This window comes from Taudactylus pleione, unplaced genomic scaffold, assembly GCF_031769625.1.
Source record: "Taudactylus pleione unplaced genomic scaffold, aTauple2 ptg001658l, whole genome shotgun sequence".
Classification (NCBI taxonomy): domain Eukaryota; kingdom Metazoa; phylum Chordata; class Amphibia; order Anura; family Myobatrachidae; genus Taudactylus; species Taudactylus pleione.
Genome location: NW_028286055.1, coordinates 83,908 through 155,996, shown reverse-complemented (window position 1 = coordinate 155,996; position 72,089 = coordinate 83,908). Strand labels below are relative to the sequence as shown.

The window sequence follows — 72,089 nt, the reverse complement described above, 5'->3', positions numbered from 1 at the left end:
GAGACCCAGAGAGGGGAACACAGAGAGAGTGATTAGATAAGTAGGATGAGACACAGGGTAGGACAGTGACCTGAGGACCTGGGGTTGTAGTGTCTGTATGAGGAGAGAGAGGTCACAGTGTCACATACAGCAGAGACCCAGAGAGGGGAACACAGAGAGTGATTAGATAAGTAGGATGAGACACAGGATAGGACAGTGACCTGAGGACTTGGAGATGTAGTGTCTGTATGAGGAGAGAGCGGTCACAGTATCACATACAGCAGAGAACCAGAAAGGGGAACACAGAGAGTGATTAGATAAGTAGGATGAGACACAGGATAGGACAGTGACCTGAGGACCTGGGGATGTAGTGTCTGTATGAGGAGAGAGCACTCACAGTGTCACATACAGCAGAGACCCAGAGAGTTGAACACTGAGGGAGTGATTAGATAAGTAGGATGAGACACAGGATAGGACAGTGACCTGAGGACCTGGGGATGTAGTGTATGTATGAGGAGAGAGCAGTCACAGTGTCACATGCAGCAGAGAGACCGAGAGAGGAGAACACAGAGTGATTAGATAAGTAGGATGAGACACAGGATAGGACAGTGACCTGAGGACCTGGGGATGTAGTGTTTGTATGAGGAGAGAGCAGTCACAGTGTCACATACAGCAGAGACCCAGAGAGGGGAACACAGAGAGAGTGATTAGATAAGTAGGATGAGACACAGGATAGGACAGTGACCTGAGGACCTGGGGATGTAGTGTCTGTATGAGGAGAGAGCAGTCACAGTGTCACATACAGCAGAGACCCAGAGAGGGGAACACTGAGAGTGATTAGATAAGTAGGATGAGACACAGGATAGGACAGTAACCTGAGGACCTGGGGATGTAGTGTCTGTATGAGGAGAGAGCAGTCACAGTGTCACATACAGCAGAGACCCAGAGAGGGGAAAACTGAGAGTGATTAGATAAGTAGGATGAGACACAGGATAGGACAGTAACCTGAGGACTTGGGGATGTAGTGTCTGTATGAGGAGAAAGCAGTCACAGTGTCACATACAGCAGAGACCCAGAGAGGGGAACACAGAGAGTGATTAGATAAGTAGGATGAGACCCAGGATAGGACAGTGACCTGAGGACCTGGGGATGTAGTGTCTGTATGAGGAGAGAGCAGTCACAGTGTCACATACAGCAGAGAGACCCAGAGAGGGGAACACAGAGAGAGTGATTAGATAAGTAGGATGAGACACAGGATAGGACAGTGACCTGAGGACCTGGGAATGTAGTGTCTGTATGAGGAGAGAGCAGTCACAGTGTCACATACAGCAGAGACCCAGAGAGGGGAACACTGAGAGAGTGATTAGATAAGTACAATGAGACACAGGATAGGACAGTGACCTGAGGACCTGGGGATGTAGTGTCTGTATGAGGAGAGAGCAGTCACAGTGTCACATACAGCAGAGACCCAGAGAGGGGAACACAGAGAGTGATTAGATAAGTAGGATGAGACCCAGGATCTGACAGTGACCTGAGGACCTGGGGATGTAATGTCTGTATGAGGAGAGAGCGGTCACAGTGTCACATACAGCAGAGACCCAGAGAGGGGAACACAGAGAGTGATTAGATAAGTAGGATGAGACACAGGATAGGACAGTGACCTGAGGACCTGGGGATGTAGTGTCTGTATGAGGAGAGAGAGGTCACAGTGTCACATACAGCAGAGACCCAGAGAGGGGAACACTGAGAGAGTGATTAGATAAGTAGGATGAGACACAGGATAGGACAGTGACCTGAGGACCTGGGGATGTAGTGTCTGTATGAGGAGAGAGCAGTCACAGTGTCACATACAGCAGAGACCCAGAGAGGGGAACACTGAGAGTGATTAGATAAGTAGGATGAGACACAGGATAGGACAGTGACCTGAGGACCTGGGGATGTAGTGTCTGTATGAGGAGAGAGCGATCACAGTGTCACATACAGCAGAGACCCAGAGAGGGGTACACTGAGAGTGATTAGATAAGTAGGATGAGACACAGGATAGGACAGTGACCTGAGGACCTGGGGATGTAGTGTCTGTATAAGGAGAGAGCAGTCACAGTGTCACTTACAGCAGAGAGACCCAGAGACGGGAACACTGAGAGAGTGATTAGATAATTAGGATGAGACACAGGATAGGACAGTGACCTGAGGACCTGGGGATGTAGTGTCTGTATGAGGAGAGAGCAGTCACAGTGTCACATACAGCAGAGAGACCCAGAGAGGGGAACACAGAGAGAGTGATTAGATAAGTAGGATGAGACACAGGATAGGACAGTGACCTGAGGACCTGGGGATGTAGTGTCTGTATGAGGAGAGAGCAGTCACAATGTCACATACAGCAGAGAGACACAGAGAGGGGAACACAGAGAGTGATTAGATAAGTAGGATGAGACACAGGATAGGACAGTGACATGAGGACCTGGGGATGTAGTGTCTGTATGAGAGAGATGTCACAGTGTCACATACAGCAGAGAGACCCAGAGAGGGGAACACTGAGAGTGATTAGATAAGTAGGATGAGACACAGGATAGGACAGTGACCTGAGGATGTAGTGTCTGTATGAGGAGAGAGCAGTCACAGTGTCACATACAGCAGAGACACAGAGAGGGGAACACAGAGTGATTAGATAAGTAGGATGATACACAGGATAGGAGAGTGACCTGAGGACCTGGGGGTATAGTGTCTATATGAGGAGAGAGCGGTCACAGTGTCACATACAGCAGAGACCCAGAGAGGGGAACACTGAGAGAGTGATTAGATAAGTAGGATGAGACACAGGATAGGACAGTGACCTGAGGACCTGGGGATGTAGTGTATGAATGAGGAGAGAGCGGTCACAGTGTCACATACAGCAGAGAGACCCAGAGAGGGGAACACTGAGAGTGATTAGATAAGTAGGATGAGACACAGGATAGGACAGTGACCTGAGGACCTGGGGATGTAGTGTCTGTATGAGGAGAGAGCAGTCACAGTGTCATATACAGAAGAGACCCAGAGAGGGGAGCACTGAGAGAGTGATTAGATAAGTAGGATGAGACACAGGATAGGACAGTGACCTGAGGACCTGGGGATGTAGTGTCTATATGAGGAGAGAGCGGTCACAGTGTCACATACAGCAGAGACCCAGAGAGGGGAACACTGAGAGTGATTAGATAAGTAGGATGAGACACAGGATAGGACAGTGACCTGAGGACCTGGGGATGTAGTGTCTATATGAGGAGAGAGCGGTCACAGTGTCACATACAGCAGAGACCCAGAGAGGGGAACACTGAGAGTGATTAGATAAGTAGGATGAGACACAGGATAGGACAGTGACCTGAGGACCTGGGGATGTAGTGTCTGTATGAGGAGAGAGCAGTCACGGTGTCACATACAGCAGAGACCCAGAGAGGGGAACACTGAGAGAGAGATTAGATAAGTAGGATGAGACACAGGATCGGAGAGTGACCTGAGGACCTGGGGATGTAGTGTCTGTATGAGGAGAGAGAGGTCACAGTGTCACATACAGCAGAGACCCAGAGAGGGGAACACAGAGAGTGATTAGATAAGTAGGATGAGACCCAGGATAGGACAGTGACCTGAGGACCTGGGGATATAGTGTCTGTATGAGGAGAGAGAGGTCACAGTGTCACATACAGCAGAGAGACCCAGAGAGGGGAACACTGAGAGAGTGATTAGATAAGTAGGATGAGACCCAGGATAGGACAGTGACCTGAGGACCTGGGGATGTAGTGTCTGTATGAAGAGAGAGCAGTCACAGTGTCACATACAGCAGAGACCCAGAGAGGGGAACACAGAGTGATTAGATAAGTAGGATGAGACACAGGATAGGACAGTGACCTGAGGACCTGGGGATGTAGTGTCTGTATGAGGAGAGAGAGGTCACAGTGTCACATACAGCAGAGACCCAGAGAGGGGAACACAGAGAGTGATTAGATAAGTAGGATGAGACACAGGAGAGGACAGTGACCTGAGGACCTGGGGATGTAGTGTCTGTATGAGGAGAGAGAGGTCACAGTGTCACATACAGCAGAGACCCAGAGAGGGGAACACAGAGAGTGATTAGATAAGTAGGATGAGACACAGGAGAGGACAGTGACCTGAGGACCTGGGGATGTAGTGAAATATGAGGAGAGAGCGGTCACAGTGTCACATACAGCAGACACCCAGAGAGGGGAACACTGAGAGTGATTAGATAAGTAGGATGAGACACAGGATAGGACAGTGACCTGAGGACCTGGGGATGTAGTGTCTGTATGAGGAGAGAGCAGTCACAGTGTCACATACAGAAGAGACCCAGAGAGGGGAACACCTAGAGAGTGATTAGATAAGTAGGATGAGACACAGGATAGGACAGTGACCTGAGGACCTGGGGATGTAATGTCTGTATGAGGAGAGAGCAGTCATAGTGTCACATACAGCAGAGACCCAGAGAGGGGAACACTGAGAGTGATTAGATAAGTAGGATGAGACACAGGATAGGACAGTGACCTGAGGACCTGGGGATGTAGTGTCTGTATGAGGAGAGAGAGGTCACAGTGTCACATACAGCAGAGACCCAGAGAGGGGAACACAGAGAGTGATTAGATAAGTAGGATGAGACCCAGGATAGAACAGTGACCTGAGGACCTGGGGATGTAGTGTCTGTATGAGAGAGAGGTCACAGTGTCACATACAGCTGAGAGACCCAGAGAGGGGAACACTGAGAGAGTGATTAGATAAGTAGGATGAGACCCAGGATAGGACAGTGACCTGAGGACCTGGGGATGTAGTGTCTGTATGAAGAGAGAGCAGTCACAGTGTCACATACAGCAGAGACCCAGAGAGGGGAACACAGAGAGAGTGATTAGATAAGTAGGATGAGACACAGGGTAGGACAGTGACCTGAGGACCTGGGGTTGTAGTGTCTGTATGAGGAGAGAGAGGTCACAGTGTCACATACAGCAGAGACCCAGAGAGGGGAACACAGAGAGTGATTAGATAAGTAGGATGAGACACAGGATAGGACAGTGACCTGAGGACTTGGAGATGTAGTGTCTGTATGAGGAGAGAGCGGTCACAGTATCACATACAGCAGAGAACCAGAGAGGGGAACACAGAGAGTGATTAGATAAGTAGGATGAGACACAGGATAGGACAGTGACCTGAGGACCTGGGGATGTAGTGTCTGTATGAGGAGAGAGCACTCACAGTGTCACATACAGCAGAGACCCAGAGAGTTGAACACTGAGGGAGTGATTAGATAAGTAGGATGAGACACAGGATAGGACAGTGACCTGAGGACCTGGGGATGTAGTGTATGTATGAGGAGAGAGCAGTCACAGTGTCACATGCAGCAGAGAGACAGAGAGAGGAGAACACAGAGTGATTAGATAAGTAGGATGAGACACAGGATAGGACAGTGACCTGAGGACCTGGGGATGTAGTGTTTGTATGAGGAGAGAGCAGTCACAGTGTCACATACAGCAGAGACCCAGAGAGGGGAACACAGAGAGAGTGATTAGATAAGTAGGATGAGACACAGGATAGGACAGTGACCTGAGGACCTGGGGATGTAGTGTCTGTATGAGGAGAGAGCAGTCACAATGTCACATACAGCAGAGAGACCCAGAGAGGGGAACACAGAGAGAGTGCTTAGATAAGTAGGATGAGACACAGGATAGGACAGTGACCTGAGGACCTGGGGATGTAGTGTCTGTATGAGAAGAGAGCAGTCACAGTGTCACATACAGCAGAGACCCAGAGAGGGGAACACTGAGAGTGATTAGATAAGTAGGATGAGACACAGGATAGGACAGTAACCTGACGACCTGGGGATGTAGTGTCTGTATGAGGAGAGAGCAGTCACAGTGTCACATACAGCAGAGACCCAGAGAGGGGAAAACTGAGAGTGATTAGATAAGTAGGATGAGACACAGGATAGGACAGTAACCTGAGGACTTGGGGATGTAGTGTCTGTATGAGGAGAAAGCAGTCACAGTGTCACATACAGCAGAGACCCAGAGAGGGGAACACAGAGAGTGATTAGATAAGTAGGATGAGACCCAGGATAGGACAGTGACCTGAGGACCTGGGGATGTAGTGTCTGTATGAGGAGAGAGCAGTCACAGTGTCACATACAGCAGAGAGACCCAGAGAGGGGAACACAGAGAGAGTGATTAGATAAGTTGGATGAGACACAGGATAGGACAGTGACCTGAGGACCTGGGAATGTAGTGTCTGTATGAGGAGAGAGCAGTCACAGTGTCACATACAGCAGAGACCCAGAGAGGGGAACACTGAGAGAGTGATTAGATAAGTACAATGAGACACAGGATAGGACAGTGACCTGAGGACCTGGGGATGTAGTGTCTGTATGAGGAGACAGCACTCACAGTGTCACATACAGCAGAGACCCAGAGAGTTGAACACTGAGGGAGTGATTAGATAAGTAGGATGAGACACAGGATAGGACAGTGACCTGAGGACCTGGGGATGTAGTGTATGTATGAGGAGAGAGCAGTCACAGTGTCACATGCAGCAGAGAGACCGAGAGAGGAGAACACAGAGTGATTAGATAAGTAGGATGAGACACAGGATAGGACAGTAACCTGAGGACTTGGGGATGTAGTGTCTGTATGAGGAGAAAGCAGTCACAGTGTCACATACAGCAGAGACCCAGAGAGGGGAACACAGAGAGTGATTAGATAAGTAGGATGAGACCCAGGATAGGACAGTGACCTGAGGACCTGGGGATGTAGTGTCTGTATGAGGAGAGAGCAGTCACAGTGTCACATACAGCAGAGACCCAGAGAGGGGAACACTGAGAGAGTGATTAGATAAGTACAATGAGACACAGGATAGGACAGTGACCTGAGGACCTGGGGATGTAGTGTCTGTATGAGGAGAGAGCACTCACAGTGTCACATACAGCAGAGACCCAGAGAGTTGAACACTGAGGGAGTGATTAGATAAGTAGGATGAGACACAGGATAGGACAGTGACCTGAGGACCTGGGGATGTAGTGTCTGTATGAAGAGAGAGCAGTCACAGTGTCACATACAGCAGAGACCCAGAGAGGGGAACACAGAGAGAGTGATTAGATAAGTAGGATGAGACACAGGATAGGACAGTGACCTGAGGACCTGGGGATGTAGTGTCTGTATGAGGAGAGAGCAGTCACAGTGTCACATACAGCAGAGACCCAGAGAGGGGAACACAGAGAGTGATTAGATAAGTAGGATGAGACCCAGGATAGGACAGTGACCTGAGGACCTGGGGATGTAATGTCTGTATGAGGAGAGAGCGGTCACAGTGTCACATACAGCAGAGACCCAGAGAGGGGAACACAGAGAGTTATTAGATAAGTAGGATGAGACACAGGATAGGACAGTGACCTGAGGACCTGGGGATGTAGTGTCTGTATGAGGAGAGAGAGGTCACAGTGTCACATACAGCAGAGACCCAGAGAGGGGAACACTGAGAGAGTGATTAGATAAGTAGGATGAGACACAGGATAGGACAGTGACCTGAGGACCTGGGGATGTAGTGTCTGTATGAGGAGAGAGCGATCACAGTGTCACATACAGCAGAGACCCAGAGAGGGGTACACTGAGAGTGATTAGATAAGTAGGATGAGACACAGGATAGGACAGTGACCTGAGGACCTGGGGATGTAGTGTCTGTATAAGGAGAGAGCAGTCACAGTGTCACTTACAGCAGAGAGACCCAGAGACGGGAACACTGAGAGAGTGATTAGATAATTAGGATGAGACACAGGATAGGACAGTGACCTGAGGACCTGGGGATGTAGTGTCTGTATAAGGAGAGAGCAGTCACAGTGTCACTTACAGCAGAGAGACCCAGAGACGGGAACACTGAGAGAGTGATTAGATAAGTAGGATGAGACACAGGATAGGACAGTGACATGAGGACCTGGGGATGTAGTGTCTGTATGAGGAGAGAGCAGTCACAATGTCACATACAGCAGAGAGACCCAGAGAAGGGAACACAGAGAGAGTGATTAGATAAGTAGGATGAGACACAGGATAGGACAGTGACATGAGGACCTGGGGATGTAGTGTCTGTATGAGGAGAGAGCAGTCACAGTGTCACATACAGCAGAGACCCAGAGAGGGGAACACAGAGAGTGATTAGATAAGTAGGATGAGACACAGGATAGGACAGTGACCTGTAGACCTGGGGATGTAGTGTCTGTATGAGGAGAGAGCAGTCACAGTGTCACATACAGCAGAGACCCAGAGAGGGGAACACTGAGAGTGATTAGATAAGTAGGATGAGACACAGGATAGGACAGTGACCTGAGGACCTGGGGATGTAGTGTATGTATGAGGAGAGAGCAGTCACAGTGTCACATACAGCAGAGACACAGAGAGGGGAACACTGAGAGAGTGATTAGATAAGTAGGATGAGACACAGGATAGGACAGTGACATGAGGACCTGGGGATGTAGTGTCTGTATGAGGAGAGAGAGGTCACAGTGTCACATACAGCAGAGAGACCCAGAGAGGGGAACACTGAGAGTGATTAGATAAGTAGGATGAGACACAGGATAGGACAGTGACCTGAGGATCTAGTGTCTGTATGAGGAGAGAGCAGTCACAGTGTCACATACAGCAGAGACACAGAGAGGGGAACACTGAGAGTGATTAGATAAGTAGGATGATACACAGGATAGGAGAGTGACCTGAGGACCTGGGGGTGTAGTGTCTATATGAGGAGAGAGCGGTCACAGTGTCACATACAGCAGAGACCCTGAGAGGGGAACAATGAGAGAGTGATTAGATAAGTAGGATGAGACACAGGATAGGACAGTGACCTGAGGACCTGGGGATGTAGTGTATGAATGAGGAGAGAGCGGTCACAGTGTCACATACAGCAGAGAGACCCAGAGAGGGGAACACTGAGAGTGATTAGATAAGTAGGATGAGACACAGGATAGGACAGTGACCTGAGGACCTGGGGATGTAGTGTCTGTATGAGGAGAGAGCAGTCACAGTGTCATATACAGGAGAGACCCAGAGAGGGGAGCACTGAGAGAGAGATTAGATAAGTAGGATGAGACACAGGATAGGAGAGTGACCTGAGGACCTGGGGATGTAGTGTCTATATGAGGAGAGAGCGGTCACAGTGTCACATACAGCAGAGACCCAGAGAGGGGAACACTGAGAGTGATTAGATAAGTAGGATGAGACCCAGGATAGGACAGTGACCTGAGGACCTGGGGATATAGTGTCTGTATGAGGAGAGAGAGGTCACAGTGTCACATACAGCAGAGACCCAGAGAGGGGAACACAGAGAGTGATTAGATAAGTAGGATGAGACCCAGGATAGGACAGTGACCTGAGGACCTGGGGATGTAGTGTCTGTATGAGGAGAGAGCAGTCACAGTGTCACATACAGCAGAGACCCAGAGAGGGGAACACTGAGAGAGTGATTAGATAAGTACAATGAGACACAGGATAGGACAGTGACCTGAGGACCTGGGGATGTAGTGTCTGTATGAGGAGAGTGCACTCACAGTGTCACATACAGCAGAGACCCAGAGAGTTGAACACTGAGGGAGTGATTAGATAAGTAGGATGAGACACAGGATAGGACAGTGACCTGAGGACCTGGGGATGTAGTGTCTGTATGAAGAGAGAGCAGTCACAGTGTCACATACAGCAGAGACCCAGAGAGGGGAACACAGAGAGAGTGATTAGATAAGTAGGATGAGACACAGGATAGGACAGTGACCTGAGGACCTGGGGATGTAGTGTCTGTATGAGGAGAGAGCAGTCACAGTGTCACATACAGCAGAGACCCAGAGAGGGGAACACAGAGAGTGATTAGATAAGTAGGATGAGACCCAGGATAGGACAGTGACCTGAGGACCTGGGGATGTAATGTCTGTATGAGGAGAGAGCGGTCACAGTGTCACATACAGCAGAGACCCAGAGAGGGGAACACAGAGAGTTATTAGATAAGTAGGATGAGACACAGGATAGGACAGTGACCTGAGGACCTGGGGATGTAGTGTCTGTATGAGGAGAGAGAGGTCACAGTGTCACATACAGCAGAGACCCAGAGAGGGGAACACTGAGAGAGTGATTAGATAAGTAGGATGAGACACAGGATAGGACAGTGACCTGAGGACCTGGGGATGTAGTGTCTGTATGAGGAGAGAGCAGTCAGAGTGTCACATACAGCAGAGACCCAGAGAGGGGAACACTGAGAGTGATTAGATAAGTAGGATGAGACACAGGATAGGACAGTGACCTGAGGACCTGGGGATGTAGTGTCTGTATGAGGAGAGAGCGATCACAGTGTCACATACAGCAGAGACCCAGAGAGGGGAACACAGAGAGTGATTAGATAAGTAGGATGAGACACAGGATAGGACAGTGACCTGAGGACCTGGGGATGTAGTGTCTGTATAAGGAGAGAGCAGTCACAGTGTCACTTACAGCAGAGAGACCCAGAGACGGGAACACTGAGAGAGTGATTAGATAATTAGGATGAGACACAGGATAGGACAGTGACCTGAGGACCTGGGGATGTAGTGTCTGTATAAGGAGAGAGCAGTCACAGTGTCACTTACAGCAGAGAGACCCAGAGACGGGAACACTGAGAGAGTGATTAGATAAGTAGGATGAGACACAGGATAGGACAGTGACATGAGGACCTGGGGATGTAGTGTCTGTATGAGGAGAGAGCAGTCACAATGTCACATACAGCAGAGAGACCCAGAGAAGGGAACACAGAGAGAGTGATTAGATAAGTAGGATGAGACACAGGATAGGACAGTGACATGAGGACCTGGGGATGTAGTGTCTGTATGAGGAGAGAGCAGTCACAGTGTCACATACAGCAGAGACCCAGAGAGGGGAACACAGAGAGTGATTAGATAAGTAGGATGAGACACAGGATAGGACAGTGACCTGTGGACCTGGGGATGTAATGTCTGTATGAGGAGAGAGCAGTCACAGTGTCACATACAGCAGAGACCCAGAGAGGGGAACACTGAGAGTGATTAGATAAGTAGGATGAGACACAGGATAGGACAGTGACCTGTAGACCTGGGGATGTAGTGTCTGTATGAGGAGAGAGCAGTCACAGTGTCACATACAGCAGAGACCCAGAGAGGGGAACACTGAGAGTGATTAGATAAGTAGGATGAGACACAGGATAGGACAGTGACCTGAGGACCTGGGGATGTAGTGTATGTATGAGGAGAGAGCAGTCACAGTGTCACATACAGCAGAGACACAGAGAGGGGAACACTGAGAGAGTGATTAGATAAGTAGGATGAGACACAGGATAGGACAGTGACATGAGGACCTGGGGATGTAGTGTCTGTATGAGGAGAGAGAGGTCACAGTGTCACATACAGCAGAGAGACCCAGAGAGGGGAACACTGAGAGTGATTAGATAAGTAGGATGAGACACAGGATAGGACAGTGACCTGAGGATCTAGTGTCTGTATGAGTAGAGAGCAGTCACAGTGTCACATACAGCAGAGACACAGAGAGGGGAACACTGAGAGTGATTAGATAAGTAGGATGATACACAGGATAGGAGAGTGACCTGAGGACCTGGGGGTGTAGTGTCTATATGAGGAGAGAGCGGTCACAGTGTCACATACAGCAGAGACCCAGAGAGGGGAACACTGAGAGAGTGATTAGATAAGTAGGATGAGACACAGGATAGGACAGTGACCTGAGGACCTGGGGATGTAGTGTATGAATGAGGAGAGAGCGGTCACAGTGTCACATACAGCAGAGAGACCCAGAGAGGGGAACACTGAGAGTGATTAGATAAGTAGGATGAGACACAGGATAGGACAGTGACCTGAGGACCTGGGGATGTAGTGTCTGTATGAGGAGAGAGCAGTCACAGTGTCATATACAGAAGAGACCCAGAGAGGGGAGCACTGAGAGAGAGATTAGATAAGTAGGATGAGACACAGGATAGGAGAGTGACCTGAGGACCTGGGGATGTAGTGTCTATATGAGGAGAGAGCGGTCACAGTGTCACATACAGCAGAGACCCAGAGAGGGGAACACTGAGAGTGATTAGATAAGTAGGATGAGACCCAGGATAGGACAGTGACCTGAGGACCTGGGGATATAGTGTCTGTATGAGGAGAGAGAGGTCACAGTGTCACATACAGCAGAGACCCAGAGAGGGGAACACTGAGAGAGTGATTAGATAAGTAGGATGAGACCCAGGATAGGACAGTGACCTGAGGACCTGGGGATGTAGTGTCTGTATGAAGAGAGAGCAGTCACAGTGTCACATACAGCAGAGACCCAGAGAGGGGAACACAGAGAGAGTGATTAGATAAGTAGGATGAGACACAGGATAGGACAGTGACCTGAGGACCTGGGGATGTAGTGTCTGTATGAGGAGAGAGAGGTCACAGTGTCACATACAGCAGAGACCCAGAGAGGGGAACACAGAGAGTGATTAGATAAGTAGGATGAGACACAGGAGAGGACAGTGACCTGAGGACCTGGGGATGTAGTGTCTATATGAGGAGAGAGCAGTCACAGTGTCACATACAGCAGAGACCCAGAGAGGGGAACACTGAGAGTGATTAGATAAGTAGGATGAGACAGAGGATAGGACAGTGACCAGTGGACCTGGGGGTGTAATGTCTATATGAGGAGAGAGCGGTCACAGTGTCACATACAGCAGAGACCCAGAGAGGGGAACACTGAGAGTGATTAGATAAGTAGGATGAGACAAAGGATAGGACAGTGACCTGAGGACCTGTGGATGTAGTGTCTGTATGAGGAGAGAGCGGTCACAGTGTCACATACAGCAGAGACCCAGAGAGGGGAACACTGAGAGTGATTAGATAAGTAGGATGAGACACAGGATAGGACAGTGACCTGAGGACCTGGGGGTGTAGTGTCTATATGAGGAGAGAGCGGTCACAGTGTCACATACAGCAGAGACCCAGAGAGGGGAACACAGAGTGATTAGATAAATAGGATGATACACAGGATAGGACAGTGACCTGAGGACCTGGGGATGTAGTGTCTGTATGAGGAGAGAGAGGTCACAGTGTCACATACAGCAGAGACCCAGAGAGGGGAACACAGAGAGAGTGATAAGATAAGTAGGATGAGACACAGGATAGGAGAGTGACCTGAGGACCTGGGGATGTAGTGTCTGTATGAGGAGAGAGCAGTCACAGTGTTACATACAGCAGAGAGACCCAGAGAGGGGAACACTGAGAGAGTGAATAGATAAGTAGGATGAGACACAGGATAGGACAGTGACCTGAGGACTTGGGGATGTAGTGTCTGTATGAGGAGAGAGCGGTCACAGTATCACATACAGCAGAGAACCAGAGAGGGGAACACAGAGAGTGATTAGATAAGTAGGATGAGACACAGGATAGGACAGTGACCTGAGGACCTGGGGATGTAGTGTCTGTATGAGGAGAGAGCACTCACAGTGTCACATACAGCAGAGACACAGAGAGTTAAACACTGAGGGAGTGATTAGATAAGTAGGATGAGACACAGGATAGGACAGTGACCTGAGGACCTGGGGATGTAGTGTCTGTATGAGGAGAGAGCAGTCACAGTGTCACATACAGCAGAGACCCAGAGAGGGGAACACTGAGAGAGTGATTAGATAAGTAGGATGAGACACAGGATAGGACAGTGACCTGAGGACCTGGGGATGTAGTGTATGTATGAGGAGAGAGCGGTCACAGTGTCACATACAGCAGAGAGACCCAGAGAGGGGAACACAGAGAGTGATTAGATAAGTAGGATGAGACACAGGATAGGACAGTGACCTGAGGATGTAGTGTCTGTATGAGGAGAGAGCAGTCACAGTGTCACATACAGCAGAGACCCAGAGAGGGGAACACAGAGAGAGTGATTAGATAAGTAGGATGAGACACAGGATAGGACAGTAACCTGAGGACCTGGGGATGTAGTGTCTGTATGAGGAGAGAGCGGTCACAGTGTCACATACAGCAGAGACCCAGAGAGGGGAAAACTGAGAGTGATTAGATAAGTAGGATGAGACACAGGATAGGACAGTAACCTGAGGACTTGGGGATGTAGTGTCTGTATGAGGAGAAAGCAGTCACAGTGTCACATACAGCAGAGACCCAGAGAGGGGAACACAGAGAGTGATTAGATAAGTAGGATGAGACCCAGGATAGGACAGTGACCTGAGGACCTGGGGATGTAGTGTCTGTATGAGGAGAGAGCAGTCACAGTGTCACATACAGCAGAGAGACCCAGAGAGGGGAACACAGAGAGAGTGATTAGATAAGTAGGATGAGACACAGGATAGGACAGTGACCTGAGGACCTGGGAATGTAGTGTCTGTATGAGGAGAGAGCAGTCACAGTGTCACATACAGCAGAGACCCAGAGAGGGGAACACTGAGAGAGTGATTAGATAAGTAGGATGAGACACAGGATAGGACAGTGACCTGAGGACCTGGGGATGTAGTGTCTGTATGAGGAGAGAGCAGTCACAGTGTCACATACAGCAGAGACCCAGAGAGGGGAACACAGAGAGTGATTAGATAAGTAGGATGAGACCCAGGATAGGACAGTGACCTGAGGACCTGGGGATGTAATGTCTGTATGAGGAGAGAGCGGTCACAGTGTCACATACAGCAGAGACCCAGAGAGGGGAACACAGAGAGTGATTAGATAAGTAGGATGAGACACAGGATAGGACAGTGACCTGAGGACCTGGGGATGTAGTGTCTGTATGAGGAGAGAGAGGTCACAGTGTCACATACAGCAGAGAGACCCAGAGAGGGGAACACTGAGAGTGATAGATAAGTAGGATGAGACACAGGATAGGACAGTGACCTGAGGACCTGGGGATGTAGTGTCTGTATGAGGAGAGAGCAGTCACAATGTCACATACAGCAGAGAGACCCAGAGAGGGGAACACAGAGAGAGTGATTAGATAAGTAGGATGAGACACAGGATAGGACAGTGACCTGAGGACCTTGGGATGTAGTGTCTGTATGAGGAGAGAGAGGTCACAGTGTTACATACAGCAGAGACCCAGAGAGGGGAACACTGAGAGTGATTAGATAAGTAGGATGAGACACAGGATAGGACAGTGACCTGAGGACCTGGGGATGTAGTGTCTGTATGAGGAGAGAGCAGTCACAGTGTCACATACAGCAGAGACCCAGAGAGGGGAACACAGAGAGTGATTAGATAAGTAGGATGAGACACAGGATAGGACAGTGACCTGTAGACCTGAGGATGTAGTGTCTGTATAAGGAGAGAGCAGTCACAGTGTCACTTACAGCAGAGAGACCCAGAGACGGGAACACTGAGAGAGTGATTAGATAAGTAGGATGAGACACAGGATAGGACAGTAACCTGAGGACCTGGGGATGTAGTGTCTGTATGAGGAGAGAGCAGTCACAGTGTCACATACAGCAGAGACCCAGAGAGGGGAACACGGAGAGAGTGATTAGATAAGTAGGATGAGACACAGGATAGGACAGTGACCTGAGGACCTGGGGATGTAGTGTCTGTATGAGGAGAGAGAGGTCACAGTGTCACATACAGCAGAGAGACCCAGAGAGGGGAACACTGAGAGTGATAGATAAGTAGGATGAGACACAGGATAGGACAGTGACCTGAGGACCTGGGGATGTAGTGTCTGTATGAGGAGAGAGAGGTCACAGTGTCACATACAGCAGAGAGACCCAGAGAGGGGAACACTGAGAGTGATAGATAAGTAGGATGAGACACAGGATAGGACAGTGACCTGAGGACCTGGGGATGTAGTGTCTGTATGAGGAGAGAGCAGTCACAATGTCACATACAGCAGAGAGACCCAGAGAGGGGAACACAGAGAGAGTGATTAGATAAGTAGGATGAGACACAGGATAGGACAGTGACCTGAGGACCTGGGGATGTAGTGTCTGTATGAGGAGAGAGCAGTCACAGTGTCACATACAGCAGAGACCCAGAGAGGGGAACACAGAGAGTGATTAGATAAGTAGGATGAGACACAGGATAGGACAGTGACCTGAGGACCTGGGGATGTAGTGTCTGTATAAGGAGAGAGTAGTCACAGTGTCACTTACAGCAGAGAGACCCAGAGACGGGAACACTGAGAGAGTGATTAGATAAGTAGGATGAGACACAGGATAGGACAGTGACCTGAGGACCTGGGGATGTAGTGTCTGTATGAGGAGAGAGCAGTCACAGTGTCACATACAGCAGAGAGACCCAGAGAGGGGAACACTGAGAGTGATAGATAAGTAAGATGAGACACAGGATAGGACAGTGACCTGAGGACCTGGGGATGTAGTGTCTGTATGAGGAGAGAGCAGTCACAATGTCACATACAGCAGAGACCCAGAGAGGGGAACACAGAGAGTGATTAGATAAGTAGGATGAGACACAGGATAGGACAGTGACCTGAGGACCTGGGGATGTAGTGTCTGTATGAGGAGAGAGCAGTCACAGTGTCACATACAGCAGAGACCCAGAGAGGGGAACACAGAGAGTGATTAGATAAGTAGGATGAGACACAGGATAGGACAGTGACCTGTAGACCTGAGGATGTAGTGTCTGTATGAGGAGAGAGCAGTCACAGTGTCACATACAGCAGAGACCCAGAGAGGGGAACACTGAGAGAGTGATTAGATAAGTAGGATGAGACACAGGATAGGACAGTGACCTGTAGACCTGGGGATGTAGTGTCTGTATGAGGAGAGAGCAGTCACAGTGTCACATACAGCAGAGACCCAGAGAGGGGAACACAGAGAGTGATTAGATAAGTAGGATGAGACACAGGATAGGACAGTGACCTGAGGACCTGGTGATGTAGTGTCTGTATGAGGAGAGAGCAGTCACAGTGTCACATACAGCAGAGACCCAGAGAGGGGAACACTGAGAGTGATTAGATAAGTAGGATGAGACACAGGGTAGGACAGTGACCTGAGGACCTGGGGATGTAATGTCTGTATGAGGAGAGAGCAGTCACAGTGTCATATACAGAAGAGACCCAGAGAGGGGAGCACTGAGAGAGTTATTAGATAAGTAGGATGAGACACAGGATAGGAGAGTGACCTGAGGACCTGGGGATGTAGTGTCTGTATGAGGAGAGAGAGGTCACAGTGTCACATACAGCGGAGACCCAGAGAGGGAACACAGAGAGTGATTAGATAAGTAGGATGAGACCCAGGATAGGACAGTGACCTGAGGACCTGGGGATATAGTGTCTGTATGAGGAGAGAGAGGTCACAGTGTCACATACAGCAGAGAGACCCAGAGAGGGGAACACTGAGACAGTGATTAGATAAGTAGGATGAGACCCAGGATAGGACAGTGACCTGAGGACCTGGGGATGTAGTGTCTGTATGAAGAGAGAGCAGTCACAGTGTCACATACAGCAGAGACCCAGAGAGGGGAACACTGAGAGTGATTAGATAAGTAGGATGAGACAGAGGATAGGACAGTGACCAGTGGACCTGGGGGTGTAATGTCTATATGAGGAGAGAGCGGTCACAGTGTCACATACAGCAGAGACCCAGAGAGGGGAACACTGAGAGTGATTAGATAAGTAGGATGAGACAAAGGATAGGACAGTGACCTGAGGACCTGTGGATGTAGTGTCTGTATGAGGAGAGAGCGGTCACAGTGTCACATACAGCAGAGACCCAGAGAGGGGAACACTGAGAGTGATTAGATAAGTAGGATGAGACACAGGATAGGACAGTGACCTGAGGACCTGGGGGTGTAGTGTCTATATGAGGAGAGAGCGGTCACAGTGTCACATACAGCAGAGACCCAGAGAGGGGAACACAGAGTGATTAGATAAATAGCATGATACACAGGATAGGACAGTGACCTGAGGACCTGGGGATGTAGTGTCTGTATGAGGAGAGAGAGGTCACAGTGTCACATACAGCAGAGACCCAGAGAGGGGAACACTGAGAGAGTGATAAGATAAGTAGGATGAGACACAGGATAGGAGAGTGACCTGAGGACCTGGGGATGTAGTGTCTGTATGAGGAGAGAGCAGTCACAGTGTTACATACAGCAGAGAGACCCAGAGAGGGGAACACTGAGAGAGTGAATAGATAAGTAGGATGAGACACAGGATAGGACAGTGACCTGAGGACTTGGGGATGTAGTGTCTGTATGAGGAGAGAGCGGTCACAGTATCACATACAGCAGAGAACCAGAGAGGGGAACACAGAGAGTGATTAGATAAGTAGGATGAGACACAGGATAGGACAGTGACCTGAGGACCTGGGGATGTAGTGTCTGTATGAGGAGAGAGCAGTCACAGTGTCACATGCAGCAGAGAGACCGAGAGAGGAGAACACAGAGAGTGATTAGATAAGTAGGATGAGACACAGGATAGGACAGTGACCTGAGGACCTGGGGATGTAGTGTTTGTATGAGGAGAGAGCAGTCACAGTGTCACATACAGCAGAGACCCAGAGAGGGGAACACAGAGAGAGTGATTAGATAAGTAGGATGAGACACAGGATAGGACAGTGACCTGAGGACCTGGGGATGTAGTGTCTGTATGAGGAGAGAGCAGTCACAATGTCAGATACAGCAGAGAGACCCAGAGAGGGGAACACTGAGAGAGTGCTTAGATAAGTAGGATGAGACACAGGATAGGACAGTGACCTGAGGACCTGGGGATGTAGTGTCTGTATGAGGAGAGAGCAGTCACAGTGTCACATACAGCAGAGACCCAGAGAGGGGAACACTGAGAGTGATTAGATAAGTAGGATGAGACACAGGATAGGACAGTAACCTGAGGACTTGGGGATGTAGTGTCTGTATGAGGAGAAAGCAGTCACAGTGTCACATACAGCAGAGACCCAGAGAGGGAACACAGAGAGTGATTAGATAAGTAGGATGAGACCCAGGATAGGACAGTGACCTGAGGACCTGGGGATGTAGTGTCTGTATGAGGAGAGAGCAGTCACAGTGTCACATACAGCAGAGAGACCCAGAGAGGGGAACACCGAGAGAGTGATTAGATAAGTAGGATGAGACACAGGATAGGACAGTGACCTGAGGACCTGGGAATGTAGTGTCTGTATGAGGAGAGAGCAGTCACAGTGTCACATACAGCAGAGACCCAGAGAGGGGAACACTGTGAGAGTGATTAGATAACTAGGATGAGACACAGGATAGGACAGTGACCTGAGGACCTGGGGATGTAGTGTCTGTATGAGGAGAGAGCAGTCACAGTGTCACATACAGCAGAGACCCAGAGAGGGGAACACAGATAGTGATTAGATAAGTAGGATGAGACCCAGGATAGGACAGTGACCTGAGGACCTGGGGATGTAATGTCTGTATGAGGAGAGAGCGGTCACAGTGTCACATACAGCAGAGACCCAGAGAGGGGAACACAGAGAGTGATTAGATAAGTAGGATGAGACACAGGATAGGACAGTGACCTGAGGACCTGGGGATGTAGTGTCTGTATGAGGAGAGAGAGGTCACAGTGTCACATACAGCAGAGACCCAGAGAGGGGAACACTGAGAGAGTGATTAGATAAGTAGGATGAGACACAGGATAGGACAGTGACCTGAGGACCTGGGGATGTAGTGTCTGTATGAGGAGAGAGCAGTCACAGTGTCACATACAGCAGAGACCCAGAGAGGGGAACACTGAGAGTGATTAGATAAGTAGGATGAGACACAGGATAGGACAGTGACCTGAGGACCTGGGGATGTAGTGTCTGTATGAGGAGAGAGCGATCACAGTGTCACATACAGCAGAGACCCAGAGAGGGGAACACTGAGAGTGATTAGATAAGTAGGATGAGACACAGGATAGGACAGTGACCTGAGGACCTGGGGATGTAGTGTCTGTATAAGGAGAGAGCAGTCACAGTGTCACTTACAGCAGAGAGACCCAGAGACGGGAACACTGAGAGAGTGATTAGATAAGTAGGATGAGACACAGGATAGGACAGTGACCTGAGGACCTGGGGATATAGTGTCTGTATGAGGAGAGAGCGGTCACAGTGTCACATACAGCAGAGACCCAGAGAGGGGAACACAGAGAGTGATTAGATAAGTAGGATCAGACCCAGGCAGGGCATTTCTAGATAGGAGAGGGCCCGTGTGCAGTCTCCGACACGGGCCCCCTCCTCTCCGCCCGGTGGCGCACTGTGCTGTGCGCGGCCAGCACCGGAGTTATAGACTCTGGGCACTAGAGTGTGCCCAGAGTCTAATAATGTATGCACTGGTCACCATGAAAATGGCCGCGGCGGCCATTTTCTCTGTACTGCGCATATGCAAATGACGGGAAAATGGCCGCCGCGGCCATTTTCCAGTCGTTTTACAGCGCCGGACCCCCGTGCTGGCGTGGGACTCCTGAGAGATAAGTAATATAATGGGTGCAGGCAGGGGCGGATCCAGACTGTTGTATTTGGGGGGGGCGAGTTAATGATTAATTCTGCCCCCCCTCGCGGCAACCCCCCTCTCCCACATGACCCCCCGTCGTGGCAACCTCCCCCCTCTACTTTCACTTACCTCCGCTGCTCCGTTGATGTTCTCCCTCCGGGCTTCAGTCAGCTGCTCTCCCTTCCTGCACTGTGACCCGGTCAGTTGTGTAATGCAGCAGCTGACCAGGCACACAGTACAGGAGCTGGGTGACCAGCTGACTGGAGGGAGGACATCACCAGAGCCCCGATCTTCGTTCCCTGGACAGAGGTAAGTTGTTTTTTTTAGCAATGATCAGCATGTGGTCTATTTAGACCACACAGCTGATCACAGGGTGTGAGGAGCCAGCTGTGAGCGCTTCCTCCCCAGCTCCCGAGCCAGGTGACAGCCTGTCACTGACACATCCCCCTAACTGGGAGACGCCAGGAGCTCCAATCACAGCACAGCCATTATCATCTCTCTCCTCTGAACTTAATGATGCAATGGAGAGAGATGATAATGGTCAGAAAAACTGTTCTAGGGGGGGCGATCTCTCCAATCCCCCCCCTGGATCCGCCACTGAGTGCAGGGTGTGCGGTGCGGGGCCCCCCTGGACACCCATGTTCCCCGCACACCCTGCGCCAATTATAGATACGCCGCTGGACCCAGGATAGAACAGTGACCTAAGGACCTAGGGTTGTAGGGTTAGACAACCCGTTATACACCTCACATCCCCATATACACCTCTCACGCACCCCATACACACCTCACACACCCCGTACACCCCTCACCACAGTCCCCATATACCTCTCATACACCTTACTCTCCCCATATACACCTCACACACACCTGATACACCCTGTATACAGCTCACACAACCCGTACACATCTCTCACACACACCATATACAGCACACACACCTCTCACACACCCCGTATATATAGATCTTAGTAAAACATGGTCAGTGTGTTACCAGGGAGACAACAGCTGACTTTAGACCCCCTCCGTAGATGGCGGGCCATCATCAGTTACTGTAAAACGTCATTCCCTACTATCCACACAGAGGGGGAATATAAATCTGTGGTTAGGGGACAAATGTCTTCATTTGGGTAGTCTAGATTCCATACGCAGAGAGGACCCCGAGTCATTCCTTACCATCCACGTAGACATAGAGGGGGAATATAAACCGTGTGGCGAGCGCAGCAGTTTCTGTTGAGCCTATTTCCCCTTTGCGCTAGGGACTTGGAAGTGCAGTTCCATGCCCATAAAGTCCACCTAGAGAAGAAACTTGTCCCCTCGCCATGCTTCGGGCACAGTGGATCGCTGTCATTCCCTACCATCCAAGTGGGCATAGAGGGAGAATATAATCATGTGGGGAATGAAGCGAGCCACCGAGCCCGCAAGGGGCCAAGTTTCTTATTTTCCTGGACAGTGTGGGCCACTTCCGCCCTCACTCACGTCACTTCCAGGTACAGCTACTGAAGGGTTGCTGCTATTTCCTATCTGGCTAAACGACCTCTGTGACGTATCCACTACGTGACCGCTGCAGGAGGCTGGACCACTCCTGTGTTACCATCCACGTGGGCATAGAGGGGGAATATTTGTGGCGAGCGTAGCGAGCCCGCGACGAGACACTGTTGGTCCCCCGTTAGCATCCCCGCCCCTCCCCCTTTCAGGTCGGGTCACGTGGGTGTGACGTCACAGGTCCATCAGCGCTGTATAGTCTAGACCTAACCGCTACTGAAGGGGTTTTATGCTCTTCCATGGCCACGTGAATGGTAGGAAATGACGTTAGCTGATGACGTCAGGGTCCTCTCCGCAAAGGGAATCTAGACACACCCGACCAGTTACTTCTCCAGATCAGAGGTTCTCAAACTCGCTCCTCAGGACCCCACACAGGTCACGTTTTCCAGGTCACCCAGCAGGTGCTCAGGTGTACTCATTACTCACTGACACATTTTGAAAGAGCCACAGGTAAAGCTAATTATATCACTAGTGATTGTGAGGAGACCTGGAAAACATGCCCTGTGTGGGGACCTGAGGACAGAGTTTGGGAACCTGTGCTCTAGATGGACTTTATGGGCATGGAACCTGACTTCCGCCCTCACTGACGTCACCTCCGGGTCCCTAGCGCCAAGGGGACATAAGATCAATCTCTGCACTTGGCGGCCTGTATGGGCATGGTGTCACCGCACTTCCGGCCTCACTGACGTCACTTCCGGGGACACAGACTGAAGGGGATCTGTACCTCTCCTATCCCTTACATACCTAATGACGAGGCACTTCCTGTTTGCGGTGGCGGCAAAGCATTCTGGGAGATCCATGTTGCGCCTGACGTCAATTGACACGATCCCAGCATGCAGTGTGTCCGGAAGTCCGGTGTGTCTGTGCGATTTCACTGTTGGCTGCTTCGTCACTTGTGACCCTGTCGGCCAAATATCGCGACATGTCGGCCCTACAGGTATATCAGATGTCATGGGGGCAACACAGGTGACATGGGGTAACAGTAATGGGGGCAACACAGGTGACATGGGGTAACAGCAGTGGGGAGGATACAGGTGACATGGGGTAACAGCAGTGGGGAGGATGCAGGTGACATGGGGTAACAGCAGTGGGGAGGATGCAGGTGACATGGGGTAACAGCAGTGGGGAGGATACAGGTGACATGGGGTAACAGCAGTGGGGAGGATACAGGTGACATGAGATAACAGCAGTGGGGAGGATGCAGGTGACATGAGATAACAGCAGTGGGGAGGATACAGGTGACATGGGGTAACAGCAGTGGGGGAGGATACAGGTGACATGAGGTAACAGTAATGGGGCAGCACAGGTGACATGGGGTAACAGCAGTGGGGAGGATACAGGTGACATGGGGTAACAGTGGGGAGGATGCAGGTGACATGAGGTAACAACAGTGGGGAGGATACAGGTGACATGAGATAACAGCAGTGGGGAGGATACAGGTGACATGGGGTAACAGCAGTGGGGAGGATACAGGTGACATGAGATAACAGCAGTGGGGAGGATGCAGGTGACATGAGATAACAGCAGTGGGGAGGATACAGGTGACATGGGGTAACAGCAGTGGGGGAGGATACAGGTGACATGAGGTAACAGTAATGGGGCAGCACAGGTGACATGGGGTAACAGCAGTGGGGAGGATACAGGTGACATGGGGTAACAGTGGGGAGGATGCAGGTGACATGGGGTAACAGCAGTGGGGAGGATGCAGGTGACATGAGGTAACAACAGTGGGGAGGATGCAGGTGACATGGGGTAACAGCAGTGGGGAGGATGCAGGTGACATGGGGTAACAGCAGTGGGGAGGATACAGGTGACATGGGGTAACAGCAGTGGGGGAGGATACAGGTGACATGGGGTAACAGCAGTGGGGAGGATACAGGTGACATGGGGTAACAGTGGGGAGGATGCAGGTGACATGGGGTAACAGCAGTGGGGAGGATGCAGGTGACATGGGGTAACAGCAGTGGGGAGGATGCAGGTGACATGAGGTAACAACAGTGGGGAGGATGCAGGTGACATGGGGTAACAGCAGTGGGGAGGATGCAGGTGACATGGGGTAACAGCAGTGGGGAGGATACAGGTGACATGGGGTAACAGCAGTGGGGGAGGATACAGGTGACATGGGGTAACAGCAGTGGGGAGGATACAGGTGACATGAGATAACAGCAGTGGGGAGGATGCAGGTGACATGAGATAACAGCAGTGGGGGAGGATACAGGTGACATGAGGTAACAGTAATGGGGCAGCACAGGTGACATGGGGTAACAGCAGTGGGGAGGATACAGGTGACATGGGGTAACAGTGGGGAGGATGCAGGTGACATGGGGTAACAGCAGTGGGGAGGATACAGGTGACATGAGATAACAGCAGTGGGGAGGATGCAGGTGACATGAGATAACAGCAGTGGGGAGGATACAGGTGACATGAGATAACAGCAGTGGGGAGGATACAGGTGACATGGGGTAACAGCAGTGGGGGAGGATACAGGTGACATGAGGTAACAGTAATGGGGCAGCACAGGTGACATGGGGTAACAGCAGTGGGGAGGATACAGGTGACATGGGGTAACAGTGGGGAGGATGCAGGTGACATGGGGTAACAGCAGTGGGGAGGATGCAGGTGACATGGGGTAACAGCAGTGGGGAGGATGCAGGTGACATGAGGTAACAACAGTGGGGAGGATGCAGGTGACATGGGGTAACAGCAGTGGGGAGGATGCAGGTGACATGGGGTAACAGCAGTGGGGAGGATACAGGTGACATGGGGTAACAGCAGTGGGGGAGGATACAGGTGACATGGGGTAACAGCAGTGGGGAGGATACAGGTGACATGAGATAACAGCAGTGGGGAGGATGCAGGTGACATGAGATAACAGCAGTGGGGGAGGATACAGGTGACATGAGGTAACAGTAATGGGGCAGCACAGGTGACATGGGGTAACAGCAGTGGGGAGGATACAGGTGACATGGGGTAACAGTGGGGAGGATGCAGGTGACATGGGGTAACAGCAGTGGGGAGGATACAGGTGACATGAGATAACAGCAGTGGGGAGGATGCAGGTGACATGAGATAACAGCAGTGGGGAGGATACAGGTGACATGAGATAACAGCAGTGGGGAGGATGCAGGTGACATGAGATAACAGCAGTGGGGAGGATACAGGTGACATGAGATAACAGCAGTGGGGAGGATGCAGGTGACATGAGGTAACAGCAGTGGGGAGGATACAGGTGACATGAGGTAACAGCAGTGGGGAGGATGCAGGTGACATGAGGTAACAACAGTGGGGAGGATGCAGGTGACATGGGGTAACAGCAGTGGGGGAGGGCGCAGGTGACATGAGGTAACAGTGGGGAGGATACAGGTGACATGAGATAACAGCAGTGGGGAGGATGCAGGTGACATGAGATAACAGCAGTGGGGAGGATGCAGGTGACATGGGGTAACAGCAGTGGGGAGGATGCAGGTGACATGAGGTAACAGCAGTGGGGAGGATGCAGGTGACATGGGGTAACAGCAGTGGGGAGGATACAGGTGACATGGGGTAACAGCAGTGGGGAGGATGCAGGTGACATGGGGTAACAGCAGTGGGGAGGATGCAGGTGACATGGGGTAACAGCAGTGGGGAGGATACAGGTGACATGGGGTAACAGCAGTGGGGAGGATGCAGGTGACATGGGGTAACAGCAGTGGGGAGGATGCAGGTGACATGGGGTAACAGCAGTGGGGAGGATACAGGTGACATGGGGTAACAGCAGTGGGGAGGATGCAGGTGACATGGGGTAACAGCAGTGGGGAGGATGCAGGTGACATGGGGTAACAGCAGTGGGGAGGATGCAGGTGACATGGGGTAACAGCAGTGGGGAGGATGCAGGTGACATGGGGTAACAGCAGTGGGGAGGATGCAGGTGACATGGGGTAACAGCAGTGGGGAGGATGCAGGTGACATGGGGTAACAGCAGTGGGGAGGATGCAGGCGACATGGGGTAACAGCAGTGGGGAGGGCGCAGGTGGCATTGGGTAACAGCAGTGGGGAGGATGCAGGTGACATGGGGTAACAGCAGTGGGGAGGATACAGGTGACATGAGATAACAGCAGTGGGGAGGATACAGGTGACATGAGATAACAGCAGTGGGGAGGATGCAGGTGACATGGGGTAACAGCAGTGGGGAGGATACAGGTGACATGGGGTAACAGCAGTGGGGAGGATGCAGGTGACATGGGGTAACAGCAGTGGGGAGGATGCAGGTGACATGGGGTAACAGCAGTGGGGAGGATACAGGTGACATGAGATAACAGCAGTGGGGAGGATACAGGTGACATGAGATAACAGCAGTGGGGATGGCGCAGGTGACATGGGGTAACAGCAGTGGGGAGGATGCAGGTGACATGGGGTAACAGCAGTGGGGAGGATGCAGGTGACATGGGGTAACAGCAGTGGGGAGGATGCAGGTGACATGGGGTAACAGCAGTGGGGAGGATGCAGGTGACATGGGGTAACAGCAGTGGGGAGGATGCAGGTGACATGGGGTAACAGCAGTGGGGAGGATGCAGGTGACATGGGGTAACAGCAGTGGGGAGGATGCAGGTGACATGAGATAACAGCAGTGGGGAGGATGCAGGTGACATGGGGTAACAGCAGTGGGGAGGATGCAGGTGACATGGGGTAACAGCAGTGGGGAGGATACAGGTGACATGGGGTAACAGCAGTGGGGAGGATACAGGTGACATGAGATAACAGCAGTGGGGAGGATGCAGGTGACATGAGATAACAGCAGTGGGGAGGATACAGGTGACATGAGGTAACAGCAGTGGGGAGGATGCAGGTGACATGAGGTAACAACAGTGGGGAGGATGCAGGTGACATGGGGTAACAGCAGTGGGGGAGGGCGCAGGTGACATGAGGTAACAGTGGGGAGGATACAGGTGACATGAGATAACAGCAGTGGGGAGGATACAGGTGACATGAGATAACAGCAGTGGGGAGGATGCAGGTGACATGGGGTAACAGCAGTGGGGAGGATGCAGGTGACATGAGGTAACAGCAGTGGGGAGGATGCAGGTGACATGGGGTAACAGCAGTGGGGAGGATACAGGTGACATGGGGTAACAGCAGTGGGGAGGATGCAGGTGACATGGGGTAACAGCAGTGGGGAGGATGCAGGTGACATGGGGTAACAGCAGTGGGGAGGATACAGGTGACATGGGGTAACAGCAGTGGGGAGGATGCAGGTGACATGGGGTAACAGCAGTGGGGAGGATGCAGGTGACATGGGGTAACAGCAGTGGGGAGGATACAGGTGACATGGGGTAACAGCAGTGGGGAGGATGCAGGTGACATGGGGTAACAGCAGTGGGGAGGATGCAGGTGACATGGGGTAACAGCAGTGGGGAGGATGCAGGTGACATGGGGTAACAGCAGTGGGGAGGATGCAGGTGACATGGGGTAACAGCAGTGGGGAGGATGCAGGTGACATGGGGTAACAGCAGTGGGGAGGATGCAGGTGACATGGGGTAACAGCAGTGGGGAGGATGCAGGCGACATGGGGTAACAGCAGTGGGGAGGGCGCAGGTGGCATTGGGTAACAGCAGTGGGGAGGATGCAGGTGACATGGGGTAACAGCAGTGGGGAGGATACAGGTGACATGAGATAACAGCAGTGGGGAGGATACAGGTGACATGAGATAACAGCAGTGGGGAGGATGCAGGTGACATGGGGTAACAGCAGTGGGGAGGATACAGGTGACATGGGGTAACAGCAGTGGGGAGGATGCAGGTGACATGGGGTAACAGCAGTGGGGAGGATGCAGGTGACATGGGGTAACAGCAGTGGGGAGGATACAGGTGACATGAGATAACAGCAGTGGGGAGGATACAGGTGACATGAGATAACAGCAGTGGGGAGGATGCAGGTGACATGAGGTAACAGCAGTGGGGAGGATACAGGTGACATGAGGTAACAGCAGTGGGGAGGATGCAGGTGACATGAGGTAACAACAGTGGGGAGGATGCAGGTGACATGGGGTAACAGCAGTGGGGGAGGGCGCAGGTGACATGAGGTAACAGTGGGGAGGATACAGGTGACATGAGATAACAGCAGTGGGGAGGATGCAGGTGACATGAGATAACAGCAGTGGGGAGGATGCAGGTGACATGGGGTAACAGCAGTGGGGAGGATGCAGGTGACATGAGGTAACAGCAGTGGGGAGGATGCAGGTGACATGGGGTAACAGCAGTGGGGAGGATACAGGTGACATGGGGTAACAGCAGTGGGGAGGATGCAGGTGACATGGGGTAACAGCAGTGGGGAGGATGCAGGTGACATGGGGTAACAGCAGTGGGGAGGATGCAGGTGACATGGGGTAACAGCAGTGGGGAGGATGCAGGTGACATGGGGTAACAGCAGTGGGGAGGATGCAGGTGACATGGGGTAACAGCAGTGGGGAGGATACAGGTGACATGGGGTAACAGCAGTGGGGAGGATGCAGGTGACATGGGGTAACAGCAGTGGGGAGGATGCAGGTGACATGGGGTAACAGCAGTGGGGAGGATGCAGGTGACATGGGGTAACAGCAGTGGGGAGGATGCAGGTGACATGGGGTAACAGCAGTGGGGAGGATGCAGGTGACATGGGGTAACAGCAGTGGGGAGGATGCAGGCGACATGGGGTAACAGCAGTGGGGAGGGCGCAGGTGGCATTGGGTAACAGCAGTGGGGAGGATGCAGGTGACATGGGGTAACAGCAGTGGGGAGGATACAGGTGACATGAGATAACAGCAGTGGGGAGGATACAGGTGACATGAGATAACAGCAGTGGGGAGGATGCAGGTGACATGGGGTAACAGCAGTGGGGAGGATACAGGTGACATGGGGTAACAGCAGTGGGGAGGATGCAGGTGACATGGGGTAACAGCAGTGGGGAGGATGCAGGTGACATGGGGTAACAGCAGTGGGGAGGATACAGGTGACATGAGATAACAGCAGTGGGGAGGATACAGGTGACATGAGATAACAGCAGTGGGGATGGCGCAGGTGACATGGGGTAACAGCAGTGGGGAGGATGCAGGTGACATGGGGTAACAGCAGTGGGGAGGATGCAGGTGACATGGGGTAACAGCAGTGGGGAGGATGCAGGTGACATGGGGTAACAGCAGTGGGGAGGATGCAGGTGACATGGGGTAACAGCAGTGGGGAGGATGCAGGTGACATGGGGTAACAGCAGTGGGGAGGATGCAGGTGACATGGGGTAACAGCAGTGGGGAGGATGCAGGTGACATGGGGTAACAGCAGTGGGGAGGATGCAGGTGACATGAGATAACAGCAGTGGGGAGGATGCAGGTGACATGGGGTAACAGCAGTGGGGAGGATGCAGGTGACATGGGGTAACAGCAGTGGGGAGGATACAGGTGACATGGGGTAACAGCAGTGGGGAGGATACAGGTGACATGAGATAACAGCAGTGGGGAGGATGCAGGTGACATGAGATAACAGCAGTGGGGAGGATACAGGTGACATGAGGTAACAGCAGTGGGGAGGATGCAGGTGACATGAGGTAACAACAGTGGGGAGGATGCAGGTGACATGGGGTAACAGCAGTGGGGGAGGGCGCAGGTGACATGAGGTAACAGTGGGGAGGATACAGGTGACATGAGATAACAGCAGTGGGGAGGATACAGGTGACATGAGATAACAGCAGTGGGGAGGATGCAGGTGACATGGGGTAACAGCAGTGGGGAGGATGCAGGTGACATGAGGTAACAGCAGTGGGGAGGATACAGGTGACATGGGGTAACAGCAGTGGGGAGGATGCAGGTGACATGGGGTAACAGCAGTGGGGAGGATGCAGGTGACATGGGGTAACAGCAGTGGGGAGGATACAGGTGACATGGGGTAACAGCAGTGGGGAGGATGCAGGTGACATGGGGTAACAGCAGTGGGGAGGATGCAGGTGACATGGGGTAACAGCAGTGGGGAGGATACAGGTGACATGGGGTAACAGCAGTGGGGAGGATGCAGGTGACATGGGGTAACAGCAGTGGGGAGGATGCAGGTGACATGGGGTAACAGCAGTGGGGAGGATGCAGGTGACATGGGGTAACAGCAGTGGGGAGGATGCAGGTGACATGGGGTAACAGCAGTGGGGAGGATGCAGGTGACATGGGGTAACAGCAGTGGGGAGGATGCAGGCGACATGGGGTAACAGCAGTGGGGAGGATGCAGGCGACATGGGGTAACAGCAGTGGGGAGGGCGCAGGTGGCATTGGGTAACAGCAGTGGGGAGGATGCAGGTGACATGGGGTAACAGCAGTGGGGAGGATACAGGTGACATGAGATAACAGCAGTGGGGAGGATACAGGTGACATGAGATAACAGCAGTGGGGAGGATGCAGGTGACATGGGGTAACAGCAGTGGGGAGGATGCAGGTGACATGGGGTAACAGCAGTGGGGAGGATGCAGGTGACATGGGGTAACAGCAGTGGGGAGGATGCAGGTGACATGGGGTAACAGCAGTGGGGAGGATACAGGTGACATGAGATAACAGCAGTGGGGAGGATACAGGTGACATGAGATAACAGCAGTGGGGAGGGCGCAGGTGACATGGGGTAACAGCAGTGGGGAGGATGCAGGTGACATGGGGTAACAGCAGTGGGGAGGATACAGGTGACATGAGATAACAGCAGTGGGGAGGATACAGGTGACATGAGATAACAGCAGTGGGGAGGATGCAGGTGACATGGGGTAACAGCAGTGGGGAGGATGCAGGTGACATGGGGTAACAGCAGTGGGGAGGATGCAGGTGACATGGGGTAACAGCAGTGGGGAGGATGCAGGTGACATGGGGTAACAGCAGTGGGGAGGATGCAGGTGACATGGGGTAACAGCAGTGGGGAGGATGCAGGTGACATGGGGTAACAGCAGTGGGGAGGATGCAGGTGACATGGGGTAACAGCAGTGGGGAGGATACAGGTGACATGAGGTAACAGCAGTGGGGAGGATGCAGGTGACATGAGATAACAGCAGTGGGGAGGATACAGGTGACATGAGGTAACAGCAGTGGGGAGGATGCAGGTGACATGAGGTAACAGCAGTGGGGAGGATGCAGGTGACATGGGGTAACAGCAGTGGGGGAGGGCGCAGGTGACATGAGGTAACAGTGGGGAGGATACAGGTGACATGAGATAACAGCAGTGGGGAGGATACAGGTGACATGAGATAACAGCAGTGGGGAGGATGCAGGTGACATGGGGTAACAGCAGTGGGGAGGATGCAGGTGACATGAGGTAACAGCAGTGGGGAGGATGCAGGTGACATGGGGTAACAGCAGTGGGGGAGGGCGCAGGTGACATGAGGTAACAGTGGGGAGGATACAGGTGACATGAGATAACAGCAGTGGGGAGGATACAGGTGACATGAGATAACAGCAGTGGGGAGGATGCAGGTGACATGGGGTAACAGCAGTGGGGAGGATGCAGGTGACATGGGGTAACAGCAGTGGGGAGGATGCAGGTGACATGAGATAACAGCAGTGGGGAGGATGCAGGTGACATGAGATAACAGCAGTGGGGAGGATACAGGTGACATGAGATAACAGCAGTGGGGAGGATGCAGGTGACATGGGGTAACAGCAGTGGGGAGGATGCAGGTGACATGAGATAACAGCAGTGGGGAGGATGCAGGTGACATGGGGTAACAGCAGTGGGGAGGAACAGGTGACATGAGATAACAGCAGTGGGGAGGATACAGGTGACATGAGATAACAGCAGTGGGGAGGATGCAGGTGACATGGGGTAACAGCAGTGGGGAGGATGCAGGTGACATGGGGTAACAGCAGTGGGGAGGATGCAGGTGACATGGGGTAACAGCAGTGGGGAGGATGCAGGTGACATGGGGTAACAGCAGTGGGGAGGATGCAGGTGACATGGGGTAACAGCAGTGGGGAGGATACAGGTGACATGAGATAACAGCAGTGGGGAGGATACAGGTGACATGAGATAACAGCAGTGGGGAGGATGCAGGTGACATGGGGTAACAGCAGTGGGGAGGATACAGGTGACATGGGGTAACAGCAGTGGGGAGGATGCAGGTGACATGGGGTAACAGTGGGGAGGATGCAGGTGACATGGGGTAACAGTGGGGAGGATACAGGTGACATGAGGTAACAGCAGTGGGGAGGATGCAGGTGACATGGGGTAACAGCAGTGGGGAGGATGCAGGTGACATGAGATAACAGCAGTGGGGAGGATGCAGGTGACATGAGATAACAGCAGTGGGGAGGATGCAGGTGACATGAGATAACAGCAGTGGGGAGGATACAGGTGACATGAGGTAACAGCAGTGGGGAGGATGCAGGTGACATGGGGTAACAGCAGTGGGGAGGATGCAGGTGACATGAGGTAACAGCAGTGGGGAGGATGCAGGTGACATGGGGTAACAGCAGTGGGGGAGGGCGCAGGTGACATGAGGTAACAGTGGGGAGCATACAGGTGACATGAGATAACAGCAGTGGGGAGGATACAGGTGACATGAGATAACAGCAGTGGGGAGGATGCAGGTGACATGGGGTAACAGCAGTGGGGAGGATGCAGGTGACATGGGGTAACAGCAGTGGGGAGGATGCAGGTGACATGAGATAACAGCAGTGGGGAGGATACAGGTGACATGAGATAACAGCAGTGGGGAGGATACAGGTGACATGAGATAACAGCAGTGGGGAGGATGCAGGTGACATGGGGTAACAGCAGTGGGGAGGATACAGGTGACATGGGGTAACAGCAGTGGGGAGGATGCAGGTGACATGGGGTAACAGTGGGGAGGATACAGGTGACATGGGGTAACAGCAGTGGGGAGGATGCAGGTGACATGAGGTAACAGCAGTGGGGAGGATACAGGTGACATGAGATAACAGCAGTGGGGAGGATGCAGGTGACATGGGGTAACAGCAGTGGGGAGGATACAGGTGACATGAGGTAACAGCAGTGGGGAGGATACAGGTGACATGGGGTAACAGTAATGGGGGCAACACAGGTGACATGGGGTAACAGCAGTGGGGGAGGATACAGGTGACATGGGGTAACAGCAGTGGGGAGGATGCAGGTGACATGGGGTAACAGCAGTGGGGAGGAACAGGTGACATGAGATAACAGCAGTGGGGAGGATACAGGTGACATGAGATAACAGCAGTGGGGAGGATGCAGGTGACATGGGGTAACAGCAGTGGGGAGGATGCAGGTGACATGGGGTAACAGCAGTGGGGAGGATACAGGTGACATGAGGTAACAGCAGTGGGGGAGGGCGCAGGTGACATGGGGTAACAGCAGTGGGGAGGATACAGGTGACATGGGGTAACAGCAGTGGGGGAGGATACAGGTGACATGGGGTAACAGCAGTGGGGAGGATACAGGTGGCATGGGGTAACAGCAGTGGGGAGGATACAGGTGACATGGGGTAACAGCAGTGGGGAGGATGCAGGTGACATGAGATAACAGCAGTGGGGAGGATACAGGTGACATGAGATAACAGCAGTGGGGAGGATGCAGGTGACATGGGGTAACAGCAGTGGGGAGGATGCAGGTGACATGGGGGTAACAGCAGTGGGGAGGATGCAGGTGACATGGGGTAACAGCAGTGGGGAGGATGCAGGTGACATGGGGTAACAGCAGTGGGGAGGATGCAGGTGACATGGGGTAACAGCAGTGGGGAGGATGCAGGTGACATGGGGTAACAGCAGTGGGGAGGATGCAGGTGACATGGGGTAACAGCAGTGGGGAGGATACAGGTGACATGAGGTAACAGCAGTGGGGAGGATGCAGGTGACATGAGATAACAGCAGTGGGGAGGATACAGGTGACATGAGGTAACAGCAGTGGGGAGGATGCAGGTGACATGAGGTAACAGCAGTGGGGAGGATGCAGGTGACATGGGGTAACAGCAGTGGGGGAGGGCGCAGGTGACATGAGGTAACAGTGGGGAGGATACAGGTGACATGAGATAACAGCAGTGGGGAGGATACAGGTGACATGAGATAACAGCAGTGGGGAGGATGCAGGTGACATGGGGTAACAGCAGTGGGGAGGATGCAGGTGACATGAGGTAACAGCAGTGGGGAGGATGCAGGTGACATGGGGTAACAGCAGTGGGGGAGGGCGCAGGTGACATGAGGTAACAGTGGGGAGGATACAGGTGACATGAGATAACAGCAGTGGGGAGGATACAGGTGACATGAGATAACAGCAGTGGGGAGGATGCAGGTGACATGGGGTAACAGCAGTGGGGAGGATGCAGGTGACATGGGGTAACAGCAGTGGGGAGGATGCAGGTGACATGAGATAACAGCAGTGGGGAGGATGCAGGTGACATGAGATAACAGCAGTGGGGAGGATACAGGTGACATGAGATAACAGCAGTGGGGAGGATGCAGGTGACATGGGGTAACAGCAGTGGGGAGGATGCAGGTGACATGAGATAACAGCAGTGGGGAGGATGCAGGTGACATGGGGTAACAGCAGTGGGGAGGAACAGGTGACATGAGATAACAGCAGTGGGGAGGATACAGGTGACATGAGATAACAGCAGTGGGGAGGATGCAGGTGACATGGGGTAACAGCAGTGGGGAGGATGCAGGTGACATGGGGTAACAGCAGTGGGGAGGATGCAGGTGACATGGGGTAACAGCAGTGGGGAGGATGCAGGTGACATGGGGTAACAGCAGTGGGGAGGATGCAGGTGACATGGGGTAACAGCAGTGGGGAGGATACAGGTGACATGAGATAACAGCAGTGGGGAGGATACAGGTGACATGAGATAACAGCAGTGGGGAGGATGCAGGTGACATGGGGTAACAGCAGTGGGGAGGATACAGGTGACATGGGGTAACAGCAGTGGGGAGGATGCAGGTGACATGGGGTAACAGTGGGGAGGATGCAGGTGACATGGGGTAACAGTGGGGAGGATACAGGTGACATGAGGTAACAGCAGTGGGGAGGATGCAGGTGACATGGGGTAACAGCAGTGGGGAGGATGCAGGTGACATGAGATAACAGCAGTGGGGAGGATGCAGGTGACATGAGATAACAGCAGTGGGGAGGATGCAGGTGACATGAGATAACAGCAGTGGGGAGGATACAGGTGACATGAGGTAACAGCAGTGGGGAGGATGCAGGTGACATGGGGTAACAGCAGTGGGGAGGATGCAGGTGACATGAGGTAACAGCAGTGGGGAGGATGCAGGTGACATGGGGTAACAGCAGTGGGGGAGGGCGCAGGTGACATGAGGTAACAGTGGGGAGCATACAGGTGACATGAGATAACAGCAGTGGGGAGGATACAGGTGACATGAGATAACAGCAGTGGGGAGGATGCAGGTGACATGGGGTAACAGCAGTGGGGAGGATGCAGGTGACATGGGGTAACAGCAGTGGGGAGGATGCAGGTGACATGAGATAACAGCAGTGGGGAGGATACAGGTGACATGAGATAACAGCAGTGGGGAGGATACAGGTGACATGAGATAACAGCAGTGGGGAGGATGCAGGTGACATGGGGTAACAGCAGTGGGGAGGATACAGGTGACATGGGGTAACAGCAGTGGGGAGGATGCAGGTGACATGGGGTAACAGTGGGGAGGATACAGGTGACATGGGGTAACAGCAGTGGGGAGGATGCAGGTGACATGAGGTAACAGCAGTGGGGAGGATACAGGTGACATGAGATAACAGCAGTGGGGAGGATGCAGGTGACATGGGGTAACAGCAGTGGGGAGGATACAGGTGACATGAGGTAACAGCAGTGGGGAGGATACAGGTGACATGGGGTAACAGTAATGGGGGCAACACAGGTGACATGGGGTAACAGCAGTGGGGGAGGATACAGGTGACATGGGGTAACAGCAGTGGGGAGGATGCAGGTGACATGGGGTAACAGCAGTGGGGAGGAACAGGTGACATGAGATAACAGCAGTGGGGAGGATACAGGTGACATGAGATAACAGCAGTGGGGAGGATGCAGGTGACATGGGGTAACAGCAGTGGGGAGGATGCAGGTGACATGGGGTAACAGCAGTGGGGAGGATACAGGTGACATGAGGTAACAGCAGTGGGGGAGGGCGCAGGTGACATGGGGTAACAGCAGTGGGGAGGATACAGGTGACATGGGGTAACAGCAGTGGGGGAGGATACAGGTGACATGGGGTAACAGCAGTGGGGAGGATACAGGTGGCATGGGGTAACAGCAGTGGGGAGGATACAGGTGACATGGGGTAACAGCAGTGGGGAGGATGCAGGTGACATGAGATAACAGCAGTGGGGAGGATACAGGTGACATGAGATAACAGCAGTGGGGAGGATACAGGTGACATGAGATAACAGCAGTGGGGAGGATGCAGGTGACATGGGGTAACAGCAGTGGGGAGGATACAGGTGACATGGGGTAACAGCAGTGGGGAGGATGCAGGTGACATGGGGTAACAGCAGTGGGGAGGATGCAGGTGACATGGGGTAACAGTGGGGAGGATACAGGTGACATGAGGTAACAGCAGTGGGGAGGATGCAGGTGACATGGGGTAACAGCAGTGGGGAGGATGCAGGTGACATGAGGTAACAGTGGGGAGGATACAGGTGACATGAGGTAACAGCAGTGGGGAGGATGCAGGTGACATGGGGTAACAGCAGTGGGGGAGGGCGCAGGTGACATGAGGTAACAGTGGGGAGGATACAGGTGACATGAGATAACAGCAGTGGGGAGGATACAGGTGACATGAGATAACAGCAGTGGGGAGGATGCAGGTGACATGGGGTAACAGCAGTGGGGAGGATGCAGGTGACATGGGGTAACAGCAGTGGGGGAGGGCGCAGGTGACATGAGGTAACAGTGGGGAGGATACAGGTGACATGAGATAACAGCAGTGGGGAGGATACAGGTGACATGAGATAACAGCAGTGGGGAGGATGCAGGTGACATGGGGTAACAGCAGTGGGGAGGATGCAGGTGACATGGGGTAACAGCAGTGGGGAGGATGCAGGTGACATGGGGTAACAGCAGTGGGGAGGATGCAGGTGACATGAGATAACAGCAGTGGGGAGGATACAGGTGACATGAGATAACAGCAGTGGGGAGGATACAGGTGACATGAGATAACAGCAGTGGGGAGGATGCAGGTGACATGGGGTAACAGCAGTGGGGAGGATGCAGGTGACATGGGGTAACAGCAGTGGGGAGGATGCAGGTGACATGGGGTAACAGTGGGGAGGATACAGGTGACATGGGGTAACAGCAGTGGGGAGGATGCAGGTGACATGAGGTAACAGCAGTGGGGAGGATACAGGTGACATGAGATAACAGCAGTGGGGAGGATGCAGGTGACATGGGGTAACAGCAGTGGGGAGGATACAGGTGACATGAGGTAACAGCAGTGGGGAGGATACAGGTGACATGGGGTAACAGTAATGGGGGCAACACAGGTGACATGGGGTAACAGCAGTGGGGGAGGATACAGGTGACATGGGGTAACAGCAGTGGGGAGGATGCAGGTGACATGGGGTAACAGCAGTGGGGAGGAACAGGTGACATGAGATAACAGCAGTGGGGAGGATACAGGTGACATGAGATAACAGCAGTGGGGAGGATGCAGGTGACATTGGGTAACAGCAGTGGGGAGGATGCAGGTGACATGGGGTAACAGCAGTGGGGAGGATACAGGTGACATGAGGTAACAGCAGTGGGGGAGGGCGCAGGTGACATGGGGTAACAGCAGTGGGGAGGATACAGGTGACATGGGGTAACAGCAGTGGGGAGGATACAGGTGACATGGGGTAACAGCAGTGGGGGAGGATACAGGTGACATGGGGTAACAGCAGTGGGGAGGATACAGGTGGCATGGGGTAACAGCAGTGGGGAGGATACAGGTGGCATGGGGTAACAGCAGTGGGGAGGATACAGGTGGCATGGGGTAACAGTAATGGGGGCAACACAGGTGACATGGGGTAACAGCAGTGGGGGAGGATACAGGTGACATGGGGTAACAGCAGTGGGGGAGGATACAGGTGACATGGGGTAACAGCAGTGGGGAGGATACAGGTGGCATGGGGTAACAGCAGTGGGGGAGGATACAGGTGACATGGGGTAACAGCAGTGGGGAGGATACAGGTGGCATGGGGTAACAGCAGTGGGGAGGATACAGGTGGCATGGGGTAACAGCAGTGGGGAGGATACAGGTGGCATGGGGTAACAGTAATGGGGGCAACACAGGTGACATGGGGTAACAGCAGTGGGGGAGGATACAGGTGACATGGGGTAACAGCAGTGGGGAGGATACAGGTGGCATGGGGTAACAGCAGTGGGGGAGGATACAGGTGACATGGGGTACCAGCAGTGGGGAGGATACAGGTGGCATGGGGTAACAGCAGTGGGGAGGATACAGGTGGCATGGGGTAACAGCAGTGGGGAGGATACAGGTGGCATGGGGTAACAGTAATGGGGGCAACACAGGTGACATGGGGTAACAGCAGTGGGGGAGGATACAGGTGACATGGGGTAACAGCAGTGGGGGAGGATACAGGTGACATGGGGTAACAGCAGTGGGGAGGATACAGGTGGCATGGGGTAACAGCAGTGGGGAGGATACAGGTGACATGGGGTAACAGTAATGGGGGCAACACAGGTGACATGGGGTAACAGCAGTGGGGGAGGATACAGGTGACATGAGGTAACAGTAATGGGGCAGCACAGGTGACATGGGGTAACAGCAGTGGGGAGGATACAGGTGACATGGGGTAACAGCAGTGGGGAGGATGCAGGTGACATGAGGTAACAGCAGTGGGGAGGATGCAGGTGACATGAGGTAACAGCAGTGGGGAGGATGCAGGTGACATGAGATAACAGCAGTGGGGAGGATACAGGTGACATGAGGTAACAGCAGTGGGGAGGATACAGGTGACATGGGGTAACAGCAGTGGGGAGGAACAGGTGACATGAGATAACAGCAGTGGGGAGGATACAGGTGACATGAGATAACAGCAGTGGGGAGGATACAGGTGACATGGGGTAACAGCAGTGGGGAGGATACAGGTGACATGGGGTAACAGCAGTGGGGAGGAACAGGTGACATGGGGTAACAGCAGTGGGGAGGATGCAGGTGACATGGGGTAACAGCAGTGGGGGAGGGCGCAGGTGACATGAGGTAACAGTGGGGAGGATACAGGTGACATGGGGTAACAGCAGTGGGGAGGATGCAGGTGACATGAGGTAACAGCAGTGGGGAGGATGCAGGTGACATGGGGTAACAGCAGTGGGGAGGATGCAGGTGACATGAGGTAACAGCAGTGGGGAGGATGCAGGTGACATGGGGTAACAGCAGTGGGGAGGATGCAGGTGACATGGGGTAACAGCAGTGGGGAGGAACAGGTGACATGAGATAACAGCAGTGGGGAGGATACAGGTGACATGAGATAACAGCAGTGGGGAGGATACAGGTGACATGGGGTAACAGCAGTGGGGAGGATCGCAGGTGACATGAGATAACAGCAGTGGGGAGGATACAGGTGACATGAGATAACAGCAGTGGGGAGGATACAGGTGACATGGGGTAACAGCAGTGGGGAGGAACAGGTGACATGAGATAACAGCAGTGGGGAGGATACAGGTGACATGAGATAACAGCAGTGGGGAGGATACAGGTGACATGGGGTAACAGCAGTGGGGAGGATGCAGGTGACATGGGGTAACAGCAGTGGGGAGGATACAGGTGACATGGGGTAACAGTGGGGAGGATACAGGTGACATGGGGTAACAGTGGGGAGGATACAGGTGACATGGGGTAACAGCAGTGGGGAGGATACAGGTGACATGGGGTAACAGCAGTGGGGAGGATACAGGTGACATGAGGTAACAGCAGTGGGGAGGATACAGGTGACATGGGGTAACAGCAGTGGGGAGGATACAGGTGACATGGGGTAACAGTGGGGAGGATACAGGTGACATGGGGTAACAGTGGGGAGGATACAGGTGACATGGGGTAACAGCAGTGGGGAGGATACAGGTGACATGGGGTAACAGCAGTGGGGAGGATACAGGTGACATGGGGTAACAGCAGTGGGGAGGATACAGGTGACATGGGGTAACAGCAGTGGGGAGGATGCAGGTGACATGAGGTAACAGCAATGGGGAGGATATAGGTGACGGAGGATGCAGGTGACATGAGGTAACAGCAGTGGGGAGGATACAGGTGACATGGGGTAACAGCAGTGGGGAGGATGCAGGTGACATAGGGTAACAGCAGTGGGGAGGATATAGGTGACGGAGGATGCAGGTGACATGAGGTAACAGCAGTGGGGAGGATACAGGTGACATGGGGTAACAGCAGTGAGGGAGGATACAGGTGACATGGGATAACAGCAGTGGGGGGATACAGGTGACATGGGGTAACAGCAGTGGGGGAGGGCGCAGGTGGCATGGGGTAACAGCAGTGGGGAGGGCACAGGTGGCATGGGGTAACAGCAGATGGGGAGGACGCAGGTGACATGGGGTAACAGCAGTAGGGGAGGGCGCAGGTGGCATTGGGTAACAGCAGCGGGGAGGATGCAGGTGACATGGGGTAACAGCAGTGGGGAGGATGCAGGTGACATGGGGTAACAGCAGTGGGGGAGGGCGCAGGTGACATGGGATAACAGCAGTGGGGAGGATACAGGTGGCATGGGGTAACAGCAGTGGGGAGGATACAGGTGGCATGGGATAACAGCAGTAGGGGAGGGCGCAGGTGACATGGGGTAACAGCAGTGGGGAGGGCGCAGGTGGCATTGGGTAACAGCAGTGGGGAGGATGCAGGTGACATGGGGTAACAGCTGTGGGGAGGATGCAGGTGACATGGGGTAACAGCAGTGGGGGAGGGCGCAGGTGACATGGGGTAACAGCAGTGGGGAGGATACAGGTGACATGGGGTAACAGCAGTGGGGGAGGATACAGGTGGCATGGGGTAACAGCAGTGGGGGAGGATACAGGTGGCATGGGGTAACAGCAGTGGGGAGGATACAGGTGGCATGGGGTAACAGCAGTGGGGGAGGGCACAGGTGGCATATAAGAGATTGAGTTGATGGTAATGTATCACTGATGATTGTGATTCTCTGGTAGGAGTCGGTCAGTTTCGATGAGATTGCTGTGGTCTTCTCAGAGGATGAGTGGGGGCGTCTAGATGATGAGCAGCGCAACCTTTATAAACAAGTCATGTTGGACAATTACCAGACGCTGGTCTCTGTGTGTAAGTTGTTTATCATACTGGTCTCACGTGTTCTGCAGCGTGTAGGGATTTATAACGTGAACTCAGGTTCCTGTCATCAACCCCAGAGCATAGGAGCACATGGTGTGCGTAATGGAGAGCAAGGCCCTGAAATGTCCATTTATGGGGTGTCATAGTAAAATAAAATTCTGAAGACGCTCCATCGGCCGGGTGCTCTCGATTAATCCATTGCAAATCTTCAGGCTGCTCCGCATGCGTCAGGAATGAGGGCGCCCATCCGGCCCCATCCCCGAACCGGGCTGCCCCCAGGAAGGATGCTTACAAAGTAGTTAAGTAACGCATCCTGAGACCATTCATTTGTGGGGTTACTTCTCAGCCAAGGGAGTGGGATCACTCACAATTTTGCCTAAGAACAGCAGCCATGAATATAGAATGATACCAAAATATCCTCCAAGAGCAACTTCTCCCAACCATCCAAGAACAGTTTGGTGAGGAACAATGGCCTTCTCCAGCATGATGGAGCACCTTTCCATAAGGCAAAAGTGATAACTAAGTGGCTCGGGGAACAAAACATCAAAATTTTGGGTCCATGGCCAGGGAACTCCCCAGACCTTAATCCCATTGGGAACTTGTGGTCAATCCTCAAGAGGCGGGTGGGCAAACAAAACCCCACAAATTCTGACACACTCCAAGCAATGATGAGGTAAGAATGGGCGGCCACCTGTCAATATGTGGCCCAGAAGGTGAGTGACAGCTGCCAGGGCCAATTGCAGAGGTCTGGAAAAAGAAGGGTCAACACTGCAAATACTGACTCTTTGTATAAACTTTATGTAATAATCAATAAAAGCCTCTGACACTTATGTAATGCTGTAATGTTACCTCAGTATACCATAGTAACATCTGACACTTATGTCATGCTGTAATTATACATCAGTATACCATAGTAACATCTGACACTTATGTAATGCTGTAATTATACATCAGTATACCATAGTAACATCTGACACTTATGTAATGCTGTAATGTTACCTCAGTATACCATAGTAACATCTGACACTTATGTAATGCTGTAATGTTACCTCAGTATACCATAGTAACATCTGACACTTATGTAATGCTGTAATGTTACCTCAGTATACCATAGTAACATCTAACACTTATGTAATGCTACCTCAGTATACCATAGTAACATCTAACACTTATGTAATGCTGTAATGTTACCTCAATATACCACAGTAACATCTGACACTTATGTAATGCTACGTCAGTATACTATAGTAACATCTAACACTTATGTAATGTTACTATGGTATGCTGATGTAGCATTACATGTGTCAGATGTTACTATGATTTACTGAGGTAATATTACAGCATTACATAAGTGTCAGATGTTACTATGGTATACTGAGGTAGCATTACATAAGTGTCAGATGTTACTGTGGTATACTGAGGTCTCAATACAGCATTACATAAGTGTCAGATGTTACTATGGTATACTGACGTAGCATCTGACACTTATGTCATGCTGTAATATTACCTCAGTATACATAGTAACATCTGACACTTATGTAATGTTACCTCAGTATACCATAGTAACATCTGACACTTGTGTAATATTACCTCAGTGTACCATAGTAACATCTGACACTTATGTCATGCTGTCATGTTACCTCAGTATACCATAGTAACATCTGACACTTATGTAATGCTGTAATATAACCTCAGTATACCATAGTAACATCTGACACTTATATAATGCTGTAATGTTACCTCTGTATACCATAGTAACATCTGACACTTATGTAATGCTGTAATGTTACCTCAGTATACCATAGTAACATCTGACACTTATGTAATGTTACCTCAGTATACCATAGTAACATCTGACACTTATGTAATGCTGTAATATAACCTCAGTATACCATAGTAACATCTGACACTTATATAATGCTGTAATGTTACCTCAGTATACCATAGTAACCTCTGACACTTATGTAATGCTGTAATGTTACCTCTGTATACCATAGTAACATCTGACACTTATGTAATGCTGTAATGTTACCTCATTATACCATAGTAACATCTGACACTTATATAATGCTACCTCAATATACCATAGTAACATCTGACACTTATATAATGCTACCTCAGTATACCATAGTAACATCTGACACTTATGTAATGCTACCTCATTATACCATAGTAACATCTGACACTTATGTAATGTTACCTCAGTATATCATAGTAACATCTGACACTTATGTAATATTACCTCAGTATACCATAGTAACATCTGACACTTATGTCATGCTGTAATTATACATCAGTATACCATAGTAACATCTGACACTTATGTAATGCTGTAATTATACATCAGTATACCATAGTAACATCTGACACTTATGTAATGCTGTGATGTTACCTCAGTATACCATAGTAACATCTGACACTTATGTAATGCTGTAATTCTACATCAGTATACCATAGTAACATCTGACACTTATGTAATGCTGTAATTATACATCAGTATACCATAGTAACATCTGACACTTATGTAATGCTGTAATATAACCTCAGTATACCATAGTAACATCTGACACTTATATAATGCTGTAATGTTACCTCAGTATACCATAGTAACCTCTGACACTTATGTAATGCTGTAATGTTACCTCTGTATACCATAGTAACATCTGACACTTATGTAATGCTGTAATGTTACCTCATTATACCATAGTAACATCTGACACTTATATAATGCTACCTCAGTATACCATAGTAACATCTGACACTTATATAATGCTACCTCAGTATACCATAGTAACATCTGACACTTATGTAATGCTACCTCATTATACCATAGTAACATCTGACACTTATGTAATGCTACCTCAGTATACCATAGTAACATCTGACACTTATGTAATATTACCTCAGTATACCATAGTAACATCTGACACTTATGTCATGCTGTAATTATACATCAGTATACCATAGTAACATCTGACACTTATGTAATGCTGTGATGTTACCTCAGTATACCATAGTAACATCTGACACTTATGTAATGCTGTAATTCTACATCAGTATACCATAGTAACATCTGACACTTATGTAATGCTGTAATTATACATCAGTATACCATAGTAACATCTGACACTTATGTAATGCTGTAATTATACATCAGTATACCATAGTAACATCTGACACTTATGTAATGTTACCTCAGTATACCATAGTAACATCTGACACTTATGTAATGTTACCTCAGTATACCATAGTAACATCTGACACTTATGTAATGCTGTAATGTTACCTCAGTATACTATAGTAACATCTGACACTTATGAAATGCTGTAATGTTACCTCAGTATTCCATAGTAACATCTGACACTTATGTAATGCTACCTCAGTATACCATAGTAACATCTGACACTTATGTAATGCTGTAATGTTACCTTAGTATACCATAGTAACATCTGACACTTATGTCATGCTGTAATATTACCTCAGTATATATAGTAACATCTGACACTTATGTAATGCTGTAATGTTACCTCAGTATACCATATTAACATCTGACACTTATGTCATGCTGTAATGTTACCTCAGTATACCATAGTAACATCTGACACTTATGTCATGCTGTCATGTTACCTAGGTATACCATAGTAACATCTGACACTTATGTAATGCTGTAATGTTACCTCAGTATACCATAGTAACATCTGACACTTATGAAATGCTGTAATGTTACCTCAGTATTCCATAGTAACATCTGACACTTATGTAATGCTACCTCAGTATACCATAGTAACATCTGACACTTATGTCATGCTGTAATATTACCTCAGTATACATAGTAACATCTGACACTTATGTAATGCTACCTCAGTATACCATAGTAACATCTGACACTTATGTAATATTACCTCAGTATACCATAGTAACATCTGACACTTATGTCATGCTGTAATTATACATCAGTATACCATAGTAACATCTGACACTTATGTAATGCTGTAATTATACATCAGTATACCATAGTAACATCTGACACTTATGTAATGCTGTGATGTTACCTCAGTATACCATAGTAACATCTGACACTTATGTAATGCTGTAATTCTACATCAGTATACCATAGTAACATCTGACACTTATGTAATGCTGTAATTATACATCAGTATACCATAGTAACATCTGACACTTATGTAATGCTGTAATTATACATCAGTATACCATAGTAACATCTGACACTTATGTAATGCTGTAATGTTACCTCAGTATACCATAGTAACATCTGACACTTATGTAATGCTGTAATTCTACATCAGTATACCATAGTAACATCTGACACTTATGTAATGCTGTAATGTTACCTCAGTATACTATAGTAACATCTGACACTTATGTAATGTTACCTCAGTATACCATAGTAACATCTGACACTTATGTAATGCTGTAATGTTACCTCAGTATACCATAGTAACATCTGACACTTATGTAATGCTGTAATGTTACCTCAGTATACCATAGTAACATCTGACACTTATGTAATGCTACCTCAGTATACCATAGTAACATCTGACACTTATGTAATGCTACCTCAGTATTCCATAGTAACATCTGACAAATAGGTCTAATAACACTGAAGCAGTAGACTTTGTGAAAACTAATACTTGTGTCATTCTCATTACTTCTGGCCATGGCTGTACAGCTTTTGTTTTAAGCACAGCGAGAGGGAAGAGAGTGCAGATTTCTTAGTGACCTCTCTGCGATGTAAAAGTGTATATTACCCTAATATTGTCTCCTGTCACTAGGTGAGCCTACAGTCATATCCAAAATACAGAGAGGACATGAACCTTGGATGAACAGCGGCTGGAGTGTGGATGGGGTGCACTTAGCAGGTGTGTTTCCATATAAAGAGCCACTTTTCCTATTGTGCGTAATGAGATTACTGGGGAGTTGGTGCTTTTCTTGTTTAGCGGAGGGATTTTTCCTGCTACTCTAAAACATCTCAATGCATGTTAGGGACACCTAGGATTGTCCCCTCTCCTGATTCATTTACCACATAAATGAGGCTGGAATGGACTGAGTGCAGAGAAGGGACTTATTGCGGGCAGGACCTCAGTGGGACACATCTACCGCTAGACCCACAACAATGCTCTACACCTACCTTAAGTACATGCTTGTACACAATATAAAATACACTGCAGAGCTGGCTTTTTCCACTTCGTATTTGAGGCTCGATAATCCGTAGTTCAAAATCCAAAGAAGACTACAGTCCCCAGGGATAATGCAGGTTGTACCCTGAGGAATTTATTTTACTAAATCAATAGAAGAAAACCTCATCCACAGCAGAACTATTCAGTAACACACGCTGCCAACCTCCATATACTGACGCCCCTCTGCGGGTCCTCCATATACTGACGCCCCGGAGCAGTGTGGGTCACATTACTGTTTGAGTAATGGCTTGTGGTTCCCCAGCTAGTCTATCACAGTAATACACAAGCCGCCCTCTGCCTGTCCTCCATATACTGACCCCGGAGCAGTTTGGGTCACATTACTGTAGGAGTAATGGCTTGTCGTTCCCCGGCTAGTCTATCACAGTAATACACAAGCCGCCCTCTGCCTGTCCCCCATATACTGACGCCCCGGAGCAGTGTGGGTCACATTACTGTAGGAGTAATGGCTTGTGGTTCCCCAGCTAGTCTATCACAGTAATACACAAGCCGCCCTCTGCGTGTCCTCCATATACTGACGCCCCGGAGCAGTGTGGGTCACATTACTGTAGGAGTAATGGCTTGTGGTTCCCCAGCTAGTCTATCACAGTAATACACAAGCCGCCCTCTGCCTGTCCCCCATATACTGACGTCCCGGAGCAGTGTGGGTCACATTACTGTAGGAGTAATGGCTTGTGGTTCCCCAGCTAGTCTATCACAGTAATACACAAGCCGCCCTCTGCCTGTCCTCCATACACTGACTCCCCGGAGCAGTGTGGGTCACATTACTGTAGGAGTAATGACTTGTGGTTCCCCGGCTAGTCTATCACAGTAATACACAAGCCGCCCTCTGCCTGTCCTCCATATACTGACGCCCCGGAGCAGTGTGGGTCACATTACTGTAGGAGTAATGGCTTGTGGTTCCCCGGCTAGTCTATCACAGTAATACACAATCGCCCTCTTCAGATTAAGGGCCTGATTCAGAATTCCCGGTAAACCGCACGTAATGGCGAAGTTTGCGTAGTCGATCTATTATTTGCTGCTATATATGTGAAATATGCTGAGAACCCGTACAGCGCTTGTTACCCTGAGCGTACAAACAAATGCGCTGTTGTGTACAGAGCCGATGGTAACAGAAATGATGATTTAAAACGATGGCGTTTCTGCGCTATGTTTTACTACATTTTACATCCATTTTCCTAGCAGTTGTATTTGGCCTCATAATGTCTGCGCCCTACAGATACCCATGAAATCATGGCACAGGCGACACCATGTAACCTCATAGCGTCTGTCACTGTGACTTGGAGCATAGTAAATACAATTCCTGTGTTGTCTCACTTCTTCTTTTCCCATCACACAGATATCGCTTCTCTGTATGATGCAGCGCAGAGTCCAGGTGACCACAATTCACAGTTGAATAAGAAGAATAAAGGTGGTTTTCTGCCTCCATCCGTGGACAGGTCTCAGAGGGCCGCACTGGACAAGTCTTTTGAAAGGACAGTAAAAAATCACAGAGAGCTAATTGTGCGTCTGCAGAAATTACCAGGAGCAGAGGAAGCCACAATCTCTAAGCAGGGACTGGGTTCCAGAGTATTGTCTGTGAGTGACCATCCGCGGATCTCGGGGCCTGCGGAGAGCAGTGTACAGGTTCATCACTTCAACACCACCTCGCTTAGCAAAAGGCAGTGCCGGCACCATATAAGATCAAAATTAAATGTTACAATAATAAAGTGGTCAGAGCAGCCAGATCATATGCGGAGCGTCACCCGTTCCGGAGATGAGATCAGAGACTCCTCTTCTGTTTATGCAGGTGGGAGTGTAGAGAACTCTCTGCGTAAACACCAGGGACATCCCACAGCAAGTGGCAAAATGAAAACAAAACAGGTGCAACTGTCCGAAAATGTGAGTAGAACTCGGCTTCAAAAGAAATTACAATCAAAAATAATTAGTTCTACAAAAATGTCAGAATCTGCTCGTGGTGTTCCTCAAATTCACCCCAAACTGACAGAAACAATAAAAAGTACAAGTAGAACAGCGGAAACAGATGAAGTGCATTATGAGAAAACTGCCGTACCTGGAGAGTCAGGGGAACCGCAAGTTACCACGAGCAGTGTTGGCTCAGATCTGCAGGTCTATCCATCCAGATTTCATGTTCACCAAGCTCTGGAAAGTAATGACCTGGCGTTTGGACAAAATGCTGTTATCAAGAAAAAGAAGTTGGCTTTCCGGGTTGTCTCTTCAGGGACATGCACGAAAGACGAGAAATTATGTAATAGAGAAATCAAGAAAAAGGCTCACCTGTCTAGAACCAAGGCTCAATCTGAAATAAATGTTACTTTAAGTGAGAAGGTTGTAACCAAAACAAGAGAGTCACAAGGCAGTCACCTTAATTCTTTGTTGTCAAGAAGTCCCACTAATAGTGAGCAAGATTCCAGTGGTCAGACTGTTGGTTATAAACTAGTTCCATCTGAAAACCAAATGCCTGATACAAAAAGTACCAACACGCTAGAAGCATGTTCTAAAGGTGAGAACTTTAGGCTTGTTTTAGTGAACACCCCCAAACGGTCAAGAAACCGTGTTCATCTGAAGAAAAATGTGCGTAGGAGAACAAGTGATTCACTATGCAAGATAAAATCAATTTCTGCTGGTGACCGGAAGAAACCAATGGTCACCTACCCTGGAAAGCGACCTTGTACCTGTGTGCTGGACACTGAGAAACCTGAGCCGTGCACAGATAGGGCTGAGGAGCGAAACGCGCTTACCGGAGTGAGATGTGTGCTGGACACAAAGAAATCTGAGCTGTGCACAGATAGGGTTGAGGAGCGATGTGTGCTGGACACTGAGAAACATGAGCTGTGCATAGATAGGGCTGAGGAGCGAAACGCGCTTACCGGAGTGAGATGTGTGCTGGGCACTGAGAAACCTGAGCAGTGCACAGATAGGGCTGAGGAGCGAAATGCGCTTACCAGAGTGAGATGTGTGGTGGATACTGAGAAATCTGAGCTGCGCACAGATAGGGCTGAGAAGCGAAACGCGCTTACTGGAGTGAGATGTGTGCTGGATACTGAGAAACCTGAGCTGTGCACAGATAGGGCTGAGAAGCGAAACGCGCTTACTGGAGTGAGATGTGTGCTGGATACTGAGAAACCTGAGCTGTGCACAGATAGGGCTGAGGAGCGAAACGCGCTTACTGGAGTGAGATGTGTGCTGGACACTGAGAAATCTGAGCTGTGCACAGATAGGGCTGGGCGGCAAAGTGCGCTTACCGGATTGAGAACAGATCTGAATTGCTTCTCTAATAATTGCAGTTTTCCAAAAGTAGAAGCTATTGAACCACATTCCATAAAGACCTGCTCCGTTCATACTGGTAGTTTAGGCAAAGTGCACACTAACCGCACGATATGTAAAAGTGTGGGGAGAAGAATTTGCAGCAATCAATATTCTGTTTGTAGGAAAAAATGCGAACATAAGAAATTAAATGATTTAGCCAAAAAGAAAGGCCGTCTGGTCAGATACAAGGGGAAACCTTTGAAAAGCAAAAGAAAAAACGTTACAAAGGTGGTCTGGGTCTCTGAGGAATGCAAGAAATGTAGGAAAAAATTCTCCGTTATGGTAAAGAAAACTCTCTATCGGCACAGTGGTCCCAATTGGAAGACACGCGTGTGTAACATTACACGGAAAAATAAAACATGTGTTGCGTGTAATAAAAGAATTAGTGCTAAAAGTGCGTCATCTAGAAAAGAGACGTATTCATGCAGTGACTGCGGTAAGCGCTTCCTCCAGCACGCGGTGCTGCTCCTCCATCAGAGAAGCCACACAGAAGAAAAGCTGCTGGTCTGTCCCAGCTGCGGGAAAAGGTTTGTCCAGCTCTCCCTGCTCATCTTACATCAGAAAACGCACAAGAACAAGAAGCCTTTTCAGTGTATGGACTGCGGCAATATGTTCTATAGTAAATCGCTCTTTGCCGAACATCAGCGGAGCCACAAAGAGGAGAAACCACATCACTGCTCGGATTGTGGGAAAGGCTTTGCTGATAGCACAACGCTTCTCATACATCAGCGAATTCATACAGGAGAGAAACCATTTAGCTGCAAAGACTGTGGCAAAAGCTTCAGTCAGCATTCAACGCTAGTTTCTCACCAACGGCTTCACACCGGCGAGAAGCCGTATGAATGCCGCCATTGTGGTAAACGATTCAGTGACCGTTCGGCTGCTGCCTGCCATCAGAGAACTCACACAGGGGACAAACCCTTCAGGTGTGAGGAGTGTGGCAAATGGTTTTCCCAAAGCTCCAACCTTCGAAAACACGAAAGGCTTCACACGGGACAGAAGCCATATGTGTGCGCTAAGTGCGGAAAAGCTTTCAATGAGTATACAAAGCTAAAATCCCATGAAAATGTGCATCTGAAGAAGGAAAACAGAGAGGCCAGCAAATAGGTTCTAGATGTGACAGTGATTCTATAAATGTCTCATTTCATGTAGAAGATGTAAATAGAGAATATTTTTCCAAATGCAAAATTTTAAGAACTATAAGGTTATTAAAGGTTTAATATATCGGAGATACCATAACTCAATAAAATGATGTAACATGACCTATATATGTTCTTCTTTCCTAACATACAGAATTATTAGGGTTCTTTCATGCCAAGCTCTGATTTGCTTGGCTGTATTCCACGGGGCGGCGCCTGTGGCTGTATTCCACGGGGCGGCGCCTGTGGCTGTATTCCACGGGGCGGCGCCTGTGGCTGTATTCCACGGGACGGCGCCTGTGGCTGTATTCCACGGGGGGGCGCCTGTGGCTGTATTAGCCTGTGGCTGTATTACACGGGGCGGCGCTTGTAGCTGTATTACACGGGGTGGCGCCTCTGGCTGTATTACACGGGGCGGCGCCTGTGGCTGTATTACACGGGGCAGGGCTTATGGCTGCATTAGCCTGTGGCTGTATTACACGGGGCGGCGCTTGTGGCTGTATTACACGGGGCGGCGCCTGTGGCTGTATTACACGGGGCAGGGCCTGTGGCTGTATTACACGGGGCAGCGCCTGTGGCTGTATTACACGGGGCAGGGCTTATGGCTGTATTAGCCTGTGGCTGTATTACACGGGGCGGCGCCTGTGGCTGTATTACACGGGGCAGGGCTTATGGCTGTATTAGCCTGTGGCTGTATTACCCGGGGCGGCGCCTGTGGCTGTATTACCCGGGGCGGCGCCTGTGGCTGTATTACCCGGGGCGGCGCTTGTGGCTGTATTACACGGGGCAGGGCTTATGGCTGTATTAGCCTGTGGCTGTATTACATGGGGCGGCGCCTGTGGCTGTATTACACGGGGCAGGGCTTATGGCTGTATTAGCCTTTGGCTGTATTACACGGGGCGGCGCCTGTGGCTGTATTACACGGGGCAGGGCCTGTGGTTGCATTACACGGGGCAGGGCCTGTGGTTGCATTACACGGGGCAGGGCCTGTGGTTGCATTACACGGGGCGGCGCCTGTGGTCGCATTACACGGGGCGGCGCCTGTGGTTGCATTACACGGGGCGGCGCCTGTGGCTGTATTACACGGGGCAGGGCCTATGGCTGTATTACCCTATGTAATACAGCCATAGGCGCTGCCCTGTGAGCTTGGAGACACTGGGCCCAATCCAGAACAGCTGGAGAACGGAATAGCGTTTGGCGCAATTCTGTTGTCGCATTATTCAGATGTAGTTGTCTTAAAGGCAGGATGTTTATTGCTCAAATAGTCTTCAAAAGACTCTTGATAAGTGCTTAGGGGGTATCACAGCATACAGATTTGTTACAGCAGTTTATTCCGTGATGTCTAAAACGATTCCCCTATACAGAGCTCGCAGGCTTCTCTTCTCTTACTCCAATACACATCACCTATACAGAGCTCGCAGCCTTCTCTTATCTTACTCCAATACACATCACCTATACAGAGCTCGCAGCCTTCTCTTATCTTACTCCAATACACATCACCTATATCTTACTCCAATACACATCACCTATACAGAGCTCGCAGCCTTCTCTTATCTTACTCCAATACACATCACCTATACAGAGCTCGCAGCCTTCTCTTATCTTACTCCAGTACACATCACCTATACAGAGCTCGCAGGCTTCTCTTATCTTACTCCAGTACACATCACCTATACAGAGCTCGCAGCCTTCTCTTATCTTATATTACTCCAATACACATCACCTATACAGAGCTCGCAGGCTTCTCTTATCTTACTCCAATACACATCACCTATACAGAGCTCGCAGCCTTCTCTTATCTTACTCCAATACACATCACCTATACTGAGCTCGCAGGCTTCTCTTAGTTTACTCCAATACACATCACCTATATCTTACTCCAATACACATCACCTATACAGAGCTCGCAGGCTTCTCTTATCTTACTCCAATACACTTCACCTATACAGAGCTCGCAGCCTTCTCTTATCTTACTCCAGTACACATCACCTATACAGAGCTCGCAGGCTTCTCTTATCTTACTCCAGTACACATCACCTATACAGAGCTCGCAGCCTTCTCTTATCTTATATTACTCCAATACACATCACCTATACAGAGCTCGCAGGCTTCTCTTATCTTACTCCAATACACATCACCTATACAGAGCTCGCAGCCTTCTCTTATCTTACTCCAATACACATCACCTATACTGAGCTCGCAGGCTTCTCTTAGTTTACTCCAATACACATCACCTATATCTTACTCCAATACACATCACCTATACAGAGCTCGCAGGCTTCTCTTATCTTACTCCAATACACATCACCTATACAGAGCTCGCAGGCTTCTCTTATCTTACTCCAATACACGTCACCTATATCTTACTCCAATACACGTCACCTATACAGAGCTCGCAGGCTTCTCTTATCTTACTCCAATACACATCACCTATACAGAGCTCGCAGCCTTCTCTTCTCTTACTCCAATACACATCACCTATACAGAGCTCGCAGCCTTCTCTTATCTTACTCCAATACACATCACCTATACAGAGCTCGCAGGCTTCTCTTAGCTTACTCCAATACACATCACCTATACAGAGCTCGCAGGCTTCTCTTAGCTTACTCCAATACACATCACCTATACAGAGCTCGCAGGCTTCTCTTACTCCAATACACATCACCTATACAGAGCTTGCAGGCTTCTCTTATATTACTCCAATACACATCACCTATACAGAGCTCGCAGGCTTCTCTTATATTACTCCAATACACATCACCTATACAGAGCTCGCAGGCCTTATCTTACTCCAATACACATCACCTATACAGAGCTCGCAGCCTTCTCTTATCTTACTCCAATACACATCACCTATACAGAGCTCGCAGGCTTCTCTTATCTTACTCCAATACACATCACCTATACAGAGCTCGCATTCTTCTCTTACTCCAATACACATCACCTATACAGAGCTCGCAGCCTTCTCTTATCTTACTCCAATACACATCACCTATACAGATCTCGCAGCCTTCTCTTATCTTACTCCAATACACATCACCTATACAGATCTCGCAGCCTTCTCTTATCTTACTCCAATACACATCACCTATACAGAGCTCGCAGGCTTCTCTTATCTTACTCCAATACACATCACCTATACAGAGCTCGCAGGCTTCTCTTACTCCAATACACATCACCTATACAGAGCTCGCAGGCTTCTCTTACTCCAATACACGTCACCTATACAGAGCTCGCAGGCATTCTCTTATCTTACTCCAATACACATCCCCTATACAGAGCACGCAGGCTTCTCTTATCTTACTCCAATACACATCACCTATACTGAACTCGCATGCTTCTCTTATCTTACTCCAATACACGTCACCTATACAGAGCTCGCAGGCTTCTCTTACTCCAATACACATCACCTATACAGAGCTCGCAGGCATTCTCTTATCTTACTCCAATACACATCCCCTATACAGAGCTCGCAGGCTTCTCTTATCTTACTCCAATACACATCACCTATACAGAGCTCGCAGGTTTCTCTTATCTTACTCCAATACACATCACCTATACAGAGCTCGCAGCCTTCTCTTATCTTACTCCAATACACATCACCTATACAGAGCTCGCAGCCTTCTCTTATCTTACTCCAATACACATCACCTATACAGAGCTCGCAGCCTTCTCTTATCTTACTCCAATACACATCACCTATACAGAGCTCGCAGCCTTCTCTTATCTTACTCCAATACACATCACCTATACTGAGCTCGCAGGCTTCTCTTATCTTACTCCAATACACATCACCTATATCTTACTCCAATACACATCACCTATACAGAGCTCGCAGCCTTCTCTTATCTTACTCCAATACACATCACCTATACAGAGCTCGCAGCCTTCTCTTATCTTACTCCAATACACATCACCTATACAGAGCTCGCAGCCTTCTCTTATCTTACTCCAATACACATCACCTATACAGCGCTCGCAGCCTTCTCTTATCTTACTCCAATACACATCACCTATACAGAGCTCGCAGGCTTCTCTTAGCTTACTCCAATACACATCACCTATATCTTACTCCAATACACATCACCTATACAGAGCTCGCAGGCTTCTCTTATCTTACTCCAATACACATCACCTATACAGAGCTCGCAGGCTTCTCTTATCTTACTCCAATACACATCACCTATATCTTACTCCAATACACATCACCTATACAGAGCTCGCAGCCTTCTCTTATCTTACTCCAATACACATCACCTATACAGAGCTCGCAGGCTTCTCTTATCTTACTCCAATACACTTCACCTATACAGAGCTCGCAGCCTTCTCTTATCTTACTCCAGTACACATCACCTATACAGAGCTCGCAGGCTTCTCTTATCTTACTCCAGTACACATCACCTATACAGAGCTCGCAGCCTTCTCTTATCTTATATTACTCCAATACACATCACCTATACAGAGCTCGCAGGCTTCTCTTATCTTACTCCAATACACATCACCTATACAGAGCTCGCAGCCTTCTCTTATCTTACTCCAATACACATCACCTATACTGAGCTCGCAGGCTTCTCTTAGTTTACTCCAATACACATCACCTATATCTTACTCCAATACACATCACCTATACAGAGCTCGCAGGCTTCTCTTATCTTACTCCAATACACATCACCTATACAGAGCTCGCAGCCTTCTCTTATCTTACTCCAATACACGTCACCTATATCTTACTCCAATACACGTCACCTATACAGAGCTCGCAGGCTTCTCTTATCTTACTCCAATACACATCACCTATACAGAGCTCGCAGCCTTCTCTTCTCTTACTCCAATACACATCACCTATACAGAGCTCGCAGCCTTCTCTTATCTTACTCCAATACACATCACCTATACAGAGCTCGCAGGCTTCTCTTAGCTTACTCCAATACACATCACCTATATCTTACTCCAATACACATCACCTATACAGAGCTCGCAGGCTTCTCTTATCTTACTCCAATACATATCACCTATACAGAGCTTGCAGGCCTTCTCTTATCTTACTCCAATACACATCACCTATACAGAGCTCGCAGCCTTCTCTTATCTTACTCCAATACACATCACCTATACAGAGCTCGCAGGCTTCTCTTAGCTTACTCCAATACACATCACCTATACAGAGCTCGCAGGCTTCTCTTAGCTTACTCCAATACACATCACCTATACAGAGCTCGCAGGCTTCTCTTACTCCAATACACATCACCTATACAGAGCTTGCAGGCTTCTCTTATATTACTCCAATACACATCACCTATACAGAGCTCGCAGGCTTCTCTTATATTACTCCAATACACATCACCTATACAGAGCTCGCAGGCCTTATCTTACTCCAATACACATCACCTATACAGAGCTCGCAGCCTTCTCTTATCTTACTCCAATACACATCACCTATACAGAGCTCGCAGGCTTCTCTTATCTTACTCCAATACACATCACCTATACAGAGCTCGCATTCTTCTCTTACTCCAATACACATCACCTATACAGAGCTCGCAGCCTTCTCTTATCTTACTCCAATACACATCACCTATACAGATCTCGCAGCCTTCTCTTATCTTACTCCAATACACATCACCTATACAGATCTCGCAGCCTTCTCTTATCTTACTCCAATACACATCACCTATACAGAGCTCGCAGGCTTCTCTTATCTTACTCCAATACACATCACCTATACAGAGCTCGCAGGCTTCTCTTACTCCAATACACATCACCTATACAGAGCTCGCAGGCTTCTCTTACTCCAATACACGTCACCTATACAGAGCTCGCAGGCATTCTCTTATCTTACTCCAATACACATCCCCTATACAGAGCACGCAGGCTTCTCTTATCTTACTCCAATACACATCACCTATACTGAACTCGCATGCTTCTCTTATCTTACTCCAATACACGTCACCTATACAGAGCTCGCAGGCTTCTCTTACTCCAATACACATCACCTATACAGAGCTCGCAGGCATTCTCTTATCTTACTCCAATACACATCCCCTATACAGAGCTCGCAGGCTTCTCTTATCTTACTCCAATACACATCACCTATACAGAGCTCGCAGGTTTCTCTTATCTTACTCCAATACACATCACCTATACAGAGCTCGCAGCCTTCTCTTATCTTACTCCAATACACATCACCTATACAGAGCTCGCAGCCTTCTCTTATCTTACTCCAATACACATCACCTATACAGAGCTCGCAGCCTTCTCTTATCTTACTCCAATACACATCACCTATACAGAGCTCGCAGCCTTCTCTTATCTTACTCCAATACACATCACCTATACTGAGCTCGCAGGCTTCTCTTATCTTACTCCAATACACATCACCTATATCTTACTCCAATACACATCACCTATACAGAGCTCGCAGCCTTCTCTTATCTTACTCCAATACACATCACCTATACAGAGCTCGCAGCCTTCTCTTATCTTACTCCAATACACATCACCTATACAGAGCTCGCAGCCTTCTCTTATCTTACTCCAATACACATCACCTATACAGCGCTCGCAGCCTTCTCTTATCTTACTCCAATACACATCACCTATACAGAGCTCGCAGGCTTCTCTTAGCTTACTCCAATACACATCACCTATATCTTACTCCAATACACATCACCTATACAGAGCTCGCAGGCTTCTCTTATCTTACTCCAATACACATCACCTATACAGAGCTCGCAGGCTTCTCTTACTCCAATACACATCACCTATACAGAGCTCGCAGGCTTATCTTATCTTACTCCAATACACATCACCTATACAGAGCTCGCAGGCTTCTCTTATCTTATCTTACTCCAATACACATCACCTATACAGAGCTCGCAGGCTTCTCTTATCTTACTCCAATACACATCACCTATACAGAGCTCGCAGGCTTCTCTTATCTTACTCCAATACACATCACCTATATCTTACTCCAATACACATCACCTATACAGAGCTCGCAGGCTTCTCTTATCTTACTCCAATACACATCACCTATACAGAGCTCGCAGGCTTCTCTTACTCCAATACACATCACCTATACAGAGCTCGCAGGCTTCTCTTACTCCAATACACATCACCTATACAGAGCTCGCAGGCTTCTCTTATCTTATCTTACTCCAATACACATCACCTATACAGAGCTCGCAGGCTTATCTTATCTTACTCCAATACACATCACCTATACAGAGCTCGCAGCCTTCTCTTATCTTACTCCAATACACATCACCTATACAGAGCTCGCAGTCATTCTCTTATCTTACTCCAATACACATCACCTATACAGCGCTCGCAGCCTTCTCTTATCTTACTCCAATACACATCACCTATACAGCGCTCGCAGCCTTCTCTTATCTTACTCCAATACACATCACCTATACAGAGCTCGCAGGCTTCTCTTATCTTATCTTACTCCAATACACATCACCTATACAGAGCTCGCAGCCTTCTCTTATCTTACTCCAATACACATCACCTATACAGAGCTCGCAGCCTTCTCTTATCTTACTCCAATACACATCACCTATACAGAGCTCGCAGCCTTCTCTTATCTTACTCCAATACACATCACCTATACAGAGCTCGCAGCCTTCTCTTATCTTACTCCAATACACATCACCTATACAGAGCTCGCAGGCTTCTCTTATCTTACTCCAATACACATCACCTATACAGAGCTCGCAGCCTTCTCTTATCTTACTCCAATACACATCACCTATACAGAGCTCGCAGCCTTCTCTTATCTTACTCCAATACACATCACCTATACAGAGCTCGCAGCCTTCTCTTATCTTACTCCAATACACATCACCTATACAGAGCTCGCAGCCTTCTCTTATCTTACTCCAATACACATCACCTATACAGAGCTCGCAGCCTTCTCTTATCTTACTCCAATACACATCACCTATACAGAGCTCGCAGCCTTCTCTTATCTTACTCCAATACACATCACCTATACAGAGCTCGCAGCCTTCTCTTATCTTACTCCAATACACATCACCTATACAGAGCTCGCAGCCTTCTCTTACTCCAATACACATCACCTATACAGAGCTCGCAGGCTTCTCTTATCTTACTCCAATACACATCACCTATACAGAGATCGCAGGCTTCTCTTATCTTACTCCAATACACATCACCTATACAGAGCTTGCAGGCTTCTCTTACTCCAATACACATCACCTATACAGAGCTCGCAGGCTTCTCTTACTCCAATACACATCACCTATACAGAGCTCGCAGGCATTCTCTTATCTTACTCCAATACACATCCCCTATACAGAGCTCGCAGCCTTCTCTTATCTTACTCCAATACACATCACCTATACAGAGCTCGCAGCCTTCTCTTATCTTACTCCAATACACATCACCTATACAGAGCTCGCAGGCTTCTCTTATCTTACGCCAATACACATCACCTATACAGAGCTCGCAGGCTTCTCTTATCTTACGCCAATACACATCACTTATACAGCGCTCGCAGCCTTCTCTTAGCTTACTCCAATACACATCACCTATACAGAGCTCGCAGCCTTCTCTTATCTTACTCCAATACACATCACCTATACAGAGCTCGCAGGCTTCTCTTATCTTATCTTACTCCAATACACATCACCTATACAGATCTCGCAGCCTTCTCTTATCTTACTCCAATACACATCACCTATACAGAGCTCGCAGCCTTCTCTTATCTTACTCCAGTACACATCACCTATACAGAGCTCGCAGCCTTCTCTTATCTTACTCCAATACACATCACCTATACAGAGCTCGCAGCCTTCTCTTATCTTACTCCAATACACATCACCTATACAGAGCTCGCAGCCTTCTCTTATCTTACTCCAATACACATCACCTATACAGAGCTCGCAGGCCTTCTCTTATCTTACTCCAATACACATCACCTATACAGAGCTCGCAGGCTTCTCTTATCTTATCTTACTCCAATACACATCACCTATACAGAGCTCGCAGGCTTCTCTTATCTTACTCTAATACACATCACCTATACAGAGCTCGCAGTCATTCTCTTATCTTACTCCAATACACATCACCTATACAGCGCTTGCAGCCTTCTCTTACTCCAATACACGTCACCTATACAGAGCTCGCAGCCTTCTCTTATCTTACTCCAATACACGTCACCTATACAGAGCTCGCAGCCTTCTCTTATCTTACTCCAATACACGTCACCTATACAGAGCTCGCAGGCCTTCTCTTACTCCAATACACATCACCTATACAGAGCTCGCAGCCTTCTCTTATCTTACTCCAATACACATCACCTATACAGAGCTCGCAGCCTTCTCTTATCTTACTCCAATACACATCACCTATACAGAGCTCGCAGCCTTCTCTTATCTTACTCCAATACACATCACCTATACAGAGCTCGCAGCCTTCTCTTATCTTACTCCAATACACATCACCTATACAGAGCTCGCAGCCTTCTCTTATCTTACTCCAATACACATCACCTATACAGAGCTCGCAGCCTTCTCTTATCTTACTCCAATACACATCACCTATACAGAGCTCGCAGCCTTCTCTTATCTTACTCCAATACACATCACCTATACAGAGCTCGCAGCCTTCTCTTATCTTACTCCAATACACATCACCTATACAGAGCTCGCAGCCTTCTCTTATCTTACTCCAATACACATCACCTATACAGAGCTCGCAGGCTTCTCTTAGCTTACTCCAATACACATCACCTATACAGAGCTCGCAGGCTTCTCTTAGCTTACTCCAATACACATCACCTATACAGAGCTCGCAGCCTTCTCTTATCTTACTCCAATACACGTCACCTATACAGAGCTCGCAAGCTTCTCTTATCTTACTCCAATACACGTCACCTATACAGCGCTCGCAGCCTTCTCTTATCTTACTCCAATACACGTCACCTATACAGAGCTCGCAGGCTTCTCTTATCTTTTTCCAATACACATCACCTATACAGAGCTCGCAGCCTTCTCTTATCTTACTCCAATACACATCACCTATACAGAGCTCGCAGCCTTCTCTTATCTTACTCCAATACCCATCACCTATACAGAGCTCGCAGCCTTCTCTTAGCTTACTCCAATACACATCACCTATACAGAGCTCGCAGCCTTCTCTTAGCTTACTCCAATACACATCACCTATACAGAGCTCGCAGCCTTCTCTTATCTTACTCCAATACACATCACCTATACAGAGCTCGCAGGCTTCTCTTATCTTACGCCAATACACATCACCTATACAGAGCTCGCAGGCCTTCTCTTATCTTTCTCCAATACACGTCACCTATACAGAGCTCGCAGGCTTCTCTTATCTTACTCCAATACACATCACCTATACAGAGCTCGCAGGCCTTATCTTACTCTAATACACATCACCTATACAGAGCTCGCAGCCTTCTCTTATCTTACTCCAATACACATCACCTATACAGAGCTCGCAGCCTTCTTATCTTACTCCAATACACATCACCTATACAGAGCTCGCAGGCTTCTCTTATCTTACTCCAATACACATCACCTATACAGAGCTCGCAGGCTTCTCTTACTCCAATACACATCACCTATACAGAGCTCGCAGGCTTCTCTTATATTACTCCTATACACATCACCTATACAGAGCTCGCAGGCCTTATCTTACTCTAATACACATCACCTATACAGAGCTCGCAGCCTTCTCTTATCTTACTCCAATACACATCACCTATACAGAGCTCGCAGCCTTCTCTTATCTTACTCCAATACACATCACCTATACAGAGCTCGCAGGCTTTTCTTATCTTACTCCAATACACATCACCTATACAGAGCTCGCAGCCTTCTCTTACTCCAATACACATCACCTATACAGAGCTCGCAGGCTTCTCTTATCTTACTCCAATACACATCACCTATTCAGAGCTCGCAGGCTTCTCTTATCTTACTCCAATACACATCACCTATACAGAGCTCGCAGCCTTCTCTTATCTTACTCCAATACACATCACCTATACAGAGCTCGCAGGCCTTCTCTTATCTTACTCCAATACACATCACCTATACAGAGCTCGCAGCCTTCTCTTATCTTACTCCAATACACATCACCTATACAGAGCTCGCAGCCTTCTCTTATCTTACTCCAATAGACATCACCTATACAGAGCTCGCAGCCTTCTCTTACTCCAATACACGTCACCTATACAGAGCTCGCATTCTTCTCTTACTCCAATACACGTCACCTATACAGAGCTCGCAGGCTTCTCTTACTCCAATACACATCACCTATACAGAGCTCGCAGGCTTCTCTTATCTTACTCCAATACACGTCACCTATACAGAGCTCGCAGGCTTCTCTTACTCCAATACACATCACCTATACAGAGCTCGCAGGCATTCTCTTATCTTACTCCAATACACATCCCCTATACAGAGCTCGCAGGCATTCTCTTATCTTACTCCAATACACATCACCTATACAGAGCTCGCAGGCTTCTCTTATCTTACTCCAATACACATCACCTATACAGAGCTCGCAGGCTTCTCTTATCTTACTCCAATACACATCACCTATACAGAGCTCGCAGCCTTCTCTTATCTTACTCCAATACACATCACCTATACAGAGCTCGCAGCCTTCTCTTATCTTACTCCAATACACTTCACCTATACAGAGCTCGCAGCCTTCTCTTCTCTTACTCCAATACACATCACCTATACAGAGCTCGCAGGCATTCTCTTATCTTACTCCAATACACATCACCTATACAGAGCTCGCAGGCTTCTCTTATCTTACTCCAATACACATCACCTATACAGAGCTCGCAGGCTTCTCTTATCTTACTCCAATACACATCACCTATACAGAGCTCGCAGGCTTCTCTTATCTTACTCCAATACACATCACCTATACAGAGCTCGCAGCCTTCTCTTATCTTACTCCAATACACATCACCTATACAGAGCTCGCAGGCTTCTCTTATCTTACTCCAATACACGTCACCTATACAGAGCTCGCAGGCTTCTCTTATCTTACTCCAATACACGTCACCTATACAGAGCTCGCAGGCTTCTCTTATCTTACTCCAATACACGTCACCTATACAGAGCTCGCAGCCTTCTCTTATCTTACTCCAATACACGTCACCTATACAGAGCTCGCAGCCTTCTCTTATCTTACTCCAATACACGTCACCTATACAGAGCTCGCAGGCCTTCTCTTACTCCAATACACATCACCTATACAGAGCTCGCAGCCTTCTCTTATCTTACTCCAATACACATCACCTATACAGAGCTCGCAGCCTTCTCTTATCTTACTCCAATACACATCACCTATACAGAGCTCGCAGGCCTTCTCTTATCTTACTCCAATACACATCACCTATACAGAGCTCGCAGCCTTCTCTTATCTTACTCCAATACACATCACCTATACAGAGCTCGCAGGCTTCTCTTAGCTTACTCCAATACACATCACCTATACAGAGCTCACAGGCCTTCTCTTATCTTACTCTAATACACATCACCTATACAGAGCTCGCAGGCTTCTCTTATCTTACTCCAATACACATCACCTATACAGAGCTCGCAGCCTTCTCTTATCTTACTCTAATTCACATCACCTATACAGAGCTCGCAGCCTTCTCTTATCTTACTCCAATACACATCACCTATACAGAGCTCGCAGGCCTTCTCTTATCTTACTCCAATACACATCACCTATACAGAGCTCGCAGCCTTCTCTTAGCTTACTCCAATACACATCACCTATACAGCGCTCGCAGCCTTCTCTTATCTTACTCTAATACACATCACCTATACAGAGCTCGCAGCCTTCTCTTAGCTTACTCCAATACACATCACCTATACAGAGCTCGCAGGCTTCTCTTAGCTTACTCCAATACACATCACCTATACAGAGCTCGCAGGCTTCTCTTATCTTACTCCAATACACATCACCTATACAGAGCTCGCAGGCTTCTCTTAGCTTACTCCAATACACATCACCTATACACAGCTCGCAGGCTTCTCTTAGCTTACTCCAATACACATCACCTAGACAGAGCTCGCAGCCTTCTCATAGCTTACTCCAATACACATCACCTATACAGAGCTCGCAGCCTTCTCTTATCTTACTCCAATACACATCACCTATACAGAGCTCGCAGCCTTCTCTTATCTTACTCCAATACACATCACCTATATCTTACTCCAATACACATCACCTATACAGAGCTCGCAGGCCTTCTCTTACTCCAATACACATCACCTATACAGAGCTCGCAGCCTTCTCTTATCTTACTCCAATACACATCACCTATATCTTACTCCAATACACATCACCTATACAGAGCTCGCAGGCTTCTCTTATCTTACTCCAATACACATCACCTATACAGAGCTCGCAGGCTTCTCTTACTCCAATACACGTCACCTATACAGAGCACGCAGGCTTCTCTTATCTTACTCCAATACACATAACCTATACAGAGCTCGCAGGCTTCTCTTATCTTACTCCAATACACATCACCTATACAGAGCTCGCAGGCTTCTCTTACTCCAATACACATCACCTATACAGAGCTCGCAGGCTTCTCTTAGCTTACTCCAATACACATCACCTATACAGAGCACGCAGGCTTCTCTTATCTTACTCCAATACACGTCACCTATACAGAGCTCGCAGCCTTCTCTTATCTTACTCCAATACACGTCACCTATACAGAGCTCGCAGGCCTTCTCTTACTCCAATACACATCACCTATACAGAGCTCGCAGCCTTCTCTTATCTTACTCCAATACACATCACCTATACAGAGCTCGCAGCCTTCTCTTATCTTACTCCAATACACATCACCTATACAGAGCTCGCAGGCTTCTCTTATCTTACTCCAATACACATCACCTATACAGAGCTCGCAGACATTCTCTTATCTTACTCCAATACACATCACCTATACAGAGCTCGCAGCCTTCTCTTATCTTACTCCAATACACTTCACCTATACTGAACTCGCAGGCTTCTCTTAGCTTACTCCAATACACATCACCTATACAGAGCTCGCAGCCTTCTCTTATCTTACTCCAATACACTTCACCTATACAGAGCACGCAGGCTTCTCTTATCTTACTCCAATACACATCACCTATACAGAGCTCGCAGGCCTTATCTTACTCTAATACACATCACCTATACAGAGCTCGCAGCCTTCTCTTATCTTACTCCAATACACATCACCTATACAGAGCTCGCAGGCTTCTCTTATCTTACTCCAATACACATCACCTATACAGAGCTCGCAGCCTTCTCTTATCTTACTCCAATACACATCACCTATACAGAGCTCGCAGCCTTCTCTTATCTTACTCCAATACACATCACCTATACAGAGCTCGCAGGCTTCTCTTATCTTACTCCAATACACATCACCTATTCAGAGCTCGCAGGCTTCTCTTATATTACTCCTATACACATCACCTATACAGAGCTCGCAGGCCTTATCTTACTCTAATACACATCACCTATACAGAGCTCGCAGACATTCTCTTATCTTACTCCAATACACATCACCTATACAGAGCTCGCAGACATTCTCTTATCTTACTCCAATACACATCACCTATACAGAGCTCGCAGCCTTCTCTTATCTTACTCTAATACACATCACCTATACAGAGCTCGCAGACATTCTCTTATCTTACTCCAATACACATCACCTATTCAGAGCTCGCAGGCTTCTCTTATCTTACTCCAATACACATCACCTATACAGAGCTCGCAGCCTTCTCTTACTCCAATACACGTCACCTATACAGAGCTCGCATTCTTCTCTTACTCCAATACACATAACCTATACAGAGCTCGCAGGCTTCTCTTATCTTACTCCAATACACATCACCTATACTGAACTCGCAGGCTTCTCTTATCTTACTCCAATACACATCACCTATACAGAGCTCGCAGCCTTCTCTTATCTTACTCCAATACACATCACCTATACAGAGCTCGCAGCCTTCTCTTATCTTACTCCAATACACATCACCTATACAGAGCTCGCAAGCTTCTCTTATCTTACTCCAATACACGTCACCTATACAGCGCTCGCAGCCTTCTCTTATCTTACTCCAATACACATCACCTATACAGAGCTCGCAGCCTTCTCTTATCTTACTCCAATACACATCACCTATACAGCGCTCGCAGCCTTCTCTTATCTTATTCCAATACACATCACCTATACAGAGCTCGCAGCCTTCTCTTATCTTACGCCAATACACATCACCTATACAGAGCTCGCAGGCTTCTCTTATCTTACTCCAATACACATCACCTATACAGAGCTCGCAGGCTTCTCTTATCTTACTCCAATACACATCACCTATACAGAGCTCGCAGGCTTCTCTTATCTTACTCCAATACACATCACCTATTCAGAGCTCGCAGGCTTCTCTTATCTTACTCCAATACACATCACCTATACAGAGCTCGCAGCCTTCTCTTACTCCAATACACATCACCTATACAGAGCTCGCAGGCTTCACTTAGCTTACTCCAATACACATCACCTATACAGAGCTCGCAGGCTTCTCTTAGCTTACTCCAATACACATCACCTATACAGAGCTCGCAGGCTTCTCTTATCTTACTCCAATACACATCACCTATACAGAGCTCGCAGGCTTCTCTTATCTTACTCCAATACACATCACCTATACAGAGCTCGCAGGCTTCTCTTAGCTTACTCCAAAACACATCACCTATACAGAGCTTGCAGGCTTCTCTTAGCTTACTCCAATACACATCACCTATACAGAGCTCGCAGGCTTCTCTTATCTTACTCCAATACACATCACCTATACAGAGCTCGCAGGCTTCTCTTACTCCAATACACATCACCTATACAGAGCTCGCAGGCTTCTCTTATATTACTCCTATACACATCACCTATACAGAGCTCGCAGGCCTTATCTTACTCTAATACACATCACCTATACAGAGCTCGCAGACATTCTCTTATCTTACTCCAATACACATCACCTATACAGAGCTCGCAGACATTCTCTTATCTTACTCCAATACACATCACCTATACAGAGCTCGCAGCCTTCTCTTATCTTACTCCAATACACATCACCTATACAGAGCTCGCAGGCTTCTCTTATCTTACTCCAATACACATCACCTATTCAGAGCTCGCAGGCTTCTCTTATATTACTCCTATACACATCACCTATACAGAGCTCGCAGGCCTTATCTTACTCTAATACACATCACCTATACAGAGCTCGCAGCCTTCTCTTATCTTACTCCAATACACATCACCTATACAGAGCTCGCAGCCTTCTCTTATCTTACTCCAATACACATCACCTATACAGAGCTCGCAGCCTTCTCTTATCTTACTCCAATACACATCACCTATACAGAGCTCGCAAGCTTCTCTTATCTTACTCCAATACACGTCACCTATACAGCGCTCGCAGCCTTCTCTTATCTTACTCCAATACACATCACCTATACAGAGCTCGCAGCCTTCTCTTATCTTACTCCAATACACATCACCTATACAGCGCTCGCAGCCTTCTCTTATCTTATTCCAATACACATCACCTATACAGAGCTCGCAGCCTTCTCTTATCTTACGCCAATACACATCACCTATACAGAGCTCGCAGGCTTCTCTTATCTTACTCCAATACACATCACCTATACAGAGCTCGCAGGCTTCTCTTATCTTACTCCAATACACATCACCTATACAGAGCTCGCAGGCTTCTCTTATCTTACTCCAATACACATCACCTATTCAGAGCTCGCAGGCTTCTCTTATCTTACTCCAATACACATCACCTATACAGAGCTCGCAGCCTTCTCTTACTCCAATACACATCACCTATACAGAGCTCGCAGGCTTCACTTAGCTTACTCCAATACACATCACCTATACAGAGCTCGCAGGCTTCTCTTAGCTTACTCCAATACACATCACCTATACAGAGCTCGCAGGCTTCTCTTATCTTACTCCAATACACATCACCTATACAGAGCTCGCAGGCTTCTCTTATCTTACTCCAATACACATCACCTATACAGAGCTCGCAGGCTTCTCTTAGCTTACTCCAAAACACATCACCTATACAGAGCTTGCAGGCTTCTCTTAGCTTACTCCAATACACATCACCTATACAGAGCTCGCAGGCTTCTCTTATCTTACTCCAATACACATCACCTATACAGAGCTCGCAGGCTTCTCTTACTCCAATACACATCACCTATACAGAGCTCGCAGGCTTCTCTTATATTACTCCTATACACATCACCTATACAGAGCTCGCAGGCCTTATCTTACTCTAATACACATCACCTATACAGAGCTCGCAGACATTCTCTTATCTTACTCCAATACACATCACCTATTCAGAGCTCGCAGGCTTCTCTTATCTTACTCCAATACACATCACCTATACAGAGCTCGCAGCCTTCTCTTACTCCAATACACGTCACCTATACAGAGCTCGCATTCTTCTCTTACTCCAATACACATAACCTATACAGAGCTCGCAGGCTTCTCTTATCTTACTCCAATACACATCACCTATACTGAACTCGCAGGCTTCTCTTATCTTACTCCAATACACATCACCTATACAGCGCTCGCAGCCTTCTCTTATCTTATTCCAATACACATCACCTATACAGAGCTCGCAGCCTTCTCCTATCTTACGCCAATACACATCACCTATACAGAGCTCGCAGGCTTCTCTTATCTTACTCCAATACACATCACCTATACAGAGCTCGCAGGCTTCTCTTATCTTACTCCAATACACATCACCTATACAGAGCTCGCAGGCTTCTCTTAGCTTACTCCAATACACATCACCTATACAGAGCTCGCAGCCTTCTCTTATCTTACTCCAATACACATCACCTATACAGAGCTCGCGGCCTTCTATTATCTTACTCCAATACACATCACCTATACAGAGCTCGCAGCCTTCTCTTATCTTACTCCAATACACATCACCTATACAGAGCTCGCAGGCTTCTCTTATCTTACTCCAATACACATCACCTATACAGAGCACGCAGGCTTCTCTTAGCTTACTCCAATACACATCACCTATACAGAGCTCGCAGGCTTCTCTTAGCTTACTCCAATACACATCACCTATTCAGAGCTCGCAGGCTTCTCTTAACATACTCCAATACACTTCACCTATACAGAGCACGCAGGCTTCTCTTATCTTACTCCAATACACATCACCTATACAGAGCTCGCAGGCTTCTCTTATCTTACTCCAATACACATCACCTATACAGAGCACGCAGGCTTCTCTTAGCTTACTCCAATACACATCACCTATACAGAGCTCGCAGGCTTCTCTTATCTTACTCCAATACACTTCACCTATACAGAGCTCGCAGGCTTCTCTTATCTTACTCCAATACACTTCACCTATACTGAACTCGCAGGCTTCTCTTAGCTTACTCCAATACACATCACCTATACAGAGCTCGCAGGCTTCTCTTACTCCAATACACGTCACCTATACAGAGCACGCAGGCTTCTCTTATCTTACTCCAATACACATCACCTATACAGAGCTCGCAGCCTTCTCTTATCTTACTCCAATACACATCACCTATACAGAGCTCGCAGCCTTCTCTTATCTTATCTTACTCCAATACACATCACCTATACAGAGCTCGCAGGCTTCTCTTATCTTACTCCAATACACATCACCTATACAGAGCTCGCAGGCTTCTCTTATCTTACTCCAATACACATCACCTATACAGAGCTTGCAGGCTTCTCTTATCTTACTCCAATACACGTCACCTATACAGAGCTCGCAGGCTTCTCTTATCTTACTCCAATACACGTCACCTATACAGAGCTCGCAGCCTTCTCTTATCTTACTCCAATACACGTCACCTATACAGAGCTCGCAGCCTTCTCTTATCTTACTCCAATACACGTCACCTATACAGAGCTCGCAGCCTTCTCTTATCTTACTCCAATACACGTCACCTATACAGAGCTCGCAGGCCTTCTCTTACTCCAATACACATCACCTATACAGAGCTCGCAGCCTTCTCTTATCTTACTCCAATACACATCATCTATACAGAGCTCGCAGCCTTCTCTTATCTTACTCCAATACACATCATCTATACAGAGCTCGCAGCCTTCTCTTATCTTACTCCAATACACATCACCTATACAGAGCTCGCAGCCTTCTCTTATCTTACTCCAATACACATCACCTATACAGAGCTCGCAGCCTTCTCTTATCTTATCTTACTCCAATACACATCACCTATACAGAGCTCGCAGGCTTCTCTTATCTTACTCCAATACACATCACCTATACAGAGCTCGCAGGCTTCTCTTATCTTACTCCAATACACATCACCTATACAGAGCTTGCAGGCTTCTCTTATCTTACTCCAATACACGTCACCTATACAGAGCTCGCAGGCTTCTCTTATCTTACTCCAATACACGTCACCTATACAGAGCTCGCAGCCTTCTCTTATCTTACTCCAATACACGTCACCTATACAGAGCTCGCAGCCTTCTCTTATCTTACTCCAATACACGTCACCTATACAGAGCTCGCAGCCTTCTCTTATCTTACTCCAATACACGTCACCTATACAGAGCTCGCAGGCCTTCTCTTACTCCAATACACATCACCTATACAGAGCTCGCAGCCTTCTCTTATCTTACTCCAATACACATCACCTATACAGAGCTCGCAGCCTTCTCTTATCTTACTCCAATACACATCACCTATACAGAGCTCGCAGCCTTCTCTTATCTTACTCCAATACACATCACCTATACAGAGCTCGCAGCCTTCTCTTATCTTACTCCAATACACATCACCTATACAGAGCTCGCAGCCTTCTCTTATCTTACTCCAATACACATCACCTATACAGAGCTCGCAGCCTTCTCTTATCTTACTCCAATACACATCACCTATACAGAGCTCGCAGCCTTCTCTTATCTTACTCCAATACACATCACCTATACAGAGCTCGCAGCCTTCTCTTATCTTACTCCAATACACGTCACCTATACAGAGCTCGCAGGCCTTCTCTTACTCCAATACACATCACCTATACAGAGCTCGCAGGCTTCTCTTATCTTACTCCAATACACATCCCCTATACAGAGCTCGCAGGCTTCTCTTAGCTTACTCCAATACACATCACCTATACAGAGCTCGCAGCCTTCTCTTAGCTTACTCCAATACACATCACCTATACAGAGCTCGCAGCCTTCTCTTATCTTACTCCAATACACATCACCTATACAGAGCTCGCAGCCTTCTCTTATCTTACTCCAATACACATCACCTATATCTTACTCCAATACACATCACCTATACAGAGCTCGCAGGCCTTCTCTTACTCCAATACACATCACCTATACAGAGCTCGCAGCCTTCTCTTATCTTACTCCAATACACATCACCTATATCTTACTCCAATACACATCACCTATACAGAGCTCGCAGGCTTCTCTTATCTTACTCCAATACACATCACCTATACAGAGCTCGCAGGCTTCTCTTACTCCAATACACGTCACCTATACAGAGCACGCAGGCTTCTCTTATCTTACTCCAATACACATAACCTATACAGAGCTCGCAGGCTTCTCTTATCTTACTCCAATACACATCACCTATACAGAGCACGCAGGCTTCTCTTAGCTTACTCCAATACACATCACCTATACAGAGCACGCAGGCTTCTCTTATCTTACTCCAATACACGTCACCTATACAGAGCTCGCAGCCTTCTCTTATCTTACTCCAATACACGTCACCTATACAGAGCTCGCAGGCCTTCTCTTACTCCAATACACATCACCTATACAGAGCTCGCAGCCTTCTCTTATCTTACTCCAATACACATCACCTATACAGAGCTCGCAGCCTTCTCTTATCTTACTCCAATACACATCACCTATACAGAGCACGCAGGCTTCTCTTAGCTTACTCCAATACACATCACCTATACAGAGCACGCAGGCTTCTCTTATCTTACTCCAATACACTTCACCTATACTGAACTCGCAGGCTTCTCTTAGCTTACTCCAATACACATCACCTATACAGAGCTCGCAGCCTTCTCTTATCTTACTCCAATACACATCACCTATACAGAGC

At 48.8% G+C, this 72,089-nt stretch overlaps 1 protein-coding gene across 1 annotated transcript; it reads left to right on the top strand.

The window, feature by feature from the left end:
* Positions 1-22,649: 22,649 nt before the first annotated feature.
* Positions 22,650-50,994, top strand: LOC148442028 (uncharacterized). Its single transcript, XM_088464339.1, has 4 exons — positions 22,650-22,889; positions 41,072-41,198; positions 46,001-46,087; positions 47,763-50,994. The coding sequence occupies exons 1-4, from the start codon at positions 22,875-22,877 to the stop codon at positions 50,837-50,839; spliced, it is 3,306 nt and encodes a 1,101-aa protein (XP_088320465.1). The 5' UTR covers positions 22,650-22,874; the 3' UTR covers positions 50,840-50,994.
* The last annotated feature ends 21,095 nt before the right edge of the window (positions 50,995-72,089 follow it).

Bases quoted from the DNA above. Each gene is read 5' to 3' on its own strand.
- LOC148442028 (XM_088464339.1), top strand. The intron at 41,199-46,000 runs GTAAGTTGTTTA...TCCTGTCACTAG, and splicing joins CCAGACGCTGGTCTCTGTGT to GTGAGCCTACAGTCATATCC. The intron at 46,088-47,762 runs GTGTGTTTCCAT...CCCATCACACAG, and splicing joins GGATGGGGTGCACTTAGCAG to ATATCGCTTCTCTGTATGAT.